The sequence below is a fragment of the Eptesicus fuscus genome, chromosome 11 (assembly GCF_027574615.1).
Source record: "Eptesicus fuscus isolate TK198812 chromosome 11, DD_ASM_mEF_20220401, whole genome shotgun sequence".
NCBI lineage: Eukaryota > Metazoa > Chordata > Mammalia > Chiroptera > Vespertilionidae > Eptesicus > Eptesicus fuscus.
In genome coordinates, this window is record NC_072483.1 from 64,369,973 (window position 1) to 64,421,489 (window position 51,517).

Here is a 51,517-nt window from a genome sequence, read left to right on the forward strand (position 1 = left end):
TTTTTAACACTTTAAATGAGCTTAGAAATAGCCACCTAGCCAGGCTGGTGTGGCTCTGGTTGAGCATGGAGCCATGGTTCAATTCCTATTCTGGGCATATGCCTGGGTTACAGGCTGAATTCCCAGTAGGAGGTTTGTAGGAGGCAGTCAATCTATGATTCTCTCTCATCATTGATGTTTCTATCTCTCTCTCCCTCTCCTTTTCTCTCTCTGAAACTAATAAAAGCATATGTAAAATAGTTTTAGAAAAAGAAATAGCCATCTGCTCACACAGTTCTTATAGTTACTATTTCTTTGTAAATGTTAGACAATTGCCTCAATACTGCTACCCCTATATCTCATTTATACAGGTGAATGTGTTTTGCAACTGCACTGTTTTAGTTCCTCATGGACTATCAGTATTCCACCTCTTGCCAGCTGGCTAGACAGTGATCCAGCTCAGAACTCCAAGCTTAGGTCTGGCTTGCTAGATCATAATGTGAAGTTGGGTTCCCTGAAAGCAAAATCTAAGACAAAGTCTCTTTAGTCAGTGATTTATTGTGAGAATTTTCTCAGGAGGAGGAGAGATGAGGGAAGCAGGACACTGTGCTGGGAAATGCTAAGCAAGGAGGTGGTCATAGCTGGAGACTAGCTCAGCTATGGGGGCACAGAAACACCAATTACTCCACATGGTTGGTTCAACCTTAGTGCTGGGAACCAACCCCCATCACAAAGAGATTTAACCTTTGAGTGAATCTGTCTACATTTGGCCCATAGTGATACACTGGGAAGGCATGGCATAAGCAGCCAATGCTCATAGCAGCTGGGGGATGAGAAATCTGCATGAAAGCGGATTTTCCAGGGTATCAAAAGCATCCACTAACAGTGAACTCTTCTGATTTGTTTACTGAATAGAAAAGACTTCTTTGAAATTCTTCTTAAATTCCTCTTTTGTTAGAACTGAGTCGTCCTGGGAGAAAACAAACAAACACACAGACAAAAATAATGAAAACATCAGTGTCATTAGACAATGTGCAGTGGAAAATGATCAGAATTCTTATTTTAAACACCTAAGTTACATTAAGTAGGTTAAGTGTAAAATTCAAGCAGCTAAGCCCTGCCAGTATGGCTGCGTGGTTGAGCATCCACCTGTGAACCATGAGGTCATGGTTAATTTCTGGTCAGGGCGCATGCCCGGGTTGTGGGCTTTATTCCCAGTGAGTGGCATGAAGGAGGCAGCTGATCAATGATTCTTTCTCATCATTGTTGTTTCTCTCTCACACTCTCCCTTTCTCTTTGAAATAAATAAAAATATATTTAAAAACAAACAAAACAAAAACAACCAAACCAAACCAAACCAAAACAAAAATCTTAAGCATCTAAGAGTATCTTTTGTTTCCTAAGAGCATGATTAAGCCTTGTGGTCTAGACAGAAATGGGAAATCATTACTACACGGATGATTCTTAGTCATTGCTTTGGATTGTTTACTTTAGTGAAAATTAGAAAAGTAATCTAAGGCCTTAGTGATAATCAAATATTACAGATGTACAATCAATGATCTTCCTTTTACATTGTCAATTCTATTCCTCTCTGGTGATATGTTATATGGTTTATTTACATGTAAATAAATCTGCAGTTTGGAGCCTCGAAGAGGCCTGATTGAATATATTTGGGGAGAAATAAAAAGGATAATATGACTTTAGGAAGCAATTTTCTCCTTAGGTTTGGAACAGGGAGGGCACCACTGTTCTCAATGGGCACCTGTCACCTTTGAGGAGAGGAATGAGCTCTCAGGGGCCTGGAGTCTGGTTGCAGGGACAACTCCTTATTCACTGTTGCTCTCTCTGGTGAGCTTAAATCCTCAATTAAAAAACCCAGCCACTCCCTGAATCCTTGCTTGTATAGGCTTGTCATAGGATGAGGGAAACTAAAATCTCCCAGTATCAGGAAATGCAGGCAGCTTGACTCAATGTGTAGAAAATGAAACGTATGTAGGGAGAGCCACTTACCTTAGGATCCTGAAAGATTTTCTTCATGCCAAGCACAAACCCCTTCACTTTGGTATAACATCCTCCATTTAGTTTATTCTTGATTTCATCCAATGTCCTAAGTGTCTCTAGGCATTGAGAAGCCTTTTGAACCTGGTGAAAAATATATCAATAGGAGCATTACTGACAAAGTTCAATGTCTACATTCTGTGGATTTTCATAAAATCTAGAGGAAATACAAGGTAAATGGAAAGACAGCCCTCCCATGGGCTTCATATCACAGATCCCATAGTGACCATGTCAAGGTGGGATAACATTACAGAAGCTTGTAATCATGGTTTGTTTTTGTTACTCACATAATGTTCATGTGGAATATTCTGAAAAATATTGCCCTCTAAATGACAGTAGAGCTTTAGGAGGAGGAACACACAATTCTGCAAAAGAAGGAGATTGTGAATGAAAAGCAGCTTGGCGAGAATGAGCCCATATTCATGCCCAGACAGATGCATGATCACAGTAGACTTCTGGAACTTTCCCCAAACAGGGATTGCTCTTGGACAGTAACATGTAATAGCTGAGTTTTTTTCCCTTCTTTTTCTTTCTGCAAACAGGTTCTGGTGAATTTTCAGAGTGGTTGAGGCATGGTCAGAAGAGCAGGCACCCTTGGAAACCCTTGCCCTCACCCATGACTGACTTCTCATGTGAGTAGAAAGGAGATGTTTTGGGTCAAATCCAACTCACCGACTTCTCTTTGGGCCCCATCCGTCTCGCCAGGACCTCAGAATAGCTGGCATGCTGCTGACTTCCTGAAGACACTTCTGTTGTGCAGAAGGTACATATCCAATCCTTCCTGAGATGTCAGATATAAGTGAGCAAGGCAAGCATAGAAACACCTCCGTTCCCACAGCTGCCACTGCTCTCCTTTCAGGAATGGCTGATGGGCACAGCCAGGGAATGAAGGGACACCTCCCAGAATCTCCAGGACTCTCATGTGATAACCTTGGTTCCTAGAGTAATAGCAGGGGACTATTGGGTGGAAGAGGGTGTCTGGGTGAGTGATGGGCTCCCCTTTCCCTTTCTGAGATGCTGGAAGCACAAGAGGCTCCACCAAGACTGAGTGTCAAAGATTGGGCCTTGTGTCTCTATTAGCCTGTTGAGAACATGGCAAAATGAGGAAAAATGTCCTTGTTTGCTGCCTTTTCTGAATAAGCTCAGAGCACAAAAAACTGGCACATGTGTTCCTGTGTACAGGAGTCCAAGGTGGGAAAGTTCTGAAAAGGACAATAGTGGTATGTAGACAAAGGACCCAGCCACCAGTCTCAACCTCCCTGGGAAGAGAGGGGAATATTACCCTCCTGTTGACAGTATCTTTAAACAGCTTCCCACATCATATCATTGGACACTGTACCTCTGACCCATCAGGACACAAAAAGAGACTTTGCATTGGGAGTGTGCATGGCAGGAAGTAGGTCCATAGAAGGAGAAGGGTGTGCATCTCACAAACCTCTCAGGTTCCACAGGTGGGATGTGACAGTACTCATGAAAGAAGATGAGACAAAAACTGCATTTGAAGAGCTTTCCTTCATCCCCACAGATCTTGCATTTCTCTGCGTTTTCCGGCTAGAAGGTAAAACAATGTCTGTATCCCCCGTGAGACCCTGAAGACCAGTGCTGTGGGAATCTGGAACTCATTGCCTTTGTGGGAACCTGCATGGACAGTTATGTGCTTCCCCCTGAGTTGTGAGCCAACTGCATGGAGTAGAGGTTTCAGAAAAAGAATTCTTGGTTGTGATGAAGTTGAGGTAGAGTGGCCTGTGTGACCAGAAAAGGTTTTCCTATAAAACCAGAGTCTCTCTGCCCTAACTGGTTTGGCTCAGTGTATAGAGTATCAGCCTGCGGACTGAAGGGTCCCAGGTTTGATTCTGGTCAAGAGCATGTACCTTGGTTGTGGGCACATCCCCAGTAGAAGGTGTGCAGGAGGCAGCTGATCAACGTTTCTCTCTCATTGATGTTTCTAACTCTCTATCCCTCTCCCTTCCTCTCTGTAAAAAAAATTAATAAAATATATTTTAAAAACAAACAAACAAATGAAAAACCCAAACAAACCAGAGTCTCTAACACTGAAAGACTAGCTACAAAAGAAGAGCATGATTTTTATAGAAATGTGAACCATTGTATTACTTTGCAACTAAAACAAGGTCCTGGAAGAAAATGATTTGCCTAAACCACAATTTCTAAAATGATGCAAGGAAAGGTGGTTTATTGAGAAATTGATAAGATGGAATAAACTTCTAAGACAGTATTACATCCTGTTTTCTTGACTGAAGGCTCCCCATGAGTTGAAGGGCCTGACAGGGGTTCCTAGACTGTGGATTCTGTACCTGGAGGGCCCCTGGACCTGTGTCAGTGTCTTTGAATTAGAAAGCCCACAGGCACAGATGACCAGGTCTTGTCAGGGAGGGTAGAGCTCTTTGGCACTAGAACCCTGGGAAGATGCCCCATGACTCAGCATGGCATGTAAAGCGTGGAGGCTCCATCACTGAATGGCCAGAGAGAGTGGCAATTGCTTTGTTCTATAAACACAATATGGAGGGACCCCCTTAAACAACTGATACTAGATTTCTCACCAGTCTCAATGTGTGGCCTTTAACCATGTTTAATTTCATTTGAAGAAGATAAAATTTGACAGTATTTCCATCCAAATCCTGTGGCGTAACTGCTTCTCATTGAACCCAACCAAATTTATAGAGCAGATATGAAGATACACTGTGTTATGTACAAACATGTATTCATGAGAAATAGCTGGCCTGTGACTGAGCCCTTTCCTTATCAAGAAAATGCAGTGTAAGGACTAACATTAAAGTTCAATATTATGTGCTGCTGTGACATTTGGTGAAATTGAGAAGGCCTTGCACAGCCTATCTGCAAGTTCCCCTCCCGAATCTGCTCTCCTGGATAAGGTCCCACAGCTAAACAATGCTCCTTGTCAAGGAGCCACAGGTAACCCTGCTCAGCCTGGAATAACAGGTTTCAGTTCCCTGTCAGCCATGGAATTATTTAAACAAGCATGCCATAAACTCCCAGGGAAACCAGGGGATACCCCACCCTCCACAGCCCCTGGTTGTTCCCTCTATTCCTGGGGGACATCTTGGTGAGGCCTGCATGGCTGACACTGCCCTACTTCCTTGGTTTAGGAGTATATGTGACTAATAAACATCTTTCAATCCATCTGTCCAGTGACAGATGCCATTACTTGCTCTCCCTCAAACTATGTGGTAGACATCACTCCCTTATCAATGGGGTGAAAAGGAGGTGATTAAACCAGAAAACCCCTCTATATATTCTTTCTTTTAAATGAGAATCAGCATTTACATATGAATCAGGAACTATCAGGAACTATATTTGTTCCTGGTTGCTTTCCTGGTTCTGCCTTCTGAGAGAATCCAGAGGATTCTGGATTGCTCTATAGATAGAAACATCCTGTCTATCCCATTGTCTATTGGAGAAATTCCTACCCTCTTGTGACCATCTCAGGTGTACAAATGAGACTGGCTTGGGGACTGGCCCACCCATTGATGAGTGCTGGTTGGAGGGATAGTGATTCATTGAGGAGCAGGAGGAGGTAGGGATGACAGTGTCCACCTTTCTTTGCCATGACCATTTCTCCTTTCTCCAAACATATGGGGTCGGTGCCATCACTCTCCTAGGTTTAGTCAATTAGCCTTACTGCTATATCTGTCTCCCTTTTTGTCCTCTCCTCTCTTAACATTTAGACAGAATCCCTTAGGTTTTGATCTTTGGCCATTTGAGGGGCCCCAGATGATCAAATCACTCTCAAAAGTGCAGTTACATTGCCATGTCCCAGCTCCCAAATGTCCAGTCTGTCTTCTGCATTTGTGCACATCCCTATGCTCACCCAGCATCTCCTCCTGGGCCTTAAAGCACACCCCAAACTCATCCAGGCAAAAGAATGTATTATCCTATCCCCACACCCACTACATGTTCTTTCCCGGTGCTTCCATTTCATAAAACATTCACCTTTGACCACAAACCTCAGACTCCATTCTGTGTCTAAACTCTCACTCATATTCCAAATCCTACTATGCCCATTCCTCTTCACAGTAACTGTTAAGCTTCTTTTGTTAGTTCCATTGTCTCTGTACAGGGATACTGAGACTCTAATGAATGGTTCCACCTTAATACATAGAGAAATGTGATCTGTTTCTCAAAGTTTGTGTTATATCTCGGTTAGCAACACACAAAGGTCACAAATGTCCATCTTGAAGTAAATGGGCACAGTAATGTACAACACAGCTATGTTGTTTCTCTTCATGCAGAAAGTAATAAAAGATGAAAAGTCACCCTGGCTTTAGGGTAAAAATTCTTATCTGGGGAGAATCAGGAGTCTGGTCATTTCTTTTGCTTTTAAAAATGGCATATATGAGAAAGTGCAAAGCTCAAGGAACATCTTGCTAACAGCTCCCATCCAGTGTTCCAGACAATCCTGAATCACATATTTAATGGAGACTGAGACCAGTTCTAACATGGAGGCCTGGGGCCATTTTCCTTCTCCTCACTGTAGGGGCTCACAGACTGCTATCATTGTTCTCCAGAAATTGGTGACCCTCTTCCCAGAAGAACAAGGAAATAACAAATGTAACCAGTGCATAATGAGCCCAAGTGGCCCTGGGTCTGGGAGAGGCCAAGCGTCCCTGGGTCCGGGTGAGACCATGTGTCCCTGGATCCGGATGAGGCCTCGTGCACCTAGGCCCGGGTGAGCCCAAGTGGCCCTGGGTCTGGGAGAGGCCAAGCGTCCCTGGGTCCGGGTGAGACCATGTGTCCCTGGATCCGGGTGAGGCCTCGTGCACCTAGGCCCGGGTGAGCCCAAGTGGCCCTGGGTCTGGGAGAGGCCAAGCGTCCCTGGGTCCGGGTGAGACCATGTGTCCCTGGATCCGGGTGAGGCCTCGTGCACCTAGGCCCGGGTGAGCCCAAGTGGCCCTGGGTCTGGGAGAGGCCAAGCGTCCCTGGGTCCGGGTGAGACCATGTGTCCCTGGATCCGGGTGAGGCCTCGTGCACCTAGGCCCGGGTGAGCCCAAGTGGCCCTGGGTCTGGGAGAGGCCAAGCGTCCCTGGGTCCGGGAGACCATGTGTCCCTGCATCCCTATCTGTAATCAAGTCTAGGGCCTTTTTCCTTTGGCTCTTTGTGTGTTAGCTTGGCTGCACATTTGCATTGTCTGAGGAGAGTATATAAAACACTAAATGTCTGGTCCCAACATCATGGATGCTGAATCCATTGGTCTGGTTTGAGGCACAGGCGTTGGTATTCTCCTTAAGTCATAGAATGAGTAACTTGTGTGTCAAGATAATCTGGAGACACTTTAACAATTCTAATGTCCAAGTCATAACTCAGAATGACTAAATCAAAAGTTTATCTAGAGTGGGATCAGACAATGTTATTTTCCAAAGATCTTCAGGTAATTATAGAGTGCAAAGTGTGGATCCTGAGTTGAGATTTAGTTTCACACATGTGGTTATTAATGCTTGAGGTAATATAAGCCAATGCTGAATTGGCCTGTAATATCTATCCTAGGAAAGATTATTAAGAAGAGGGAGGGTACTCTTGTTAGAACAATTGCCTTATCCTCCCCATGGAGTCTTGATCATGGGTATTGTAACTTGAACTCCACCACCTCCAGTAACTCTTCTAGGGCACCACTCTAAAGTTAAGATGATTCCAAGCTCCTCTGTACTCCAATTCAACTTCCAGAAGTTCACCCTCATTTCCCTTTCATCCAAATCCCAAGATGGCACCTGGCTAACTTTTCAGAGGAAATTCACTATTGGGTACAACACATACATTGCTCTTGTTTACCCAATAGAATGACTTGGCTTCTTTACCTTCAGGCATCCTCAGCTTTTATCTCCACCCAGGTCAGAGAGGTCATAGACAAGGGTGAGCCACTGAAAAATGATCCGAGAAATGGTCATGTCACTGCCTGCCTCTGGAGAGCCTGGAATACCCTGCTCCCATTAATTAGTTCTCCATGGTAAACAATGAAGTTGAAACAATTCTTGAGCAGGGATATTATTTCAATCTTCTGTAATGAACACTGGGCATTTTTTAATGCTTTAAATAATTGCATATTGAATGAGTATATAAATGAGTATTATTTCACTTAGGAAAAGAGATTACTTGCTATCTCTTTAGCAAATACTAACATAAAACCAATAATAGTTCTGGCTGAGTATTTCAGATAATTTGACAAGACAATAGCTGTCACCAGAAAGGATAAGTGGCCCTCATTAAGAGACAGGAAGCTGTTATGTAGTGCCAACTAAGGTTTTGAGAAACCAGGACTCCATCAGCAAGAGAAGTTCTGGGAGGCACAGAGGATCCACTGAGGTAGTAACGAATCATGAGATCTGACATTTTGTGTCACTTCAATTCTTCATCAAGGAGACACAAAATATAGGGGCAACAGAACCTTGCTGCTGCACAGTGCTGTGGGTTGGAAGTTGCTAGCTCTTTTAGGTACTCAAAATTGACTAACTCTAGACACGTAGGTAATGGTAGAGACACTACTGTTTAAAGTAGTCACTGAATAAGTAAAATAATAATTTATCTTCAGTAAACCCAATGGGTATAATGTGCCATGGACTGGTAGGACAAAAGTCCTAGAACATCAGATAATCTAAAGGCCTAAACAGCTATATGTAACCTAATGTACATTCTATGAAAGTCTTTGGTAGCCATTTCTACCTGAAGTATATGAGAATGCCACTTTTCACTTCCCCCTTCTTCTGAAGTTCTCATTCACACTCAATCTTGAAAAAACTACCACTTTGTCCTGAAGCTATACCTCACATTATGTATTTTGTTTGTTGCCTCCATAGTCTTTGTCCATAGAGGGAGAAGTCACTTTCATAGATACTCAGGAGGCCTGCACAGTCCCTGAGGTGGAGCCAAAGGGTTGGTATCAAAGTAAGGAATTATCCAGGTCAGCCCCTCATGTAAGACACAAAAACTCCCTCCTAACAGCACCATCCTTAGGAAATATTTGCCAATAATTTCTGTCTGAGAGAGAATTCTGTATGTCTGTGTGTATATTTTATAGAAGAATGGAAGATGATATAAAACAAAAGCAGAAATGTGCTTTTAGTTGCCTATCTCATGAAATAGTGTTTGGTTTCATATATGGCCCAAGATGGACTCAGTACTAAACCTGGTTCATCTGGATGATGGTGATCAAATTTTGCTGCATCAGATTTTATTAAAGTTATTAAAAAAATCTGGTCTGAGGTAAAGATGAGCCTCTGACATTACTAAGAAATATTTTTATATATTCCATAATTATGTCTGCTTTTATAAATTGGACACTCTGACAATTTCTGCATCTATAGGTAAAATTCAGCTTTGAGATCTATTTTGATGGCTCTTTATTATCCTCATCTCAAATGGTTTACCATTCAAAGATGAACTTGCATTTAACCTAATATTCAATGGAACAAATCTGAAGGTAAAAACAAAAAATAAATTAATTAAATAAAATGAAGGGAGGAGCTAGGGGAAGAGGCAACAATTTTAATTACACAACTTAGAAACCATAAAAAAGATGATATACCATCCTATATAATAAAGATGTAGTATGCAAATTGACCGTCAGTCCAACACACAAGATGGTTGCCCCCATGTGGTCAAAGATGGCTGCCCCCAAATGGACACAAGATGGTCACCACAAGATGGCTGATAGGGGAGGGCAGTTGTGGGTGATCAGGCCTGCAGGGAAAAGCAGTTAGGGGTGACCGAGTCATCAGGGCAGGGCAGTTAGGGGTGACCAGATCAGCAAGGGAGGGCAGTTAGGGGCAACCGGGCAGATGGGTGGGACCAGGTCTGCAGGGGAAGGCAGTTAAGGATGACCAGAATGGCAAAGGAGGGCAGTTAGGGGTGACTAGAAGGGAAGGGCAGTTGGGGGTGACCAGGACAGCAGGGGAGGGCAGTTAGAGTCAACCAGGCTGCAGGGTAGGGCAGTTAGGGGCAACTGGGCCTGCAGGGGAGGGCAGTTGGGAGCAACCAGGCCTTCAGGGGAGAGCAATTTGGAGTGACCAGGTGTTCATAGGAGGGCAGTTTTAGGGGACCAGGCCTGCAGGAGAGGGCAGTTAGGGGTGATCAGGCCAGCAGGGAAGGGCAGTTGGGGGCGACTGAGTTGGCAGGGGAGGGCAGTTTGGGGAGACCAGGCCTGCAGGGGAGGGAAGTTGGGGGTAACCAGGCCAGCAGGGGAAGGCAGTTAATGGTGACCAGAACGGCATGGGAGAGCAGTTAGTGGTGACCGGGCCTGCAGGGGAGGGCAGTTGGGGGTAACCAGGCCAGCAGAAGGGGGCAGTTAGGGGCAACGGGCTAGCAGGGGAGGGCAGTCGGGAGTGACCGGGCTTACAGGGGAGGGAAGTTGGGGGTGACCAGGCCTAAAGGGGAGGACAGTTAGAGGTGACCAAGCCAGCAGGGGAGGGCAGTAAGGAGTGACCAGACTGGCAGGGGAGGGCATTTAGGGGTGACCGGGCCAGCAGGGGAGGGCTATGGTGGGCGACCAGACCTGCAGGGGAGGACCATTAGGGGTGACCAGGCTGGCAGGGGAGGGCAGTTAGTGGTGACCAGGCCGGCAGCAAAGGGCAGTTAGGGGGAATCGGGCTGGCAGGGTAGAAGGGAGGCATCAATTAGACTGGCAGGGGAATGGTTAGGGGGTGATCAAGCTGGCAGGCAGAAGCAATTAGGGGCAATCAGGCAGGCAGGCAAGCAAGCAGTTGGGAGCCAGTAGTCCTGGATTGTGAGAGGGATGTCTGACTGCCCCTTCAGGCTCGATCCCACCGGGATCATGCCTAAACGGGCAGTCAGACATCCCTTGAGGTGTCCCAGATTTGAGAGGCTGGGCTGAGGGACACACACTCTCCTCCCCCGTGCACAAATTTCATGCACCAGGCCTCTGGTATATATTTAGTTATGTAATAAGAACTTGTATATTTTATCCTTAGTTTTCATTGTCCTAGGAGATGTATCGGTAAACATATTGCTATGAGAGATGTCTGAAGTTTTGTTGCCGATTGTTTCTTCTAATACTTTTATGGTTTTATGACTTGGATTTAAGTCTTTTATCCATTTTGAATTTATTCTTGTGTATAGTGTAAGTTGGTGGGCTAGTTTCATTTTTTTGCATGTAACTGTCCAATTTTCCAAACAACATTTATTGAAGAAACTGTTTCTGCTCCATTGTACACTCTTGCCTCCTTTGTCAAATGTTATTGAGCATAGTGGGTTGGGTTGATTTCTGATCTATTCCATTGATCTACATTAAAATAAAAAGCTTCAGTACTACAAAAGAAACCATCAACAAAATAACACTACACGGGAGAACACATTTGCAAATGATACATCCAATAAGGGGTTAATCTCCAAAATATATAGAGAACTCATATAACTTAACAAAAGGAAGCCAAACAATCCAATTAAAAATGTCAAAAGACACTTCTCCAAAATGGACATATAGAAAAATGCTCCAAGTCACTAATCATCTAAGAGATGCAAATCAAAATGACAATGAGATATCACCTCACACCTGTCAGAATGGCAATCATGAATAAATCAACAAATGAAAGTTTGGCAAGGTTGTGGAGCAAAGGGAACCCTAGTACACTGCTGGTGGGAATGAAGACTGGTGCAGCCATTCTGGAAAACAGTATGGAGTTTCTTAAAAAAATTAAAAATGGAACTCCCATTTGACCCAGTGATCCCACTTCTAGGAATATATCCTAAGAAACCAGAAGAACTCATCAGAAAGAATACACACATCCCTATGTTCATAGCAGCATAGTTCACAATAGCTGAGAGTTGGAAATAGCCTAAGTGCTTATCGCAGATAAGTGGATTCAAAAACTGTGCTATATCTACACAATAGAATACTATTTTGCCTTAAAAAAGAAGGAAATTTCACCATTTGCAACAGCATGGATGGAACTGGAGAGTGTTATGCTAAGCCAAATAAGCCAGTTGGAGAAAGATCAGTATCACATCATCTTAATCATATGTGGAATATAATGATCAGTATAAACTTATGAACATAAATAGATCCAGAGCCAATGTAGCACTGAACAGACCATTCAACCTCAGAGAAAAGGCAAGGAAGGGGGATTTAGAGATCAACTTAAAGACTTGTATGCATGCATATTAGCATAACCAATGGACACAGACACTGGGGCAGTGGGGGCTTGCCCTTGGGAGTGGCAGAGGAGGGGGGGTCAATTGGGGAAAAAGGAGACATATGTAATACTTTAAACAATAAATAAAAAATTCACATATGAAATTATCATATAAAAATAAAGATTTGGAAACAACCTAAGTGCCCATCAACAGATGAGTGAATAAAAAATGGTGGTACATTTACACAATGGAATACTATGTGACAATAAAAAAGAAAGACCTCTTACCATTTGTAACAACATGGATGGACCTTCAGAATATTATGCTCAGAGAAATAAGCCAGTCAAAGAAAGATACCTATCACATGCTCTCACTTATATGTGGAATCTAATGAACCAAATAAACTGATGAACAAAAATAGACCCCCAAGACATAGAAGCATGAACAGACTGTTGAACCTTAGAGGGAAGGCAGGGGAGGGTGGGTGAGAAGAGATCAACCAATGGACTTGTATGCATATACAATTGTCTGTGGAGACAGACAATTGGTGGTGAGAGCATGGGGGTGGGTGGGGTTGGGGGGACGGGAGCAGGCTGGAAGAGGTTAATGGGGGGCAAAAGGAGACCTATGTAATACTTTCAACAATAAAGATTAAAGAAAAGAACTTGTATAAAGTAATAACCACCTTTCTCTTCCTGTCATGTGGAGGTTGAGGTAGATATTCATTCTGAAAGAGTAAAAGATACAAGGGTATAGTTAGCCTGTGTTTATGTTTTGTGCATTTCAACCTCTTCACAAATATTTCTACTTGGATGTTCCACTGTCAGCTCAAACCAAGATGTCTAAATGAGAAACCATTTCCTCTCCTCAGCTGTTCTTCTAGAATTCATCAATAGTAGCTGGAAAATCCTACTTAGAATTTTTCCCTTTTCTTTTGTGTTCCTATTTACTTAAGTTTTCATTTCCTTTTTGACAGCTTTCACTTCCTTTTCATTCATACTGGTGCCACTTAAGTTACTTCCTCACACCGGGCTGATCAACTGCCACACACATGTCACACAGCTATGGGGTGTCAGGTACTCTCCACAATGTTAGACACACAAAGATGTATAAACCCTAGAGGGATTTAGGAGAGCAAGGGGTTGCACGAAAGGATAAGTATTAAACTGTGAGAAAGGCCTTAATAGTGTGGTCAGGGGGCCCAGGGAAGGGATGACAAGGCAGGTCAGTCAGAGAATATTCAGAGAGGGGCATTGTAGGTTCCCTATAAGTGTCTAGGGCTGAAAGACAGTGAAGTCATTTCTGGGCCCATGTTGTCTGAGATACTGTTTTAAATATGTCATTTCACACCTCAGGAGACTTCCCTGGTTCTGCATTGTCTATGCTATGAGTTTAAAATCTTTAGCTTGGCATTAAATTCCTCCAAAAAATCCCAATTGATGGATTATGCCTTATCACACGCAATCCATCTTCCTCAATCCATGGAGCCATGTTAGTCATGGTTCTGGGTTTCACACCATTCTTTCTCTGGAGTGCCTTCTGACCACTTGTTTGACTGTAGACGGTCTCCTTTCTTTCAGTGGCTAAAGTTGTCTGCAAGCACCTGAGTCAGAATGACCTTTCCCTCCTCCAGGCTCCTGCACCTACCCCAACCGAGCCTCTTTCACATCAATGTGCTGCCTTGTACTGACTTAAGAGTGTGGGGACCTCCCTCCACGACAAGGATAAATCAGGGGACCTCAGGGATCTAGCCATGACTCAACATATATTTGGTGAGAAAATAGTAACTTTTTCTTCAAGTACAAGGAAAGTCAGATCTCCTGCCCCGTCATTGGAATACCTCTATCAGCCATTTTAGGGGTCTCCCACCGCAGCACACACTGTTCTTCCAGTTACTTGAATTTTCATAGCCTCCTTCAACTTCAAATTCCTTTGGGGTAAACCAATTTCCATCCTCTGTCCTTATACACTTCACCGTGGATCCTGTAAGACCAGGATAAGTTGATCCTGAAAACTCCTTGTCCTCAGAACTCAGATACTGGATCTGCAGCCACCCAATTTGGGGTCAAGATCACTAGCAGAAGAGTCGGGCCTCACCTTTCATACTTGAGAATCCCCAAACCCAGCTTGTAAGTCTCTTATAAGGAGATCTCCTACTTTGGAGTGAAATCTCAAGTGGGGGCCTTGCCCTGTTGCTCACAATGACACTAAGACAACATTTGTGCCCTGTATTACAATAATTTTCTTCCAGTTCAATGGCATTATTGAGCTGATATTTTTCTTACGTGAAATCATGGGATAAGTGACTTTAAAATAATTATGAAATATTATTCAGTGGAAAATTTTACTTATATATAGACTATAGGCCCAGTGCACGAAATTTGTGCATGGATGGGGTGTCCCTCAGCCTGGCTGGCACCCTCTCTAATCTGGGGCCTCTTAAAGGGTTGTCCGACTGCCAGTTTAGGCCTGATCCCTGTGGGCAGTCAGACATCCCTCTCACAATCCTGGACTGCTGGCTCCTAACTGATTGCCAGCCTGTCTGCCTGATTGCCGTTAACCACTTCTGCCTGCCAGCCTGATCACCACCTAACCGCTCCCCTGCTTTACTGATTGATGCCTAACTGCTCCCTTGCCAGCCTGATTGCCCCCAACTGCCCTCCCCTGCAGGCCTGGTTGTACCCAACTGCCATCCCCCGCAGTCCTGGTCACCCCCAACTGTCCTCCCCTGCCGACCTGATCGCCCACAACTGCCCTCCTCTGCCAGCCATCTTGTGGTGGCCATCTTGTTGTGGCCATCTTGTGATGATGTTGCATGTGACACCACCTAGGCTTTTATTATATAGGATAAAATATAGTCATATACTTAACAACATTATTCATTAGAGAAAAGGAAATAAAAACCTTATTGAGATACCTATCATGTCCTCTAGGATAGCCATAATGAAAAAGACAGACAATAACAACTGTTGGTGAGGATGCAGAGAAATGAGAGCCCTCAGATTTTATTGGTGGGAATATAAACTGGTGCTATACTGTGGCGAATAGTTTTAATTTTTTTTTAATAAGTTCAACATAGAATTGCCATATAATCCTGCAATTCTACTCCACAGTATATGGAGAAAAGAATTAAAAAACTAGGTTCACCAAAATCATTATTCAAAACAGCATTATTCATAATAGTGAAAGAGTGAGAAAACACAAACTGATAGATAAATGCATTACTGTGTCTCTACACCATGGACTATTATATTATTTGACAATAAAAAAGAATAAAGTGTAATGCAGGATATATATGTATGAACCTGGAAAACATCATGCTGAGTGAAAAGCAGTCACAGAAAGGCACATGTTATATGAGTCAATTGATATGAAATATTTAGAATAGGCCAGTTTATAAACCATAAAATAGATGAGTGGCTGCATAGGGCTGGATGGTGGGGTGAGGTGGGAGTGGGTATCGACTACTGAGAGATATGGTGTTTCTTTTAGTGGAGGACAAAACTGTTCTAAAATTAGATTATAATGATGGTTTTATAATCTTGTGATTAAACAAAATAGAAACAAAAAGCTCAACAGTGAATTCTATGCTTTAAATGGTGATTTATATATGAGAGTTACATCTCAGTAAAGCTGTTTAAAATTAGTTTTGATGAAACACTTATATTATTTTTCACATACCCACATTAAGACTAATCTGATATGAAGTTCACCATAATAGACAATTATTGGAAAGCTTTATAATGTTCAAATCACAAAATATTTTGCAGTCATTATGTATATTGTCTCAAAGTCACCCCAGGAGGCAGGTTTTTAATTATTATCCATTGATTATATGAGAAGTTTCAGGCTCAGAAAAGTCCCATTCTTTACTCAGTCACTCTTGGCAGAGCTGAGACTGGGGCTCAGGTTTTTTGATTCTAAATTTTGTGAACTTCTCACTATAACAAATACCCTGTCTTGTTGATGATTTCCAGAAGGGGTAAAGAATATGAAGTTGGGGGCTGATTAAAAGTAAAGTATGCAATATTTCCCACCCACAGACTGATGTTTCTGAACTTCTCTTTGGTTCCTTGGGCATCCTCATGAATACATCCATGTGGAAGTGAGCACTTAATATGCACCATTTCTTAAAGTTTAAAAATATCATCTTAGGGATCCCTACCTCTTCTCAAGACAAAACTGGGGTCCAAATTCCTTAAACAATGGGTAACTTACCTGGGTAATTCCATTACTTTTTGTGATTCCTTCATGGAGGGGTTATAGGTGAAAGTAGACCTTGAAACTTACCTCGTTGCAATTTTCTCTTAATTAACATGCCCATCATCTCCCCACAGGTCACAGGAAGTATTTCAGCATTAAAATTCACAGTCTCATCTATGTGCATTTTTGTCCCTGAAAGAGAAGATTCTTCATTATATCTCATTTTACAACTGCACAAGTACAACTTCCTCCCATGTTGAGCTTTTTTCTATAAAGACATAGGAGTACTTAGGAAACTTTATCCCACAAATCTCCAGAGTTTCAAAGTCTTTCTGTCAGTGGCATTTTTGATGCATAACAACAGAATGCCTACCTTCATCTCACCTCTCAAATCTCACACAATCAGAATGCCTGAGCATTCTATAAAACTATAGTAACTCTCAAAACTATAGTAATTCTTCCATGACAATGAAACATACAGCTGCTGTCATGTTCTGAAGGAAGATCTCCATCTATGCTCTTCCAGTGCAGTTAGGTAGTTGGAGACAAAATCAGAGACTGTACTTCTATCTCCCCGTTTGAGCTCTGACTCACGGATAGGATAATGGTGAGTTATCCCTGAAGATAGTGTCTACCTGCTATCTGTGTTCTCTACTTTGGAAGTAGAGAAAGCTCAAGAACAATCTGCAAATTGCATGACTGGTCGGACCATTACAGTCTGACAATGGTTGTGCCCTTTATAAAAAGCTACACCCAATGCTCTGGTCATCTAACTCTATGACCCCGTCTCCTCCTGTCCACACACTTTTCTATTATGGGTCTTTTGTCACTGAAGGAAGCTATCCCCAATCGAGGCAGAAAGGGATAACTCCTTCCTGCATTGTGATCAGGACACAAGTGGTGGAGAATTAATGGCATTATATAGACCAATTGTAAGAATCTGGATTCTGTTCTGACCATTGCTGGTGAGGATGCATTGTTCTTCCCCACTCTTCAGAAGCCTAGAGATTTTGGATATAATTTTGGTTGTATTTTTTGGAAATGTCTTTGCCCTGCTTGTTATCTGACCCTTCTGGATAAAAAATGTGAGTGACAATAGGAGATTATTAGAATGAAAGATGAAGAGATGAAGTTACAGCCAATGGAATGGTACATAATATATTTTTTCTTCCCCCCCCCCCCCACAATATTTTTGGGAGTGAAGGAAGAGCAAAAGACCCAGGCACCTGAGGAGGAAACACCTAGGAGGTATGGGAGGTGGAAGAGCATTCACCATATTTGTCTTTCAAGACTGTCCTAAAGGAAATCACTCTTGTCTAGCTCTTTACCACATGTGTAGATGCTGAGTGTGCCATTCCCCATCAGATGTGATGAATCAGGGGCTGCTGCCAGCATCAGCATCTCCCAGGCAGAACATTTCTGGACATGGTCCCCTCACTGATTCTCAGTCATTGGATGAAGGGCTGCAGGAGCCACCATGGAAAAATAGAACAGTTTGGATGGACTGTCTTGCCCCATCTCCTTCAAAAACCCATCAACAATGAACAGAGCTGAAAACTTTAAGGTTACAGGTGATCAGGCACCCACCCTACTCATGGCTGATATATTCCCCTTAGGAACCTGAACATTTTATAAATGAATCTTTTTCAGGATCACCATGTGTGTCCTCAGGATTGCATTTCTTGTGTGAAAGTCACGCATTCACTTGCCTTCCTCATGCAACCATGGTGACTTGCACCATAGAGGTGGTTGTAGGAGACCTAAAAATGTGGTTTATAATATTTACAAATCCAAGGAAACAATTTGAATGAATATGCTATTAGATTTCAATGGTCAGGTTCATCTTGGCTGGTGGAGTGGTGTCCTCACAGGGAAATAGCCAGATGTGCTTTGAGAGGTGAATTTTTTGGGATGCAATTCTGCATGGAATTCCACATGCCCCAGAGTATCTATTCAAGGATGTGTGAATAGCAAAGAGTTTTGGAAACTCGAGTTAATATAGCTCCCCAAGTCAGAGGGCAAATTTGTTTTCGGACCAGTATAAAATAGAAAGCATCTCCCTCTTAATTATCCCAGGATAGTAAAGTGTCCTCCACAGAGGAGAGCTGTTTAAGTTTGGTCATATTCTGTCTCTTGATAATGATTAGGATTTTATAGGTGAACATTTTAATCAGAATCCATAGAATGATGTATTTAGTATTTATACATCTCATTGTAAATATTACCTCAGAAGAAAAAGAATTACAAACAAATATTGAATCTAGTTAATGATATGTATGCTAAAGTGTTTGGGGGGAAATGTATTATTGTCTGCAACTTTAAAATGTTTTAAAGTTGTGGACGGTTAGTGGATGAATAGGGAAATGGTTATATGGACAGAAATGAGATAAAGCAAACACATTACATGCTAATTGTGAATCTATATTTACTGTAAAATTATTCAAGTTTTCAGTAGCCTTAAAGTTTTCATAACTCAAAATTTGAAAAAGGATATTTTGGCAAGAAAAATGGCTTATTAACCAAAAAATGACAATTAAAATACAAGAAGAATATTCATCAGCAACACAATAGAGTCTAGAAGACAATGCAGTAATCATCTATACCATTGGTGGGCAAACTGTGGCTCACAAGCCACATTCGGCTCTTTGGCCTCTTGAGTGTGGCTCTTCGACAAAATACCACGTGCAGGTGCGCACATACAGTGTGATTGAAACTTCGTGGCCCATGCACAGAAGTCCGTTTTTGGCTCTCAAAAGAAAATTCAATCATACTGTTGATATTTGGCTCTGTTGACTAATTAGTTTGCTGACCACTTATCTATACTAATAAAATGGTAATTGCTAATTAGACTGGGAGACCTTATAGACATCATTCTGGATAAAGCCATGGTGGTGGGGCGGAGACAGAGGTGGTGAGGGGTGATCACGCAGGTGGAGGGAAGGGGGGGATTTGGGGGAGATCAGGATACAAGTGGGGCAGTTGGGGGTGATCAGGCCAGTGGGGGGGCAGTTGGGGGTGATCAGGCCAGTGGGGGGGCAGTTGGGGGTGATCAGGCCAGCAGAGGAGGGCAGTTGGGGACAATTAGGACTGCAGTGGGGAGCAATTGGGGGTGAACAGGCCATCACAGGAGCAGTTGAGGGCAAGCAGGTTGGCAGGGGTGTCAGTTGGGGGCGAGCAGGTTCGTGGGGGGGCAGTTAGGGGTGATCAGGCTGGAAGTGGGGACAGTTGGGGCAATGAGGCTGGCAGGAGAGTGGTTAGGGGCGATCAGGCAGGCAGGCAGGTGAGCGGTTAGGAGCCAGTAGTCCTGGATTGCTAGAGGGATGTCTGACTGCTGGGTTACGCCCGATCCTTGTGGGATCCCTGTGGGATTGGGCTTAAACTGGCAATTGAACATAGCCTGAGGGGTCCCAGATAGGAGAGGGTGCAGGCTGCTAATTAGCATCCCGAAAGGTCCCCCTCCTCCCATGCACGAATTTCATGCACTGGGCCTCTAGTATTAGTATATTGAAGAGAACTAAACATTGACCTAGAATTTATAATCTTGGCAAAAAAATTCTTTCTATACGGTATGGCTCAGTTGGTTGGAGTGCTGTCCTTTGCACAGAAAGGCTGTGTGTTTGATTCCTGGTCAGGTCACATAACTACGTTGCTGGTTTGGTCCCTGGTTATTTGGAGCCCATACAAAAGGCAAATGATCGATATTTTGATGTTTCTCTTCCACATGAATTTCTATCTATTATCTATCTATCTATCTATCTATCTATCTATCTATCTATCATCTATCTATATCTATCTATCTATCTATCTATCATCTATTTATCTATCATCTACATCTATCTATCTACATCTATCATCTATCTATCTTCCTCTCTCTATAGAAAAATCAATAAAAAAATTATTTCATAATAAAGGCAAAGTTGCCCATATAACACTTAGACACCCTCACTGAAAGAACCAAGGATTTATTCAGCTAGACCAAAGTTGAAACCAAAGAAAGAAACAATGGTGAGTGCATAAAACAATGAAAAATTTAAGTAAATGATTATGTTTCAAAATTTATAATGAGAAGAAAATTAGTAACAAAATATTAACATACAATAGCTAAATGATAGAGATAGGATGTTGAATTTGAGGGAATCCATGATAAGATTTTTGTCATCTGTAGATATTAAGGCATGGTTAAAGAAATTATAGAAAATTTACCTCCAGTTTCCAAACCAGTGGAGAAAAAAGGTAGAATATAGAATTCTATCTCAATCATTCAGAAAGTAGAAAGGAGACACAGAAACACACAAAAATAATGGTTAGCAATAATATAGATGTATAAGTCCACGTATATCAGGGATCACAATGAAAGTACCAAATAAAACATAACTATTAAAAGGTGAGGATTATCTGAGAAAATTTAAAAAACTGTGTCTTTACAAGAGACATAAAACAAAGCTGCATAGGGGAGGGGGCTTTGAAAAAGGGTAAAAACTATAGAAGTTAATGTAGCAATATTAGCATCCTGAAAAAATATTTGAAGGCAAAAGCATTAATAAGGATAAAGGGGAAATATAAAATAAGAAGGTATATAAGTTAGAACAATCATAAATGGTGTGAAAATTTTAATTTGAAACAACAGAACATGAAGGAGTTGGCAAATACCATCAGTTGGAAAACTCAATACATGTCTATACAACATGATGGAACAAATATAACTTAATTTACCATTGTTCCAGTAAATTTAAATAGTGTGCTTGATAAAGAGCACATATAAAGGTGAACCCAGAACCCAGCAAGGAGTTCAAAAATGTACATATTTTAAAGTGACCTAGAACATTTACAAATATTGGTCACACAGGTTCCAAAGGGACTTTTGACACATTTTAAAGAGTTACTGAAGTAAATTCTTCAAGTCATGTTCCATTCTGTTAATTTACTAACAGAATATCTGCATTCTCAGATGTCAGAGTCCAGACAAAACACCGTAGTTCATAACTTCCCTAATAGTTGGCAGGACCACCAGCTTAAGATTTGTTGAGTAAGATGAGAGCAAACTATTGTTGTGGGACGAGGGAAACTCCAGGAAAGCTTCACAAAAAAGGGATAGCATTCTGCAGGAAGATATATTTTGCTTTTCTCCATTTATCTTTTGGCTGGCCTAGAACATATCCACATGGTAGAGCTCAGCAGGCACCTTGGAAAGTGATGTGATCTTAAAAGTGGCTAAATGGCCCTAGCCAGTTTGGCTCAGTGCATAGAGCATTGGCCTGGGAACTGAAGGGTCCCAGGTTCAATTTCAGTCAAGGGCATGTGCCTGTGTTGTGGGCTCCATCCCCAGTATGGGATGTGCAGAAGGCAGCTGATCAGCGATTCTCTCTCATCATTGATGTTTCTATCTCTCTCACCCTTTCCCTTCCTCTCTGAAACCAATTTTTAAAAAGTGACTAAAATTAAAGATAGAAGAAGCTTCCAAATGCACAGGGCCTAAGAGAACTAAAAGCATTTTGAAAAAGAGAATCCAATTGTAGGCCTTACTACCTGACTTTAGGACTCATTGTAAAGTTACAGTAATTAAGAACCTGACATAATAGTAGTCTTATATATAGGTAAATGGAACAGAAAAGGAATTTCAGAAATACACTCAAAGTCATAGGGCTAATTCATTTTCAAATGGATGTGAAAGCAAACTAATTCAATGTAGAAAGGACAGTCTTTTCAAAAAATGCTGCAGGCACAATAGAATATCCTTATGCCAGAAAAAAAAAGTTCTTAGCTAACATCATATGCAAAAATTAACTTAAACTGGATCATAGAGCTGAATGTAAACACCAAACCATAAAACTTCTTGATGAAAACAGGATCTCAAATTAGGTAAAGATTTTTTAAATAGAACCCAAAATCACAGGTTATAAAAGAAAAAAAAATTGTTAAATTAGACTTCATCAAACATTAAAATTTTTGTTCTTCCAAAGATAGTGCCAAGAAAATGAAAAGGTCAGCTTTTTCAAACTATAAGACATAACCAACAAAGGATTTGAATCCAGGACATATAAACAGCTCTTTCACCTAAAAAAAAAGAGATAGCTCACTTAAATAAGGGTAAACAATTTCAATAGATTCTTCACCAAATGGGATCTGTGGATAATGGCAAATAAAAAGATGCTCAGTACCATTAATTATTAGGGAAATGCAGATTAGAATTACAAGAAAAATCATTATATGCCTGCTAAGAATAGCTACAATAAAAAAAAACACAAAACTAACAATACTTAGTACTGGTGAGTATGCAGAGAAACTGGAACTTTCAAACATTTCTAGTGGATATATGAAAGGGTATAGCCACTTTGAAAAACACTTTGACAGATTCACAAAGCATCAAACATGCACTTATGTTCAACTAATATGACTTAGTAATACTTCTTTTAGGTATTTATCCAAGAAAACTTAACAATTAAAAATATGTCCACCCAAATATTTGTATGAACATGCTCCTCATCATTTTTTTTCAAACTGGAAATAGCTCAATGACTACGAACAGATGAATAGATAAATCAACTTCTCATTCATACAAGGGATACTTCTCAGCAATAGAAATGGAGTAACTGCTGATACACACAGTAATATCAATATGTCTCAACAGCATTATGCTTAGTGAAAAAAGAAAAGACATAAATAAACTATATATTATATAAATTCATGTATATGAAATTCCAGGGAGAAAAATACAGTGATAAAAACAGATTCACTATTTCAAGATCAGGGTGTGCAAGGAGGGACACAGTGGATATTTGTGGATGATGGGAACGTTCTATATCGTGATCATGGTAGTTTACATGACTATCCACATGTGTTAAAACATTCAATTAAACCTTTAAAGTGATGAAATCTATTGTATATCAATTATATCTCAACAAATCTGACAGGAAAATTAAAAACATGCACAATGTATAGAAAGAAAACTATGAAATTTTGTTGAAGAACAAAAAAGGTGACGAATAAATGCATAGGTCATTCTCCATTAAAAATGTTTTAATTCTACCCGAAATAATCTTGGAATTCATTGTATTTTCAAATTCGCAAAGGAATTAGAAGGTTTTAGGAGATAATCTTGATTAGATTCTAAATACAGAGTTTCAACATCACTGAACTTCTGAAATCTTTGTCTTTTCTATTTCTCCTCAATGTATCTTTTTTTTTATTATTCAACAGAAACTATAGAGGGTACGAAAAGCAAATTTTACTTTAAACCTTTGTAATTAAGCCAATTTTGTACTAAATTATAAACAGACTAGTTTTTCAGAGTAGAATTCTATTCACAGGTCCATGTGTACAGGGAAAGTCAAATGAAAGAGCATTTCATTCATGAAAAAAAAAAAGTGTTGAGGTAATTTCTTATAATTACTATCTCACATCATACACAAGGAGGTGAATGCTGTGTGAATTACAGATTCTTAAGATCACCCACATTCCCTATTCCCTTCCTCCATCTTTAAAAAAAATCTTTTATTGATTTCAGAGAGGAAGGGAGAGGGTGAGAGAGACAGAAACATCAATGATGAGAGAGAGTCATTGATTGGATGCCTCTTGCACGCCCCCCACTGGGGATCGAGCCCATAACCAGGGCATGTGCCTTTGACTGGAATTGAACTGGGCCCTTAATCTGCAGGCTGACGCTCTATCCACTGGGCTAAACCAGCTAGGACCCTTCTTCCATCTTCAGAGCCACAATATTGTGTCTCTCTGACCCTTCTTCTTCCTCTCTCCACACCAAAGAAAGATTCTCCATTTTTTTTAAGGACTAGGAAAATATATTTGAGCCACCCTGGTAATCCAGGATAATCTCCCCCAATTTTAAGTCCCAGTTTAATTAAATCTGCAAAGTCCACTTGCTATGTAAGAGAACAGATTACAGGTTTCAGGAATTAAGACATAGACATCTTTGAGGAGCCATTGTTCTACCTACCACAATATTGTAAATAACAATAAACCTAATGAAATACTGGCATTATAAAATTATTTCTCACATCAAAAGCAAATAAAATCTTATTCTTACTTCTTCTCTTCTTGGTTTTTCCTGAAATGGAGTTGTTTCCAAAATCCACAGTACCTATAACAAAGAGGTGGTGATGAGAAAATGGAAATGATTAAATAAAATTTACAAATTTGCCCTTGTCATGGTTAAGGCATCATCCCCTGACCAAAGGATCACTGGCTCAATTCCCGGTCAAGAGCATGTACCTCAGTTGCAGGTTCCATCCCGGACCCCAGTTGGGGTAAGTGGGGAGGCAACTAGTTGAGGGCAATGTTTTGTTTTGTTTTCTGTCTTCCCGCCCGCCCCCCCCCCCCCCACCGCCCCCGGCCCATTACCTTTCACTCTCTCTAAAGATCAATGGAAGAAATATCCTCCAGTGAGGATTAAAAAAAAAGTTACAAATTTTAGGATGGTTCATACTGCAGAAGTCTTGAGTTTATAAAGGTGTTTGATTAATTGTTTCTTCTAAAGTAACCAAAAACCTACTACATTGAGAAGTAGGTCTTCAGAATTGGCCCTGGGTCTTCCTTTATTTCTCAATAACATTTTGAAAAATACTCTTAAACACCTTTGTACGCAGAGGTAGGATCAGGTCTCATATCCTTAAGGTTTTTATGAGGAGGTTTGTGCAAAAGTTTGTATTACATCACTGTATAAACCTGTGACATGCTAGAGCACAGACACACATAAAAAGTATGTGCTGGGTTGCCTGGCTGGTGTGGCTTAATGTTTGAGTGTTGACATAGGTAATAGTTCAATTGTAGGTCAGGTTGCATGCCTGGGTTGTAGGCTGATCCCCAGTAAGGGGTGTACAGGAGGCAGCCAATCTATGATTCTCTCTCATTATTGATGCTTCTATCTCTCTCTCTCTTCCTTTCTGAAATCAGTAAAAAATATATTTTTTAAAAATGTGCTGGGTTCAGAATAGTTGAGTTGATGTTTTTCCTAACAGTTCAGTGGTAGAATCAGTTGTTTTTTGAGGCTTTGCTATGATTGTGACAAAATGACAGTATTACTGAGAAGCAAAGAATACTTGGCTTTCATGGGTTCCACAGAATATGGGTGTGTTAGAGATGGATATCACTGTACAAAATCAAGACTTTATTAATTTTTATTATTACACTGATTATTATTAATGATTAATTCAGTGATGTAGGAAGCTAGATACTTCCATTTTAGGAGTGTATTTCTACTACATCTTCCGTGACAATCAACAGGGCCATGTTAATCATGACTTTATAATGATATCTTGCTTTCCTGCTAGTCCCAAAAGAATCAGGCCAAGCAAAAAGAATGGGATTCTGCCATGAACTGGACTCATTTTTTGTCAGTGTGCTCAGAGTCAAGTGCAACAGAAAACGGAGCTCTCATTTCAGACTTCTGACATTCTGCTGCCCCAGTCCTGTGACTCTCACCTTCATAACTGACCCACTTCCAGCTGGTGAGCTGCCTGATATTCTTGATTCTTGATCACCCATCACTGACATACCAATCATCTATGGTAACTGCTAAATCACCTCCACCCCAAGACCGTGGTTAGCTTTGCCCATTATGTCAGATGTTTGGCTACTTTCAGTTCCTGCCTCTTGGCCTCTTGGCCTCTTGGCACACCTTATGATGAACAAATGATGCAGAAACACTTGTTATTTCCAGGTATTTCTAAATGTCATGTACAGACAGTTATTCTTTGATTCTGATAATTTTACAAAAATGTTTCCTACAGCCCAGTCAGCTTGGCTCAGTGGGTAAGAGTAGACCTATAAACCAGGAGGTCGATTCCTGGCTGGGGTACATGCCTGGGTTGTGGGCTTGATCTCCAGTGTGGGGCATGCAGCAGGCAGCTGATCAATGACTCTCTCTCATCATTGATGCTTCTATCTCTCCTTTATTTCTCTTTAGAATCAATAAAAATATTTTTTAAAAATATTTCCTACAAAGATGCTTCAACTTCAAAAATATTCATTTAAAAAAAGATTCATTTCAACAGTTCAGTACTTACATGAACTGTTGAACCAACAGAAGAATTAAATTTAACATTACTAGAAAGTAAAGCAGATGGCATCTATTGTGGACAACTAACCCAATATTCTGGGCCAGGTCTGTATAGTTTACACACTCATATTTCCTTTTTTCCTTATTTAGTTCCTTCTTACCTTACAAATAATATAAGAGGCCAAGCACTCACAATAACAGTTAATGTTTCCTTTTATCCTTAATTTCTTACTGGAAAGATAATATTGGGGATCATCTTTAAACCTACTTCATAGGTCAAAACATAAAACTGGTTACACATATAGTCAAGGATGTTGAATGCTTAGTGATATCAGACCAAATAAAGATTTGAAAGAATACTTTTTCCCCTTGAGTAGGAATTGCAATGACCACCCCAACGACAGACAACCAGAAAAATGTTTAAATTTCCTTGCATGCGTTACATTGGACAACAGAATTGCTCTTGACCAAATCTTTCCTGAACAAGGTGGGATTTGCTCTATTGCTAATACCTCCTATTATACTTGGATAAAACATTTCTGATAAAATAAAAATTAAACTAGATAAAATCTAGGTATAAGCAAAATAATTACATAGAATGCCCACTGATACCACATAGTTGTTTAATATTTTCATGTGACTGCCTGTGGCTCAGTGTTATAAAGATGTCACTCTAATAGTGGTTGCTCAACATTTTTAAAATGATCACTAAGGCCTTTGAGACTTCATCTGAGAAACCTCAAGGGACTACAGATGTTTTACCTTAAAGAAACATGACAGGAAAGCCTTCCTCTGTTCTGATGCTCTTGTTGCTCAAATGTGACCTAAGTCTTCTAAGAAAAGAGAAAACCACTCTTCTTCCTACAGATCTTTTTATCTTTCAGAAATAACTTCTACCTAAACCTCCAAGAACACATGGCAAGATATAAAAGGTGGTTATTACTTTATACTAGTGCTTATTACATAACTAATTTTATATGTACAGCATCTTTTTATGGTTTCTCAGTTGTGTGTAGGGCAGGAGAGTGAGCTCCTCCTTTCTTATGTCTCACGTTCTCCCTGCCTCCCCTAAGACATGGCCTTTTTGTTCCACCTAATTTTTGAGTTCATTCATTCCCTTTAAGTTTCCTACTTTCCCTTATTATTTTTCATAATATTGTCTGTGACTTATGAATGCCTCTTCTAGTCATTTTTTTTTCAGTTTCTCCATTTAATCATTCCAATCATTATCAAAGTCCTGCCATAGTGACTTTTTACACACCAATCCCTCCACCTTGCAGTTCCCCTTCACCACTCATCAAACCCAGGCACTCAATCTTACCGTCCTGCTCAGACTCTTGGGCACATTGTTCACTTCCTTGTCGACTTTCTAGTGCATTATTGTTGTCAGTGGTTGTACCTGCTTCATTCACATTTATCTGTTGTGTTTCACAGCAGTGCTCTGAGAGTCCATGTTCAGGTAGGGCTGTACCTAGATCAAGTTTTGATTCATAGATATTTTGTTTGCCCCTTGCATTAATCAGGGTCTAACAGGAAAATACAAAGCTCTCTATGCTGTTGAGGCAGAAGGAATTTAATCAAGGAGATTAGTTATGCAGCTGGTGGAAGAGCTGACAACTCCAAATAGAAGAATAGTCAACAGGAAAGTATGGGAGGGAGAGACCAAGGATGAGCTCATGTGCTGAGTCACTGGGGAGGTAGGAGCTGGACCATGGCCAGCCTGCTTTGTGGGATGTAGAGTTATGAGAGATGTAGCTTTTGCAAGAATTGCTGCTCAAGACAGTGATGGGGAATACCATGCTTCTCTCTTGCTCCCCCTCTCCACTCACTTGCTGGTGTCACCCAGGTTAGGAGCTTAGCAGTAAGCAGTAATAGGAAAGCTGGCAAGAAAGTCTGCAGGGGCTTGTGGCCAGAGATAGAGGGCAGAGCAGGAACCCATAAGGAATAAATCCCTGAATAAACCATCCAGGACCAGTGTACCCCTTCTCCATGGTGAGTCTCCTCTGTTCATTTTTTATTTCATCTACTCATCTTACTATATTCCCACCAACCTCACTAGTATATGAATAGATACATATTTTTTCAGTGCAGTTTAGATTTTTCATTTAGTGCTATTTTCTAAGCAAAGTATTTTATGTGAAGATGATTTAAATATTAATCCCCACAATTTTAACATAGACCCTGGTGCATGTTTTGTGCCACATCCACCGTTCCTTGGAGCGTCCTCTTGGGGAAGGGGCATGAGGCATAGCTTTTCCCTTGCCTGTGCTGGTCAGCTGAGTCAGACTTTTCAACACATTTATTATTGGTTTATTGTGTATTATCCTATATAGTAAAACCCTAATAGGCAAATTGACCGAATGGCAGAATGACCAGTTGCTATGACTTGCACTGACCACCAGGGGCAGACATTCAATGTAGGAGCTGCCTGCTGGTGGTCAGTGCACTCCCACAGGGGGAGCGCCACTCAGCCAGGAGCCAGGTTCACCAGTTGAGGGTCTGCTGCAGGCTGGTGGTAAAGACTGAGTGGTCCTGGACTGCGAGAGGGATGTCTAACTGCTGGCTTAGGCCTGATCTCCATCTCCCGAGTGGTCCCAGACTGCCAGAGGGTGCAGGACGGGCTGAGGGACGCCCCCCCCCCCCCACCGCCCCTGCCCCTAGTGCACAAATCCATGCACTGGGCCTCTAGTTTGGGTTATAACATCATTTCTTTCTCTCCCCTCACCCCCCCCCCACACACACCCTGCACACACAAACACACTCTGAATCTTTTCTCTATTCATTACTCATCACCGTTCCTCCTCTCACTCTTCCTATTTCAACCAGCTGCCCTGGTAGATGAACTGCTAAGTATAAAGATTGATGCATATTGGATATTTTATATTCTTAAATACTAACTTATTATTATTTTTTTGCTAAATGTGATTTGATGAAAGTGTAATGGTGCTTTCAAAATCATTCTGAAAGATATTTTTCTTTTCTTAAAATGCATTACTAATTTAGAACATCCTTTCTTAAATAATACACTCCAGTGCATGCTATATAATAATGACTTCTATAGTGTTGTTAGAGCATCTCTAGGCCTGCAGCCCCAAAAATGATGGGAGAGGGTTGGCTCGGGAGGCACATGGCATCCATGGTCCTGTGTGAGGGACTCAACAGGTAAGAGACCATTAGCCCAACACCCTTGCTTAAGTGCTGGCCACCGCTGACATGATATCAAAGCAAAGCTGCAGGAAGATTCATGCAAGACAGAGGCAGAACATTGTGAAGCCAGGTGCATGGGCATTACGTCCAGGCCCAGGAGCTGGAAGCCAGTACATTTCAAGAGTATGAAAGAAGCTACCCTTTCAGGCAACCAGGAAAATAAAGACTCCGTTATCTATAAATCCTTGGATAATTTGCTAATGCAAAGACTGACTATTCTGGGAAATTAGTGCTAAAAGGAATCAAACCTCCCACCATACAAACCATTGTAATTACAGGCATCTGGGCCTAACCACATCGGTCTTTGATATGAATTACCACCAGTTCCTGGGGGAAGAAATGGGAGATTTATTTTAAAAAAATTGAAGTATGGGCTGTGCCATTATCCCCTAATCTAATTTAACCTTTATAAATTAGGAGTTCAAGATCCCCTCCACCAGGTATTAATACAGAGCCCATTTAGATCTGGAGGATCCCACCCAACTCTTGCCATTAGCTGCCCTCTCTCACCAGTCAGGCCATCTCACGGAGATCATTCATGAGCCACTCAGTAACTAGAAATGGCTTTTCTTGTCACCCATGGCCATAGGAAACTTGTTTTTTGTTGTCAGGGATAGCCCTGACTGGTGGATTCACATTACTCCCTGCAAAATCATGTCTCCTTCTCCTATTCCCCTTCACACCAGACCATCCCTATGCATGTCGGTTTCTCTGTCTTGTTGGCCTTTTTATAAGATTCAATGTCTCCTTCTCTTATGTTTCCTCCAGCTCCTGGTATTCTTCTCTCTGTATCTTTCTCTCTGCACGTGTTTCCCTTCTTTGACTCATGTTTTTATCTTTTCCATGAGGTTATCTGGGTGTCTATAGGGTTAAGCACACAGGCTCTGGATTCAGAATGACTAGATTCATCTTGATCATTTGACCCAAGGCCAACTACATACACGGTCTCTCGAGATTTCAGTCTCCTTTTCTGCAAATGGACAGAGAGTGATACTTCCCCCCAAGGGCAGCTGTGAACACTAAGCCCATAGCTGCCAGAGTAAATGGTCTATAAGTGAGCTCTTAGTAATGTGGTTGTTGTTACTGTGTAATTTAACCCTTTCTTCTGCCTTTCATTTTCCCTCCTCCTCTCTCTCAAAATACATCTTCTCCTGCACATTTTACCACTTCCTCCCTCCCTTCCCTATATGACTGCCCATCTCCTTGAATATTCCTGCTCTTGAATAGCATCCCCCACATTTAACTCAGTCCCTTCCTTATCACCCAGGATCTCCTCAGTTATGTTGACCTTGGGCCCATAGTTCCTAGCCCTTCACAGTGTCACACTCATCTTCTTCTGCAGGGTCTCTCTAAATCACAATTACTGTCAAATTAGCATTATCTTTAAATTTGATCTCCTGATACACTGGGTTCCTGTTCCTCTGTCTGGTTATTGGGCCAATGGTCTCTTGTCATAGCTTCTCCTCCAGGATCAGTCCCTGGTCAGATTTTCATACAAACAGCCCTTCCTGCCTTCTCCATGCTCTTGAACAGGTCTTCCCTGATTCCCAAACTTCCATTCTCCTTTACTCTTAGCAGAAGAGAATAAGTTTTTATCTGTTTGCAATCACCTTGTTCCAGGCTTTGTTGGTAATTAGGCCTCTCCTCATTTTCTTCTCCATCACTTTCTAGGAAGGGTTTTATGTCTGGTATCTCTGAAGAGAGGACAAGAGAAGAAGACAATTAGAGATCTTCATGGAGTGGGAGCCATCTGAAATTACATGCTTAGGAATTTCCACTCCTTGGATCACTCAGTGCTCAGTGGGTCCCAATCCTATTGGTAATGTTCCCCCTTCATTCCTAGGTCAAAAAAAAAAAGAACAACCAATAAAGGAGCTCTTATACTTCCCACATAGAAAGAAGCCACTTGAATTTCAAGATAAAGGAGGTGTGGCAGCATCATGAGCTTGTTACTCATGTGAAAAATTTCATCTGGCCAGAAAAGCATATATCAAAATAAAAAATAGTTTGCTGAACTGTTCTAACTATAAGGAAAAACAGAGGGATTTCCTTGGGAGGAAAACAAAGATCCTATAGAGATTTACATGAATAAAAGAGGGTAAAATTTCAAATCTTTAAAAATGAGGCTGGACAAGAGAAAATTTTGGCCTAACTGAGTCAGGGAGGATAACTGCTTCCCAAATAGGCAAGTCAGAGAACATGGGAACACCTGGACAGACTTCCCAGGGGTACCCAGATCCCAGGACAAAGAGGAATACTCTCTGAAGCTGCAAGCAGGACATGAATATTGTGGCAATGACGGAGGACCCAAGATGCCTAGACCAAGGTCTTTGAAGGCTGCCAAAGAAGGGAGAACACAGTACCAGCCCAGGGCCCCTGCATGTAGGTTACTGAGCTAACATATGAAGGAATACTTGGTGTAGGTCTCTGCAAGGAGTCTGGGAGGAGACTGAGGGAAGCAGAGAGTGCATATAACTCAGGGGTGATAGCAAGGGTACCTCCTGGGGCAATAAACCTGTACTATCTCTTTACTATGTGGTAATATAACATTAAATTACTTAATTTTAGAAGCCAGACCTCCCCAAATCCTTTTTTTATACTTATCCCCTTTGAATAAACTCACACAATCTGCTTCTCACTCTGAGATTAATCTAATTTGTCCTTGTTCTGCAGACACAGGACCCTTTAATGCTCCTGGAGTATCTGAATTCCTCAGTGCATGTAATTTTTCTTTTAAATTCTCCAGAATTATTTGGAGACCTTTTTGAAACCAAAAGTATATAGAATAAAAAAACTTTCTAGGCAAGGTAAAAGTTATTGGAGGGCACTTTCTTTACTGAGAACCTATTTAAAAAATACAAAATTATGCCTCTCAGGGAGAAAGTAGAAAATCAAACCAGTAGTATTGTATAGTACTAAAAAATATCTCTGGCAGAGCAATTGGTGTTGTGATTATTTGATTGTTGATCACACCTGTTGTGGAGAATGAGTTAATAAAAACATTTCAACTTCTTCAAGAGCAAATTTCAACTTGAGTTAATTTTTTTGCTCACTACTCTGGAAACTTGATGAAGGTGGCCTTTCTTCTACGTTAGTAGGCCAACACTGAGCTTAGAGTTAAAAATGACAGTGACTGAAGATGGGTAAATTTCAAGTGGCCTAAGAGGGACTAGATGTGAACTATAAGCCACTTTTTGCCTTCTTTCAGTGTGGTAACTCTTGTACCTCAACTATCCCTTGTGTGGTCTCTGAAAGTTATGACTACAGAGTTAATACACAAGAAATTGACTCCCCTGAGTGTGGTGTAGCTACATCAGGGTGGATCCCACACCCATAGCTATGCCAATAATTGAGGAGGGTTGTAGTCAACTTGGTGGACTGCTTTGTGGACCCCTGCAAAGGGTTCCATAGAAGAGGAACAACTAATGGCGTCCTTTTGGAGTTTGGGATTTCCTCTCATTTGTCCTTGTAAGTAAATATGATGTCCCTATGGCTCTGGTAGTCTTGTGACTCTAAATGCCTAGTTAAGCAGACCTGCAGGTGGGTGTCTGTACTCTAGCCATTATATCGTAAGCTTTGATAAACTCATGCTTTGTCTCTTTTCTTAACTGCTACATCCCCACTGCCCAGAATGTCTGTGGCACATGGTAAACAGTCAATATATACCTGTGGAAATAAATTGCTCTGGACATCAAAATGTAGATAATAAACATAATTACCTTTGTTGAATATTTTATAAATGCAATATAAATCAGTGTATTTATTCATGATGACCTTGCTGAACAGTGCTCGCAGAACGGACATGTCAAATTTCTTCTCCAGTTCACTGAGAACATCATATATGACTTCATGTACAGAAAACCGTTTTTTAAAAGATTCTTGAGATTTCTTAAGAATAGAAAATGGGGAAAATATAAATACAGACTTCCAAGTTGCAGAAGATCCCTAGAAAGCGATTTTATTGTTAATGCATAATAATTTCCCAAAATAGGTATCTTCTCACATACAGTTTTAGAATCCTATCTAATAAAGACGGAATATGCAAATTGATGCAACAAAGTGAGAGGCAAGAGGTGGCTCTGGCCTGAGCAAAGGTAGAAAGACAGTTCCAGGCCAGAGTGAAGGCGGTGCCGGCAGCCAGGGGAAGGAAGGCCTATTCATGCACAAATCTTCATGCATCGGGCCTCTAGTTTCTCTATATTTGTGTGGCTACCAAATTGAATAACTAAATCCTTCCTCTTAGAAAGCACCCACTTGTGAATCTGAGCTCCTCACCCTCGTTTACATGAGATGGAATAAGGAGCCAGTAGGAAGAACAAAATGGTTTCAAATGAAGTAATATGTAGCCCTTTCAGAGCCTGGCTAAATGTTAGAGGAATAGACTGAGTGGGCGTGAGCTGCTGTTCTATTGACTGGACAACACTTGTACTTCCCAAGGACTGACTTGGCCTGGAAGCTCCTGTGAACTTTGCCATAAAGAAAGCCTATGCACAGGGAAAGTGAAGACGTGCATCTCTATATCTCCACCTATGTCTTTTGCTAAAATTAACCTAAATTCTAAGACTCCAGAAATACCAAAAGAAAAGGGGAAAAAATAAAAAGGAAACTTAAAACTGTTGTTGAAAGAATAGCAAGCATCTACTTTCAAATTTGTCCTAATAAGACATTAAAATTCCCTGTGAATTTTAATGTTCTCAGGTCTAAGTATTTAAATTGATGCTCATTGAAATGAAATGTTGTGTCAATGATTATTTCATTAAATGAAGTCATTCAACTTATTCACCCATTCATTAAAATTATGTTTAATTCTGAGTTTATACTATATATAACTAGAGGTCCAGTGCATGAATTTGTGCACAGGTGGGGTACGGCCGGCCTGGCCCCAATCAGGGTGGATCGGGGCTGGTCCTGTTGGTAGGAGATGGCTGGAGGTTGGCCAGCTGGCCCACCCAGATTAGAGCCCAATCAGGGCCCCCAATCAGGGCCCCAAATCAGGGTAAGGCCAGTTGGGGAAGAGGCCATTGGTGATTGGCTGGCGGGCTCTGCTCCCGATTGGAGTTGGGGGGCCAATAGAGGGTGGGGCCAAACATGAGGAGGGGCTGTGGATGGTGGACTTGCTAGCCCCACCCCCGAATGGGATGGGTGGGGGGTGCCGATCAGGGGCCAGTGGCCTGGGGGAGGGGTTATGGGTGGTTGGCCCGCTGGCCCTGCCCCATATTGGGGTGTAGGGGCAATCAGGGGTGGAGCCAGCCAGGGGAAGGGGCTGTGGGCCAATCAGGATGGTGGGGCCCATTTGGGGCATGGTCAGCCAGGGCAGGGGATGCAGGAGGTTGGCCAGATAGTCTTGCCCTCTATTAAGGTGGGGTGTGCGATCAGGGGCAGGCCGGCCAGGGGGAGGTTTGCGGGCCTATCATGGTGGGGGAGATGATTGGGGGCGCGGCTGGACAGCAGGCCTAGCTCTTGATCAGGGTGGGAGAGTCTGATCAGGGACAGGCCAACAGAGGGGAGGGGCCGCTGGCCCCACCCCCTGTTCGGGCTGATTTGCTGGCCACAGTGGGTGTCATAGCGACTGGTTGTTTGATCATTTTAGTCATGACACCTCTTGGCCTTTTATTATTAGGATTTCTAGAAGGCAATGTACACCCACTTCAGATCCAGCTATCTAGGAGGCATGACAGAGCCCAATACTTCAGTTAGGAGCAAGACTATCTCCAGTAATGCCTGCTTCACTCCTCTTTTGACTTGATAGAAATACTTAGCAGTACTTGAGAAGGTCCCCACTCATAAGTGACTTCTCAGTAGCCCAGTTGTGCTCTGTGTTTTAATTCTAGGATATCAAAAAGTATAACTTAGCTTGGTTTTGTTTTATCAGATTGTGACATAATAAACCTCACTTACTTCATACATTTCATTGGTGATGAATCCACGGTCCCGGATAAGTTCAAGGAAAGGAAATGTTGTTGTTATTGCGCCTGAAATCTCCACCTTATATTTTTTAAAGTATGTGAGTGCAATGTCATTGATATGCTTATTTCCTATGTTCTCATCTTCTGCAGACATCCTAAGGAGAAGGAATACCATGATAAAATGGCCATCAATGTTTTGATATGCTGTAACATTTTAAATGTATATGAAGGATAGATTGGCTATGAAGAACCAACATAAATTAAGTGGTCCTGAGTAGTAATTAGGACAAATAGAATTGAAGCAATAGACAAAACTATAAAAAAATGAAGCATGGTGGATTAGAAAGACATAATAGTATTGAAAAATACTGGTCTGTCATGATCACAGCCATTGTAAAATTATTTTGTCCTAAACATATCTGGAATTTTTATGAAAACATTTTAATTTGTACAAAAGTGAGATGGAGCAAACAGATCATCCATAAAGGAATATGAAACAATGGTATAACAATAGAATGTAAGCTTAAAAATGTATCTTAATTAACAACTAAGAGAAAATAAATCTCAAAAAGATAAAAACATGGTGCTCCCTCCTTGTCCTACAGCAGTTGATACTATCCTGAATTATAAAACTAGTTCATAAATGGTAAGATGTGGTTTAGTAATCATATGATAAGGCACAAACTAAAATTTTTTTTAGTGCATGAAATTCGTGCATGGCGGGGTGGGGGGGTGGGGGGGGACGTCCCTCAGCCCAGCCTGCACCCTCTCCAATCTGGAACCCCTCAAAGGATGTTCTACTGCTGGTTTACAGGGAATGGGCCTAAACCAGAAGTCGGACATCCCTCTCGCATTCCGGGACTGCTGGCTCCTAACTGCTCACCTGCCTGCCTGCCGGATTGCCCCTAATCACTCTGCCTGCCAGCCTGCTCACCTCCAACTTCCCCTGCCACTGGCCTGCTTGACCCCAAATGCCCTCCACCAGCCTTATCACCCCTAACCGCTTTCTGTGCCAGTGTGCTCACCTCCACCCTCCCTCCCCTCTGGCCTGCTTGCCCCCAACTGCCCCCCTGCTGGCCTGCTCACTCCAAACTGCCCTCCCGCTGTCCTGATCAACCCCAACTGAGCCCCCCTGACAGCCTGCTCACCCCCAACTGCCCCCATGCTGGTCTGATCACCCCCAACTGCCCCTCCCCTGCCAGCTTGATCACCCCCAACTGCCGTTCCGTCCTGGCCTGATCACCCATAACTGCCCTCCCCTCTTGGCCTCTAACCGCCTCTACCACTGTCCAGCCACCATGGCTTTGTCCAGAAGAATGTCCGGAAGGTCTCCTGGAAGGTCTCCGTGTCTAATTAGCATATTACTTTTTTATTAGTATAGATAGAGGCCTGGTGCACAGGTGGGGGCTGGCTGATTTGTCCTGAAACATGTCCCGGATCAGGGTGGGGGTTGCCTTGGCGCATGGGGTGGCCTGGGCGAGGTGCCTGTGGTGGTTTGCAGGCCAGCCACACCCCCATGGGGTGAGATTCCCCGCAGGGGGGCGTGGCCAGCCTGGGTGAGGGGCTTATGGCTATTTGCAGACTGGTCAGGACCCCAGTGGGGACTCTTACTCCATGGGGCGTGGCCAGCCTGGATGAGGGGCTGATGGCTGTTTTCAGGCTGGTCACACCCCCTTCAGGGTGGGGGTCCCCGCTGGGGTGCCTGGCCAACCTGGGTAAAGGGCTGAGGGCTGTTTTCAGGCTGGCCATGCCCCCTGGCAATTCAGGTTCCTAGCCCCTCCTTTTTTTTTTTCTCCAGCCCCTCTTGAGCGGCGGCCAAGGTGGGCAGGAAGCTTGGCTTCCTCTGTTGCTGGGGGCAACCCAAGCCTCCTGCTCACTCCAGCTCCGTGGCTGCAGCCATCTTTGTTGGGTTAATTTGCATACTCGCTCCTGATTGGCTGGTGGGCATTTCTCTTTTATTAGTGTAGATACTGAATAAAAGCCTAAGTGACCATTACAACAGTTGCTATAATGCACACTGACCACCAGGAGGCAGATGCTCAATGCAGGAGCTATCCCCTGGTCATCAGTGTGCTCCCACAGCCAACCTCCTGTGACTGGCCAACCTCCTGTGGTCCCTCCACCCACCCAGTCCCCCCACCCCCTGGCTGCCCCGATTGCCAGTAAGGCTGTGGGACACACACACACCCCTGCACAAATTCATGCACCAGGCCTCTAGTTGTTGTATAAAATGAATCTTTTTAGACACCTTAATTTCAGAAGTGCTGCTGTTTTTTGTGAAAGTAATTATAAAGTCGAGTCTATAATTCTTCTTCTTAGTTGAATATTTTATTTCTCTGATAATGTTTTGTTTTTTAAAATATATTTTTAATAATTTCAGAGAGGAAGGGAGAGGGAGAAAGAGATAGAAACATCAATGACAAGAGAGAATCATTAATTGGCTGGCTCCTGCATGCCCCCTACTGGGTACTGAGTCTGAAACCCCAGCATGCGCCTTGACCTGGAATTGAACCTTGACTTTCTGTTTTATAGGTCAACACTCAACCACTGAGCCACACTGGCCAGTCTGATAATAATTTTTTAATAGATATTTTGTTTTCCTTAAGTCATGAAGACTCATAAGCTCCTCTCTGGAACTAGAAGAAAATTATTGGCTCTTTCTGGTAGCCAATATGCATCTGGGAATAATAATGTCACATTATTCTGTAAAACTCTATAAAAACAACAAGTTTCTGTTTAAAGATAGGAGATTGAAGAGAACCATTTGTTTCTCTCTTATTAAAATGCCACTAAATGATAATTAACAAATTGGTTTCACAATGACAAAGAGAATGGCAGGAGGCAATGAGCAAATGAGAGATTTCAACAACAACAACAAAATGGTCAGAAGAGTATACTAGTAATTGCTACTAAAAGCAAAGGTTGCTCCCTACAGTCATGATGGCAACCAGTGTGCCTTGTGGTTATGATATCAATTCTCAGCAAATTTTAGCTGAGAGTACTTACAGTTTTCAGTGTAGATACCATGGAATCTGAAAGGTGGTGGAGATTGAAAGGGAGATATGGTGTGAACACTGCCATTTGAATAATGAATAACAGTACAATGTACCCTTCATCCCTCAACTTGCGTTCTGACCACCTGGAGCCACCTGTTGCAAACATTGCTCTCCTTTCTAGCACCATATATTCCTGTTGCCGGTGACTGAATTTCATAGATGGAATAATACATCCTGTATACTTATATGTCTGAGTTCTTTTGCTCATCATTCATGTTGTTAGGTGATTAGAAGTTTGTGGCTCTTATTTTTCAGTGTGTATACTACCATCTGTTTAGTCATTTCCTGTTGATGGGCATTTGGATTGATTCCTGTTTAGGACTCATTTAAATAAAGCTGCTGTTCTTGTATAAACCTTTGGTAGTATGTTTTTGTTTCCCTTGGATAAATAACTAGGAATTAAATTACTGGGTTGCATGTTTAACTGTTTCAAAAATGTTAAATTTTTTTTCAAAGTCTATTAGAAATAGCCTTTCTAACTTAACTATTCCAATGTGTGATATGGTATCTCATATATTTTTTTTAAATATTTATTTGATTACTGATGATGTTGGACACAATTTCATATGCTTATTGGGAATTTATATTCTTTCTTTCGTGAAGTGTTTGTTCAGGTCTATGGCCCATTTATGTTATTGTGTTGTCTTTTATTTAGAGACTAGTGACCCAGTGCACAAAATTCATGCACATTAAAAGGAAATTAATTAGAGGAAATATTTTAATATTGCTATTTGCCCTTTCTCTATAATAGAAGTGTCAGAGATGAAAGAAAATTAGTAAAATGTATATGAAAATCTTCCTCCTGTCAGAGACTGGGGTGCGCCACAGGAACCAGAGTTAAGTCCCCATTCACCCACGTGTGCCTCAAAATCATGCGAGACCCAGACCTGGCCAGCCCCACCCCCTTTGGGCTAGATCCAGACCTGGCTGGACCCACCCCCATCAAGCTCTGCCAGGTGAGGGGTTCCGCCTCAGGTCACCTGGGGTCCCCCGGCCTGGGCCAGAGGCCATGCATTGAGGTCCCCTGGCCTGGGTCAAGGGGAATGACTTGAGGTCCTCCGTCAAACTCCGTCAAGGCCCGCCAGATACGGGGCATAGCCTCAGGTCCCCCAGCCCAGCGCCAGGGCAGGGGGCACTGCCTGAGACCCCCGGCCTAAGCTGGGGCAAGGGGCACACCTTGAGATCCCAATCAAGCCCTGCCGGATAGGGGGCATAACCTCAGGTCTCCTGTCAAGCCCTGCATGGCAGAGGACGAGGCCTCAGGTCCCCGGCCTGGTGCCTGAGTGGGAGGCATGGCCTGAGGTCCCCTGGCCTGGCACTGGGGTGGGGGGCACAGCCTGAAGTCCCCTGTCCAGCCCCACCAGGCAGGGGGCACAGCCTCAGGTCTCCTGCCCCAGCCCAGTGCCACGCAGGCAGAGGCAGTCAGGGGTGATCAGGCTCGCAGGGGAAAAATTAGGGGCATCAGGCCAGCAGTCAGAGGTGGTTAGGGGTGATCAAGCAGGCAGGCAGGTGAGCAGTTAGGAGCCAGTGGTTCTGGATTGTGAGAGGGATGTCTGACTGCAGGATCCCTGCGGGATAGGGCCTAACCCGGTAGTCAGACATCCCCCAAGGGGTCCAGGATTGGAGAGGGTGCAAGCTGGGCTGAGGGGACCCCCCTGCATGAATTTTGTGCACCAGGACTCTAGTAAAATATAAAGAAAACAGCTTGCATTTTAAGACAAAAAACAATAAGAAGTATAAAAATTGAAACAGGATAAAAAATAAGAAAAACATATTTAAAACACTAAATGTAAATAAAAGCATGGTGCTATTGGAAGGCACAGGATCAAAAATGGAATTCAACAAGGGACACAAGGAAGACAAAGTGCCACAAAAGTTATTAAAATAAAAAATAGGCAAGCCGAAACCGGTTTGGCTCAATGGATAGAGCGTCGGTCTGCGGACTGGAAGGTCCCAGGTTCGATTCAGGTCAAGGGCATGTACATTGGTTGCGGGCACATCTCCCGGTGGGGGATGTGCAGGAGGCAGCTGGTCGATGTCTCTCTCTCATCGATGTTTCTGGCTCTCTATCCCTCTCCCTTCCTCTCTGTGAAAAATCAATAAAAAATAAAATATATATATATATATAGGCAAGTTACAGCATGCAGATGTCAACAACAAAACAAAAATGATCTTGAAGTTAGAGGCTATTTTGAAAAAGGGGAAGAAAAGAAAAAGGGAAATATAGTCAAATCTCGGTTCCTGAAAATCTCCCATCTCAAACTTTGAAAAATAGACACAGGTCCACAAACCCCTCAAAAGACCTCATTAACCAACCTGGCCTTTAAGGTCTTTAATAATAGAGATGAGGAAACCCAAATCTAAAAACAAAGGTGAGATCAAGCCAAGGCTGAGGCCCAGATGGAGGCCTTCCAGCTCCTAGCCACCACTCTCATGAACCCCAAACAAAGTGCCGGTCCTCCAAACAAGGGGAAGTCAGGAGTTAAGCCTCCTCTGGGCTCATGCTTCAAATGCAACAAGGAAGGACAGTGGAACAAGTCCTGCTCAAACCCAAGACCTCTACCTGTGCCTTGCCCAAGGGATGGAAGGGAAGGTCACTGAAAATCAGACTGTAGTCTGGTCCCTTCAGGTTGGCCCTCAGCAAGGCCACCCTCTGAATCTGGTTTGGAGGTCCCAAGACCTCTTGGGACTGGCCAGCAAAGACTGAAGTTGCCCAGGCCATGATAGGTCCCCACAGACTTACATCAACAGGACAGAGCCTCGAGTAATGATTGTGGTGGCAAGTAAGCTGATCTCCTTTTTAATTGACACTGGTACCACTTATTATTCCCTTCCCAAATTTGCTAGGACCCTTGTCCCCTCCTCAGTCTTCATCTCACAGCCATTAGCCACCTCACCTCTATACTGCATCTTACTAGACACCGCCTTAGTCTACTCTTTTTTTTGGTCTATGTTTGTGCCCAACCGGAGTTACTGTGCATGCCCTCATAAAGCCCAATTGTCCTAAACCACAGTCAACTACCTCAACACTCTCTCAGCCCACAAGGCCAAGCCATTTCTTGGATTGTAAAAGCTTTATCTCCTAATCTCCGCCATGACTGTCCTCTCCTCTGGACAAGAAATGTTCTCCTTTCTTGGCCTCACTGAGTACTTTTGCCTTTGAGTTCCCAACTTTAGTCTTCTCACAAAGCCCCTCTAGGACATGGTGAGGGGACCCTCACTGAGCCTTTAGGTTCCATGGCCAGCATTCTCACCCCCTTTAATGCTCTAAAAACTGCTCTCACCTCAGCACTTTCTTACCCTCTCCCCTCCCAAAGAACAGTTTCTTTACTAAAACTGCAAATGCTTACTTAACAGTGCAGCTACTATGAGAAGCTGAACTCATTATCACTCAAACCTTAGCATGTTATCTCTAAGGAAAAATGTGGCAGTTTTAAATCCAAGTGGTTGGATGTCTGGAAACTGCAGTCCTAGAACAGGCTGTAGGGCCTGCTCCCTTCCCACCCCCCAGCCTTTCCTCCAGCCTCATATGCCTATACATAATTTTCCAAAGTCTTCTTTGGCAACTTAAAAGCTTTGGAGCACTGCTGGGTTAAATGATAAACATCTGAATATTTTTAATAAGTTTTAAGTTCACTTGATTTTAGGTTTTGTTACAGAAAATCTATAAAGTAGATTTAGAACTGTTAATGTAATGTCTTGTGATTTGTTAAAGGTATGTTTCTTGAAAGTGAGAATGTTCATAAATGTCAGTCTAAGAAATGCTGGCTGGAGGGGATCCAAGATGGCAGCCGACAGGACAGCAGTGAGGGAAATGGTGTGAGTGAGTGAGAGAGTGAAAGGGGAGTGCGTGGACACACAGGGAGTGTGTGTATGTGTGAGTGTGGGACAGTTAGTTATATTCCACAGAACTGTTGGAGACTGGCAGACCAGGCTCCCCTGGCTGGACAGCCTCTGCTACAGCTGAAATCCCTCCCAGGGAACCTGGCTCTTTCACAGAGAATGCACCATCTTAAAGGGGAGAGGGGCTGTGATCAGAAGCCCAGACTTAACTTCAACCAGGGAGACCTCATATACCACCCAGGACCCTACAGCCACAACACGCAGGGACGAGCTGCCTCAGCTGTGAACCCATAAGCACTGAGACTCCAGCCTCCTTGGCTGCGGGCACCTAAAAAGTTTGTCCAGGGGGAGACAAGGTGACAACCTTATTGGCGAACAGGTCCTGCGCCTTCTCACAGAGCAGATAGAAGAAATAGCTGAATCGAATAACATCCACCTGGAATTGGTGAATTAAACACAGCTGGTGAGGCAATCCATGGATGGAAAGATCAGAGATCGCATCAAGGATCTGGGCTGGAGGGAGAAATGTGCACAGCTGGGACTAGAGTCTCAGAGGGAGACTGTGCTGCACTAAATCCCCATCCCTTGGAGTCAGTGTAGCCCTCAAATATGGAAGGGGGTCCACAGGGCTGCTGGCAGCAGGGGACTCTAAATTTAATCCCACAGTCATGGGAGGCTGTGTCCAGAAAGGCAGCCTGAAGTTCTACACCGGCCACACAGTGACCGGGAGAGAAAGACACGAGGCAGTGCAGTTGCTCTGTCTTTATAATTTTCTTGCTTTCACTTGCTAAACCCAGTACATAGGTTCTTTCAATTAAAAACACTCACTAAGACTGCAGGGGAAGGTGGTTTTTGTGGAAACTGGGGAGCAGAATAGGGAGAGATGATCAGGGACAGTCCATCCCTCCAACCCTGAATAGACATTTTTCTCCTGAAAACCAGGCTCCTCCTAGCAGTACAGCAGAACCCAGTCTTGAGCACAGCAGGAAAAGGAAGATTCTAAATACCCCCAGGGAAACCTGGGGGACTGGGTTGAGGGGCCATTTGGTCCCGAAAACTAATACAGAAACACCGCCACCAAGGGGCCGTGTCAGAAATAGACGCTTGTGTAAATACGACTGAAAGCAGGAAGAAAACAAAGTGGGCAGATTGATCCCGCCTGCTTGAAACCAAGGTTGTGGCATATGACACAGAGGAGCAGTGGATCTCTGGGAACTTCAACACTGTGCTGACTACCTGAAAGGAAACAGATGTGGCAGGCAGAACAGTAGAGAGGGATCTTAAACCAGCATACATGGGACATTAAAGTTCAACTGAAGCGAACGAACTTCACTACTTCACTTTTTTATTTTTTATCTTTTACTTAAGAAACTAAAAATTTTTTCACTTTATTTTATTTATTTATTTATTTATTTATTTTTTATTTATTTTAATATATTTTATTGATTTTTCACAGAGAGGAAGGGAGAGGGACAGAGAGCTAGAAACATTGATGATAGAGAAACATCGATCAGCTGCCTCTTGCACAACCCCCACTGGGGATGTGCCCACAACCAAGGTACATGCCCTTGACCGGAATTGAACCTGGGACCTTTCAGTCCGCAGGCCGATGCTCTATCCACTGAGCCAAACCGGTTTTGGCTTTTTTATTTTTTTTTATTTATTTTATTTTATTTTATTGATTTTTTACAGAGAGGAAGAGAGAGGGATAGAGAGTTAGAAACATCGATGAGAGAGATACATCCATCAGCTGCCTCTTGCACACCCCCTACTGGGGATGTGCCCGCAACCAAGGTACATGCCCTTGACCGGAATCGAACTCGGGACCTTTGAGTCCGCAGGCCGACGCTCTATCCACTGAGCCAAACCGGTTTCGGCATATTTATTTTTATTATTATTTATTTTTTCACCTTTTTTGTTTTAAATTTTTACTTTTTAGATTAGTGTTCTACTTTCTATTTTTATTTTTTATCATTATTTTACTCTATCTCATTTTTTTCTTTATGCCAACACTTTCTTCCTCACTTTTCCCTTTCTCATCTTGTTTTTCTTCTCCTGATCCTGCTTTAGTTTTTCTCTATCCATTCTTTTTACTCCTTGTTAAAAATGGATCTTCTTTATCTGCTTTACTGACACATTACTATTAAAGTAGTCTCTGTTGGCTTACTCATATATCTAATTTCCTCTCCCCTACTCCAAGTCCATGCACACTTCTCTTTTCTCATTCTTCACTAGCCAAATTTCTTTTCTGTTCTTTCTTTCTTATTATTGTTGTTTGTTTGTTAGTCTGTTTTTTTATTTTATGCTTTTGTTTTTCCTCTTCTCACTTATCTTCTTCTACTAATAGCTTAATTAGTTTCAATCACCAACTCAGGCTTATCTGCTCTCTATTATTCTTTTCCAAAAATAGATGAATACATAAATAGATAGATTAAAGAAAGGGAAAAATATATATACATACAAATTTTCTTTATATATATATATATATATATATATATATATATATATATTTTATATATTTTTAATTATTTTTTTCAATTATTATTTTCTATTTTTTTGAGTATTTTGTTTTTTACTTTTCTTCTTATACACTCATTCTCAATCTACCTCCTCTATACTGAATTGTGTCCATTTCCCCATTCATTCAATTCCTGTACTTTACCTTCTGGAAATAAGCTCTGCCACTTCATATTCCGTTTCCCTCCTTCTTTTCTGGGTGTTTGTTGCTTGCATTTTTTGGATTAGTTGTTTTTTTGGAGTTTTCTCTCCATATAATATATTTTCCCCATATTTTTCCTTCTTTTTCTTTTCTCGCTTACCTTTTTTTCCTTTTTTCAATATAATTTTTGTGCTTTTTCCTCTCCCCTAATCCTCCTTTCTCTGGTGGTCACCTTTATTTAGGGTTATTGGTATCATGAATACATTTGTGTTTTGTGCCCTTTGTGTTGTATCTTGTTGAGTTGTATTTTGTGCCTTTAAGTCATGGTAGAAAGTGAGCCACATAACCAGACACCCTGAGAGGAGTGAAAATGGGAAGACAAAGAAATAGCCCCCATACGAAAGAAAAGAAGGAATCACCAGAAACAAAATGGAGGCAAGCAATTTGTCAGAGAAAGAATTCACAGCAATGGTCATAAGGACACTGAAAAGGATGAAAGACAAATTCAACAACATGTGTAAGAACCAAGAGAAAATGAAGAACCAAGAAGAAATGAAGAATGACATAGTTGCAATAATGAACACAATAGAAAGCATCAATAGTAGCTAGAAGAAATGGAGGACTGGATCAGTGAGCTGCAGGAAAAAACACCTAAGCAGAGCAGCAACTGGAAAAAATAAAACCCTTAAAAAAAGGAGGAAATTACAGGGAACTCATACAACTTAATAAAAGGAAGATAAATGATCCAATAAAAAAGTGGGCAACGGACCTAAATAGATACTTTTCGAAAGAAGACAGAAGGAAAGCCAAGAGACATATGAAAACATGCTCAAAGTCACTAATTATCCGAGAGATGGATGCAAATCAAAATGAAAATGAGGAAATCATGCTGCTTTGACTTCTCGTCCAGCTGACTATTATCAAAGTCCATCCCTCTGTGATCTGATGTCACCCTCAGCAGAAAGTAAATACAGAAGATATGACCTTTGTCCCTATTCCATAAAACAAAAACACTGGAATGTTAGGTTTGATTGAGCAATTGAATCCATACCCCTCCCCTGAGAACTGACTTTGTATACTGGGCCTCTAGTCTATAATAAAAATGTGTAATATGCTAAATAGACTGGACAGCCGTGTGACCTTCCGGAAATCATTCCAGACATCCTTCCAGACGAAGCTGCCATGGTGGGGGCCGAGGCAGAGGTGGTTAGAGGTGATGAGGCAGGCAGGCAGAGGCAGTTAGGGGTGATCAGGCAGGCAGGTGTGTGGTTAGGAGCAATCTGGCAGGCAGGTGAATGGTTAGGGGTGATCAGGCAGGCAGGTGAGCAGTTAGAAGCAATCAGGCAGGCCAGTGAGTTGTTAGGGGTGATGAGGCAGGTAGGCAGAGTGGTTAGGGGTGATCAGGCAGGCAGGCAGATGAGCAGTTAGGAGCCAATGGTCCTGGATTGAGAGGGATGTCCAACCGGCAGTTGGACATCCCTTGAGGGGTCCCGGATTGCAAGTGGGTGCAGACTGGGCTGAGGGACCCCCTTAGTGTGTATGAATTTCATGCACTGGACCTCTAATCCTATATAATAAAAGGCAATATGCAAACAGTCTGAATGGCAGAACAACTGAACAAGCAAACAACCGGTCACTATGATGTGCACTGACCACCAGGGGGTGTGCATGGAACATGGTGGGCATTGGCAGCAGGTTGCAGAGTGCAGAACATGGCGGGCATTTGCCATGGCGAGATGGTGGAGCAGGTGAGCAGGGGCACCAGACCAAAATGGGACACTGGTCACTGTCATTAGGGCAAGCCTCTGGTGGTTACTGAAAATTCTTTGCTCCCACATGCCGTGGTCCCTCCCGGCATTCACACCTGCTGCTGGCATGGGCCCTGTTCACACCTGCTGCTGGCACTGGAGCCACTGCTCACACTGACTACTGGTGCCGGCCCCACTTGCACATGCTGCTGGAACCTAGCCCTGGTCCCGAATGCTCAGTGCCGTCAGCAGGTGCGAGTGGGGCCAGCACTGTCAGCACATGGGAGCAGTGGCAGTGGGAGTGGGGCTGCTGGCAGACGGGGGACCAAGTGCCGTGGAGGAGGGACCAGAGGGGGTGTGGAGGATGGGTCGAGACCTGCCCCTGTGCCCACTGCAGCCTCACTGCCCACACTTCCTTTAAAGGTGCATGAATTCATGCACTGGGCCCCTAGTTTGTAATAATAAGGATGCATCTATCTTATAAAATCAGTACTATAATAATTTTTTGCTCTAAATTTGATAAGATATAAGCCACCATAAAATAGTTAAAAGAAAAGGCAGTATATTTATAAAGTTCAGACTACATAGCAAACTCTTTCTTATCATTAAAGAAAGGACAATCACCTCAACTGATTACATTGGCCCAAAATAAACCAGCAATTGACATACCAGTCAATTTACTGTAAATGGCCAATAGACACAAAAACCTGTTTAACCACCCATGTAATCTGAGAATGCAAATGAATAGGATGCATCCCTTATCCAGCACCTCTGTGAAGTCTGGGTGTGGAAAGTTGGCTCATGACTAGAGGTAGCAGAATATAGTGGTTCAGCCATTAGGAAGGAAATCTGGTAGGATCTATAAACAATTAAATATTAGTATCCCTTACCTCAACAATTTTACCTTTTGGTTTTTGACATAGGACAAACACTTGTACATATGCAAAAAAACAAAGAAATTTGTAATTGTTATTTATTGTGATTTGTTGGTAAGAGTAACAACTGAAAAGAACATAAATGGTTTAAATGGAACATAATTTAAAAATTTTGGTATATCATTATGTAATATGCAGCTGTTAAGAATGAGGTAGATCCATATGTTTATTAAAGTGAAAAGACCTCTAATAACTATAATATTAAACAAATTTATATGTAAAATGCAGAATGGTATATACGAAATAATCTTATTCAACAAAAAACAAGACACATATTATTTTTTAGAAAAATAAGTTACATGTGTAAATGCGGAGAGAAAGACATAAAACACTATGCCCACAATATTCAACAGGACCAGGATTAGAAGCTGCAGTGGGTGGGTGGTGAAATAGAACTTTTCCCTTCTACATACATCCATGTCATTTGAAATTTTATGACCAAGATTGTGTAATGTGTTTTTTTTTTATTAAAAAGATATCCAATCAAACATATTAAGTAATGTTATTTCTTACCCATTCCTAGAGAAAAAGACAGAATTTTTAGCCTTTGCCTTGTCAAAGATATAACTCATTACAAAGCAGAAATTCAGGAGAGAAACCAAGATGGTGGCAAACATAAACACCTAAACTGCTGCCTCAAACAACAATTTCAAAACTACAACTAAAAGACAAAACAGACATTATCCAGAACCACTGGAAGGCTGGCTGAGTGGAAATTCAACTAGAAGGAAAGAGAAAAGCACACTGAAACTCAGTACAGGAGCTGCAGGAGGCAGAGGTACTGAGACTCGCGTGTGCGGAGAGGACTGGCAACTGAGTGCGTGGATGGCATGCTAAAGCGGAAGGGAGACAAAAGCTCCTGACTGCGCCGAATTCCAGTTCCAGGCGAGACTCTGGGGACCCAGACTCAATAGGTGCAAAACTGGACTGTCTGGCAGCAGGCGGAACTCCAGGGTGGCTTTCTCTCAGAGGTGCTTGCAGCGATTACCAAAGGATACTGAGACACAGGGGCCTATTAGGGCAGGGCTGACAGGAAACCAATGCTGACTGCTCTGCCCTGAGACTCTATCCCATTCAAGCTGAGCACAGAGGCTTTTACAAGTCTTGTCTCATAAGGGTGTCTCCAGCACAGAAGTTTTCCCATCATAGACACAGCTGATCCTCACAGCCAAATGACCTGGAGGTCAATTCCTCCTAGTGATATCAACAACAATTAAGGCTTAACTACAGTAAGACTGTGCACATAGCCCACAAAGGGGTGCACCAAGAGTGTCCACCTCAGGTAACTCTGAGGCTGAGCCACTGGGCCCTATAGGACACCTAGCACACAAAGCCACTCTATCAACTCAGGGAAGCAGCTAAAATGCAGAGACAAAGAAACAGGTCACAAATGAAAGAAATGGAGGAAAGCAAACAACTGGATATAGAGTTCAAAACCACGGTTATAAGTTTCTTAAAGAATTTTCTAGAAAAGGCTGATAAATTCAGTGAGACCCTCAAGGATATGAAAAAGGACCAACTAGAAATTAAGCATACACTGACTGAAATAAAAAAATATTATACAGAGATCCAACAGCAGACTAGAGGATCACAAGAATCAAGTCAAAGATTTGAAATACAAAGAAGCAAAAAACACCCACTGGAAAAGCAAAAATAAAAAAGAATCCAAAAATATAAAGATAGTGTAAGGAGCCTCTGGGACAACTTCAAGCATACCAATATCCGAATTATGGGGTTGCCAGAAGAAGAGAGAGAGCAAGATACTGAAAACCTATTTGAAGAAATAATGACCAAAAACTTCCCATACCTGGTGAAAGAAATAGACTTACAAGTCCAGGAATCTCAGAGAACCCCAAACAAAAGGAATCCAAAGAGGAACACACCAAGACACATCATAATTAAAATGCCAAGAGCAAAAGACAAAGAGAGAATATTAAAAGAAGCGAGAGAAAAACAGTTAGTTACCCACAAGGGAGCACCCAGCTGATTTCTCAACAGAAACTATACAGGCCAGATGGGAGTGGCAAGAAATATTCAAAGTGATAAATAGCAAGAACCTACTACCAAGATTACACTACCCAGCAAAGCTATTATTCAGAATTGAAGGTCAGATAAAGAGCTTCACAGACAAGAAAAAGCTAAAGGAGTTCATCACCACCAAACCAGTATAATATGAAATGTTGAAAGGTATTCTTTAAGAAGAGGAAGAAAAGAAAAAGTAAAGATAAAAATTATGAACAACAAATACATATCTATCAACAAGTGAATCTAAAAATCAAGTGAATAAATAAATTTGATGAACAGAATAAACTGGTGAATATAATAGATTAAGGGGCATAGAAAGGGTGTGGACTGATAATTCTCGGGGGGAAATGGGTGTGGAGGGTCCGGGAAGAGACTGGATAAAAATCCTACACCTGTGGATGAGGACAGGGGCGCTGGTAGGGCAGAGGGTGGGGTGGGAACCAGGCCTAGGGGAGCTATGGAAGAAAAAAAGGAAAAATTGTAATAATCTGAACAATAAAGATTTATTAAATAAAAAAATAATAAAAAAAGCAGAAATCCAAAGTATAGATGAAACTACTCAGGCTGCATTATTCTTTCCCGTCTTGTCTTTCCTCTTCCTCTAATCCAGCGGTTCACAAGCTGTGGGTCGTGACCGCTTTGGGGGTCGAACAACCCTTTCACAGGGGTCACCTTAAGACATCCTGCATATCAGATATTTACATTAGGATTCATAACAGTAGAAAAATTACAGTTATGAAGTAGCAACAAAAATAATTTTATGGTTGGGTGTCACCACAACATGAGGAACTGTATTAAAGGGTGGCAGAATTAGGAAGGTTGAGAACCACTGGTCTAATCACTTAGATCAAGATCCCTGGGGGAAGAACCCAGCCCCCTAGCCAGAGATGGGAATAGGCCCAGGCTGATCCCTCCCCAGTTCAGGTAGGAGATGAAGGCATCCAGAATTTTATATTTTCTAAAGTATCCACTTTGGGACAGCCTAGGTTAAGGCAGAGGAGGCCTGAGGGAAATGAGAGAATTCAGACATCATGAGAAAATAACAAATCACTGTCTCAAAGCATCAGAAACGACAGCCGAGGCCAGATGGGCTGCCAGCTGAGCAGTAGCTGTAAGACAAGAGTCCTGTGGGTTGTGGCAGCTGCACTCACACCAGCAGCTGTCCCTCTGCAGTTTAAAGATCCAATTCTCTCAGTCGTATTCCTGCATTTCATTACATTGCACGTGAATGTTCTTGTAAAGCAGGATGAGGTCAAGGTTCAGACGAGTGTCTAATGACACACACTAAAGCAGCAGCACAGCCAAACAGAAAGTTAAAGGAAGGGAGACAGAGACTGACCTGGTGCTGAGGTCGCTGCCCCCACTGGCCATCGTCCTGCCTTGGGCCCTTTCTGGGCCTGGAGCCCTCCTGTGTCCCCAGCCTGCCTCTAGTGTGGCTGCCCAGCCCTGAGCAGGAAGTATGTACCATCAAGCCGGGAGGGCTCCTCCCCAACGGGGAAATTAGAAGTGAAACTAACTTTCTGAGTGTTTTCAGACATGTCTCCCTCCTTCTGCAGCCCCACAGTAGTTCTCAGCCATCAGGACATGTGGCAGCAAGAATGGAGGACAAGGAGGGACAGGGGAGGAACAGGACCAACCCCACAAGAGAACCCTTGCTTGTGCAAACACATGAAAAACACCTGTGAATCCTACTGTCCTCACCTGCTGCAACTTTCTAAGAGGGTGCAGAGACCTGACTCTTTAGGTCTCAAAGTTCAGAAACAGGACTGG

General features: G+C 42.3%; 1 protein-coding gene across 1 annotated transcript; it reads right to left on the reverse strand.

The window, feature by feature from the left end:
• Positions 1 to 517: 517 nt before the first annotated feature.
• LOC129150728 (nuclear body protein SP140-like protein) lies at positions 518 to 51,158 on the reverse strand. The gene is made up of 15 exons (XM_054723305.1): positions 51,087 to 51,158; positions 35,474 to 35,636; positions 33,295 to 33,463; positions 31,186 to 31,269; positions 29,840 to 29,902; positions 27,690 to 27,839; positions 24,398 to 24,451; positions 16,444 to 16,548; positions 13,994 to 14,136; positions 12,839 to 12,880; positions 3,473 to 3,588; positions 2,710 to 2,818; positions 2,325 to 2,402; positions 1,990 to 2,121; positions 518 to 949 (listed from the first exon to the last, which is right to left on the reverse strand). The coding sequence occupies exons 1-15, from the start codon at positions 51,116 to 51,118 to the stop codon at positions 884 to 886; spliced, it is 1,506 nt and encodes a 501-aa protein (XP_054579280.1). The 5' UTR covers positions 51,119 to 51,158; the 3' UTR covers positions 518 to 883.
• Positions 51,159 to 51,517: the final 359 nt, after the last annotated feature.

Coding starts and splice junctions, on each gene's coding strand:
- LOC129150728 (XM_054723305.1), bottom strand. CDS start 51,118: ATGGCCAGTGGGGGCAGCGACCTCAGCACCAG. Junction 27,840..29,839: donor AGATGCCTGTAATTACAATG/GTTTGTATGGTG, acceptor AACTTGATCTAG/GTACAGCCCTACCTGAACAT. Junction 16,549..24,397: donor AAAAACCAAGAAGAGAAGAA/GTAAGAATAAGA, acceptor CTTCTCTTTCAG/GGACAAAAATGCACATAGAT.